Here is a 52,645-nt window from a genome sequence, read left to right as displayed (position 1 = left end):
TCTTTCTTAGAGAGATCCATTACAAAAATTGGCAAAAATAAGAAGAAATATAATAAAGAAATGATTACACCCTTTATCAAATTAAAAACCTCAATCTTGTCGAAATCTTGGAAAGATCTTCTCCTTCTCCTTCCTAGAAAAGTTTCTGGAACTCCTGAAATTGCTGTAGATTTATTGTTGTATTTTATGGAAATGGACATGCACCAAGGAGAAAAGAGAGAGATGAGAGTTGTGTCTCTTGAATGGGAATAAACCCCCTCTTTTATAGCCAAAGATCATGCCCAATTTAGAGGCTAGAAGGTGGGGTTAGTGGGTGCTATCTTTGGATTGTTTCCCAGACTGCCATGTCTAAACTTAGCCCTTGAAACGTGGCCAGCAGTTCCAAAAATAGAAAACGCATCGAAAATGCATTTTTAGGCTGTCTGTGACCAAGGTGCGTTCACACTATGCTCCTCAAGTTGTAGATCTTCTCACTAGCTTTCTGAAAAGTGGTCATATGCCCAAAACAGAGTTACAAGTCAAAATCTACGGCTATTTTAAGTTCAAACTCCAGTTCTGCGTTCTGCTACAGTGCGGCCATGCCACCCGCACTCGGCTGCTACAGTGTGTCCACACTGCGCTCGGACTTTTTCTGTGCGGCTGCATCGAAATCCGTGCATCCGCATAGATTTTGATGCATTATTATACCTTTTTAAAATTAGCGCACATCCAGAAATCCATCTAAGTACTTAGTGCGGGCGTATCGCAAACCATGCGTCCGTACTGGACATTTTTCTTTGTTTTTCTTTATTTCCTGCAAATTAAACCAAACAAACGCAGTAACTTGATTCTATGTGTATTCTATTTTTTTTATATTCAAAATACAAGATATTTGGTGTTATTTAGTGATAAAAATCAGATCGAATATGTATATAATTTAGGTCTATCAATGGTACTGCTTAGGCCTCTTTTATATATTTATATCTTGTCAGATGGTATTGTTTTATGTTACTGTTTAGATGGTATTCGATTTTATGTTTACGGTGCTAATTAGATGGTACTGTTTGGCATTTAGATTTACTGTTTATGTTACTCGGATATTTATGTTTGATGAGATGATATACTGTTTTTCGATTTTTATGTTTATATTTGTTTGTGTGCTTATGTTGTATGTTGAATATTGTATATCGATATTTATTTTTTGTTGTATGTTGTATGTTGGTACGTGTGGTATCAATTATTAAATAGTGCAAATGTAAATAATAAAAAAAATTCAAAAATCTAATAAATGGGTATCAGCGACCGAGATGGAGTTTCAGCGACCATCCATATTGGTCTTTGATAATTCGGGTATCAGCGATCGTTGTTTTTGGTCGCTGATAACTTTTCATGACGTCAGCAAAAAACAACAGCGACAAAAAAAATTGGTCGCAGAAAATTTATCAGCGACCGGTGACGTCATCAGAAGAATATATGCGACGATGCTTTCAGTGATTGGGGTATCAGCGACCGTATTTAACTTTCTGAGACCGAAATTACTTTCAGCGACCAGCGCAATTACTATCTGCGACCGGAAAAGTTCTGCTGTAGTGTAGCGAGTATAGTTTGCTCGAAGTGAGTTACCTATTAACTTGTGATCAGTAATCGTAATGACCTATTAGCAGTCTAGCACTTTTAATTTTAAGGTGTTGATCGAATTGTTGATATATGTCACAAAATTGTTGTTATGTAATAAAACTTATTTTCAAAAAGATTTGTTTGTTCAAAAAGCAGGTAAATAAATGCAGTCTAGCACTTTGAATTTTCGTAGTTTCTTGAGAGGTAAATATTATATTAATTTTGCACACAATTATTTTAATTTTGTTGGAGTAAGTTTCTAAGATTTTCTATATTATTTGTTGTCTAGCATAGACATATGTAATCAGTATTTAAATAGCAATCAGAACCAAATTAAAAATGAGAGTCGGGGTACGTATATGGAAAATAAAATGGATTAGATCAACCGAGTTCAAGTTGTAATGAGCGAGCAGAGTCCAACTTGAACTCAACTCGAGTTGTTAACGAGTTGAGTTCAAGCAACTTCCGAGTCACGAGTTTTTTGTACAGCCCTAGATATTTATAGTAAATCATCAATATTTTAAAGAGGTTGTCAATGTAGAGTTTGTGTAAAAAAGAGGTGACAACCTGCGTGATAGATAGCTAAGGGGGATGATGTTAACGTTTGGAAAATAACATATTAATTAATGTAATTAGCGGCCAGATTAGGGTTTATTTGTCTTGTTCAGTGATATATGAAGGTTTTGAAAGGACAGATGCTAGCTAGCGAAACAAGGCCAAAGGATGTATACTGTTATATGAAAGGAGCTTAATTAATTAAGAGATGCATCTCTTAATAACATGCCACGTGGCATTTTTTTTGTTTCAATATTAATACTACCGCAGGTTTTCAACCAATCAAATCAAATGATGACACATGTTACGTACGTATGTGAATGAGTATATAAAACACCATTCAAAAGAAAAAAGAAAGAAAAAAAGTGCAATCTAAAATAATGAACCAAGCCTTATCTCTTCACCATCCGACTTGTAGATAACGCATATATATGATATATCGTTGAATAATTCAATGTCTGGTGTAGAGTTGAGTGAAGATGATGATGTGAATTGGGATGCCTTAGCATAGGAATTTGATATTGTGTTTTATTTTAAGTTAGAATTTGTGCAGGTTTTGTGTTTCTATATATGTTTCTGTTATATTTAGGCTGCTTTTTTTTGTTATATGTCCTGAACAACTGTATGACTTGTATGTTTCTGTTTTTGGTATTTATTTTAGATACCGTGATAGAGGTATTTCTGGTTTTAATATGAAATCGGTGGGTATCCACTACTTTAAAAAAAAATTAAAATGAAATTGTTTAATCACAATGCCTTTTAAATAGAAACAATCAACCTAATACCAACTATATTATTAGCTAAAAATCAGGTAACCTTGATTGTCCCATTTTAGGAAATTTGAGCTTAATGAAAGATTCATTGTACTTATCTTGCATTTAAAAACTTTCGTATGAAGCATATATATTAAATGAGGAGGGTTCAAATGTCTCCATTTTTTGTGTCTCCATTATACCTTCATTTTTTAAAATTTTAATAACTCAAGATTTAAAACTTAAAAGTCAAAATAAAACCGTTAGATGTGATCTATGTTATTTTCTCTATGTGCTCATAAAAAATTATCACATTTCAATTTTGTTTTTATGTGAATCAATAAGTTCAAAAATCAACGTCTATAAATCATCCAAATTAGTGCATTTTTTACAAGCTCTTGATGACAATCAAAATAAAATTGAAATGTCATAATTTTTTACATGTGCATAGATAAAATGATGTAGATCATATCCAACGGTTTTATTTTGATTTTTAAGTTTTAAATTTTGAATTATTAAAGTTTTAAAAAATGGAGGCACAAAAAATGGAGGCATTTGAACCCTCCTCATATTAAATTTGCTATAAAATTTTGGAGAGAAATTAGCTAAGGTTTCATAGTCATAAGGTCTACGCATCCGGCCCTAAAATTAGGATGATTGAGTTAACTTTAAAATTTAAATCAACTGGCTATGAGTAAGGGTGCACAAAAATCTCGTAGCTCGTGATTCGATTGAGTTTGATTCGAAAAAAATTCAGTTTGAAACGAAGCAAACCAGTTCGGTTTTGAAACGAATCAAATTCAGTTCGGTTCGAAATTGGTTCGAATCAAACTCGAATTGAGACTAACTCAGTTCAAAACTCTTCTTTTTAGTTCTAAATCCTACTTCAATTTCAAACCAGTTCGATTCGAAACTGGTTCGAATCGCACCGAATCAAACTTGAACTCTTCTTTTCAGTTCAAAACCCTACTTCAATTTTAAACCAGTTCAGTTCGAAATTGATTCGAACTCAAACTCGAATTGAGTTAAATTTGATTTGGTTAGATTCGTTATAGCTATGAGTAGCGAAATCGAACCGTTAATCTTAATCTCTATTTCATGAATGATATTCTTAGTTTTCAAATTTAAAATATTTCAAGTTTGATTTGTATAATTAAGGTCAAGAGATCAAAATTGTTGAACAATAATTTAATCAAATGCACCAAAATAAACTTCGGAGCTTTAATTTTTCCACACAATTAATGTTTTAGATAGTTTTTGTATGCTATTTGCCTATTTCTAAAAATTGCACAAATATTACGGGCACAACAACTATAGTTGACCTTATTATTACTGATTATGCTACATACTTTATTTTCTCATTTTTGTTTATAATATCTAAGACTTGGTCCATATATTAAGAATTTTTTATTTGCAATCCAAAACGAAAAATAGGGATTCTTTTAATCAAAATGGGTAAGCAGAGGAAAATGTTAGTCTAAAAGTTTGGATCTAAGATGAAATTAACTTGTAAATTAAGATTATGGTCTTAATTAATTCTCTTAATTAATCTTGTAATTAAGTTGTGGTTTACTAGAGAGAAAATGAGCAAGTCCACCTGAAATTAATGACAGATGTCAGTTCACCCGACCAACAAGAAACCTTTCTTAATCAGCTCCTAATAGTTTGGGATTAATGGTCAAACTGTACTGTTAATTTATACTTAGCAAGTATAGCATGATATGCTTGTTTAATTGGTTGATAATATGATATAGGAGGAGGGGTTATATGACTGGAGATTAAAAGGGAATAGTTATTCTTGGGTGGCGCCGGCATGGTGTCATTTCAGTAATAAAAGAATTACAAGCGGTCGGGTCAAAACGGACGGCCCTGATTTGATGCAATGTAGCTGTATCAGTATGACTGTATCTTTCGTATTTAGGAAGCATTCCGACTTTTCTTTTTTTCTTTTTTTTTGGGGGGGTGGTCTAGAAAGTGCATATGAGACCAACACAAAAGACAAAATAAGGATGTCAAATTAGAAGTCAAATTTTATGTTGTGTAGTGCAAATTAATTAATCGATCTCTATCTACTGAAATATTAGCCCTCCATAGTCCATAGGCTATTTAGGCCTTGCGTCCTTAAAACACAAACTAGCGCAAGTAAACGCAATCAAGTAATTAATAGGAGTCCATTAATTTACATATATGTCCACTAAATGTTGCCTTCTTTTCACCTAAAAGAAAGAAAAATATTACAAGTCTGACAACCATGAAAAATTGGCGTATGTTTAGAAGAAGAAAAAATGAATAAACAGAGATCAATTCATGACATCATATCATATGATTTTTTGCAATTTAAATTATAATAAGTCTCAAAGTAATTAGTTAGTTTTAATTAGTAGCCATAATATGGTGAGGACTGAGGAATATGATAAGGAATTTGTGAGCCTTACTCTTCTTCATGATTAAAAAAAATTATATATATATGAAGAGGGATCCACTTACAATATTTTACAACAATTCGGTTTCGTAATTTTTAAAGTCGAAACAGTCTATCCAAATTGTTCAACACGATATCTATATTAAAATGTGTTTGGAGATCAAATTTTATATTTTCTGATTTTTTTTTTTACTATTTATTAAGTATTTTACAAAATTGTTGTTTTTAGACAATTCTGAACCACTTAAAAACAACAGTTTTGTAAAAGGCTTAATAAATAGTAAAAAAATATAAAAATATAAAATTTGTTCTCCAAGCACATTTTAATCTAGATATCATATTGAACGGTTTTGATCGACTGTTTGAACTTTAAAAATTATGAAACCGAATTATTGTAAAATGTTGTAACTTACAAATATAGAGAATTTCCTCCATTTTGTAGTTTCAAACTCGTGATCTCAGAGATGACAACTATGTGCCTTTGCTACTGGATCAAAGGGCAGGTTCTAAAAAAATATATATATTTGAATGGAGCGGTTGCTATTTCTTGAAAGTAGAGGTAGCTTGGTTGGTCCAATCCCATCTCATGGCATGTCAATAATTAGTTAATAATGTTGACGAATTAGTGTTAGGTGGATGCTCTCTTCATCTATTGAGTGTGTATAGTGTGAGCATGCGCTAACTAAGTTCTCCGATATAATTACTTAATTAGTTAGAGTCAAAATCAGACATACATTAATTGGAAATTGCCGATCGATTGTATGTTGATTGTCGTTTTCCTCAATTTGTAGTTTTAGCTAAGATCTTGGCTGGATTTTGTTCCTCATTCTATCCTACCTTCAATCTTGATAATTAATTGGCTTTATCTCTTCATTCTGCGCTACCTAGCTGCAACTTTTTGCTTTAGTTAACCAAATAATTAATTAATTAATGTCCAAACAATCAGATAGACACAATCCTTTGTATGACCCACGATATATATATATATATATATTATATAATAATTTTGCGGACATATATATATATATAAATTGAAGGCACTAGATTAAGGAGTCGCGCGTGCACAATTAATTACTATGATGTCTCACAATTTGCAGTAAATATAAATTATGAGGAATTATACACCTTGGAAATTAATATCCCTCTTTTGACCAAATATAATTAAAACCGCAAAATAACCATACTCTTAAAGAGGCTTCTTAAGAGTATTTGTAATTATTTCATTAGGGCTTTATTTATGGATAATGAAGCTGGTTATAATTTATATAATTAATCTTTATGGTTTTTAATGGTGATTTGTTGGTTGATTTGAATTACAAATAAAATTTAATGTTATATATTGCAGTAAAAGTCACTTAGCTTATCTCTCTATTCCACAATCTACATGTTAAACACTTCAAGTTTCTCAATTATGTAGACTTCATGTTCCATAATGAAAATAAAATTTAAAACATAAAAATATATAATATTAAATTTATAACAAATAATAATCTTTCTTGTAACATAAAAAATGAAATCTACATTTATTTTTTCATAATTCCAATTATTGATGACCACTTTCTTTACATGGAAAGAAAGGATGGGAATAAGTTTTAGAAAGAAGTTGTCACTCATGCTCTTACATTAAAAAGAAGAAATTAAACTGGATCTCCTGCTCACATGTGAGAAGGAAAATATAGCTAACATAGTTCATCCATCCATCCATTCATTCATAATATGAACGGTCATAGTTGAAGTATGAAAAATTATTAGATTTGAGAAGAGAACCATACTTTAATTATGACCATTCATGATTATCATGAATGGATGGACGGATGAACTATATTGAACACATGTGAGTAGGAAATTCAGTTCCAAATGAAATAAAAATTCGGTGATTTATTAATCTTTTCAAATAATTTAGACCATCAGATTTAAAAGAGAAGGAGATTCTTGTAATAATTTGCATTCAGAATTTTAGAGCCGGTTCGACGTGATACTATTCACGTGGGAAAAAAAAAAATTCAGACTGAATTTTTTTTTCCACGCAAACAGTATTTTTTCAGTTTAAAATTTTCAATTTCTATTCTTATTCCTATTCCCACTGGGAACGCTGAACACGCCCGAGGTCCGTGAGCGGTAAGCCTAATGGTCTCTTACATTCTTGGAAGTTTCTTGGGAAAATATTTTTATATATTGTTGAGGGGAGTGGTTGTTAAGGAAAGCTAAAGGTGCATAGGGATCATAATTAATAATGTATTTCATGTACTTCCATTTTACTCACTGCCACTGCCACCTAAAATTGTGGGTTCAATCACCTCTAAGGCTCTCCTTCTCCTAGCTAGCCCAACATTATTTATTTCATTTTGTTTGGCACCTTTGATTTAGTTTAGTCTCAGAAATTTTACACAATATAAACGGAAAACGTCAATCATATATAATATTAGCAGCCTTTGACTTATTTTTATTAAAATGATATGGATCTTGATAATCTGGTATAAAAATAATCAACACATGAAATGTATGTTGATTATTATTTTTTTTTTTTTATTATAACATAATAAGCTCAGATAGAAACTAACATATTTTTTTCTTTTTAAAAAAATAACGGTTCCATTATATTATTAAGCACGTTGGGTGTCCGATCCGCCAACGGCTACGATTGAAAGATGAAACTTCAGATTTAATCTCAGTCCTGCAATTACATAATTTGTCTTCTTTTGATTAAATGCATATGTTTTATGTATAGAGGTCTAAATTTAGTTAAAAACATACTCACCACATGTACTGCCACATGATACGTTACAATTAAAATTGAACAAAATCTGAAATTTAGCGATATATTTATTCATTTCCTTATTTCTTTGTTTCCATATTTCTCCTCTTCAATTGAGAAGGCTCCACCTTCCATCTTTCTTTTTTTTTTGTTTCCTTTCTATATGGATCACAATGGAAATCAATTTATTTTTAGTTGCTTATTTCTCTTTCTTTGTTTTTATACATATTGTTGTGGGCAATTTAAAATATATTTCCAATATATAATATATCAATGTGTGTGTGTATGTGTTCTAAATTGGAAACAAAGAAGAATAATAATAATAATATAAATTGGAATGTGTGTGAATATATATTTCTCTTATAATTAATATATGCGTGTATATATATATATCTTATACATACACATGATAACACTTTTTATTTATGTTTTTTGATATCATATTATATGTCAATATTGAATTGTTGTATGAATATTTGATATTAGATTCGAATCGAGCTATTATTTGATATCATTGGTACTTAAAAATAAAGAATCATCAAATCATCAAATTGTTATCAGAGATCACGATTAAAGTTAATTAAAGATACAGAATCATATAAATTTTCTATTAACATGTGTCTTAATTTTTGGATAATTATTATTTTCATTGATATTTTTTTTTCTTATAATATGTCCCCGTTGCAACGCACGGGTATGATACTAGTTTATATTTTAATCACTAGATCAAATACTGATGTTTAAAAATAAACTGAATTTTATATGTAATAGATAACTAAAATGTATGGTTTTGAGATTATATATTTGTGGAACTTAATTAAAGAAATATTCCCCTGAAATAATGGAAATCATGTAGGTTTCTTTAATGAAGTAATTGGTTAAATAGTTTATTGTAAATTATTTTATTTTTATACAAAGAACAACAGTGTGCGGGAGTAGTTGCGAAGCAAAGCAAAGTATGCATAGGGATCATAACACATTGAATTAAATAAAAATAATAATGAACCTAGTTCTGTTATTCTTTTTGGAATTCATTCGTTCATCCCTAAAATCATTCCTCCTCGCGGAAGAATAAGCAACGTTATAAGTGGGGTGGTGATTATATATATAATTCCCTTTTTTGTAATTTATTACTTAGGGATCGATGATATATATATATGCACATAACTGTGCGCGTGTGGGGGAATGTAATTAAGATGGTTGCTTAACGGTCTTTGCATATGTTTTGGGAAAAATTAAGAAACATTTTCCTAGAATCCTTTATTTATGTAAAATTTCTCTGGTTTTAAACTAAAATCAATTTCATCTAGTTATGAAAAATGAAGCCTTTATCAGCTCTTGGTCCCATTCAAAATTATTTAGTCGCCTATCAAAAACCATTAAATTTAAACTATTAAATATTTAAGAAGTTATTAATAGGCGCTGAAATAATTTTGAATTAAATTTGGTGCCAGCCGAATGACCTCGATCATCTGATGATAAGAAACATGTTTGGAATTAAAAAAATAATAATTTGAACAATATTTTTCTGATAGAAATATCAAATGTAGTGGTGTAAGTCTACATAATTTAACCCGACCTATCCGACAGATCTGACTCGAAAATTTGTGAATTTATAATTTAATTGATTAGGTATAGATTGAATTTTCAGTAAGTAATATCCAACAAATAAAATTTGGATATGAATTTGTAAGAAAAAAAAAAGAGTAAAACCTGACCCTGACTGTACTACAAGAATGAGACAGTATCAAAAGTGATTATTCACGAGAGTACACCAATATAAAAGTGTTTTTACTGAGTGTGTCGGTATTACCGACAGAAGTATCTGCAATGATACCCTTACGGATGCCGTTCTATTCTTGTATGTACTTGTATGTTATTTTCTCAAAATAGATGAAAATATTGGAGTAGCTACATTAATTTGGTGTCATTCAAGAAAAAAAAAATTAGTTCTATTCTTGTATGTACTTGTTTGTTATATTCTCAAAATAGATAAAAATATTGGAGTAGCTACGTACATTAATTTGGTGTCATTCAAGAAAAAAAAATTAGTTCTATTCTTGTATGTACTTGTATGTTATTTTCTCAAAATAGATAAAAATATTGGAGTAGCTATACATTAATCTGTTGTCATTCAAGAAAAAAAATTATATTTTGAACTTAAAATTTTTACCTACAGATATCTGTCATTAAATGGCACAAATTAAGACTAGAGGTTTTGTACCAGCAGAGATGCATGGGCCAGGAATCCAGGATATATAATGATGTTAATTTGACTAGTATGATGTTTTGCTACGTGCTTCTTGTTCCTTGTTTTGGGTAGTTGCATGTTTTGTTGTTATTAGATTAAGAATTTGGATAAAAACTAAATTCTGTTTTAGTTTCAATCAAATATGGTGGCTGGTCACCTTTCAAAAAATACAAATTCAAACTAGTTCTCTTTAATCTTTGTCGTCTTGACCTTTCATTCATCACTTTTTTTTTCTAGAGAAAAAATAAATTAAGGATTGCCTGAGAATAGTAGAGAACTCTTTATTCCGAAAAATGGAATTGACATGAACTGTTCTTCGAAATTTCAATTTTTGTAGATAACTCTTTATTCCGAATATTTATCTCATTCATGATCTTTCTTTTAGAGTGTTGTAATTTGTTACTAAATCAAATTTTTTTTTTTTCTTCTATTTTTTAAGGTTGACGGTGACTACAAAGTACAAACAAATATATTGATAAGACCGAAGACTGATATTGTACTAAAAAAGGGACTAGTTCCGTTCATATTTTTAAATCTATTATCTTTTTAGCTTAATTTGAAACACAAAATAAAAATTCTCCATATATATATGATCATATATGGTTTATTAACCTGATTTTATTTAATTTTGTGTATGTTTACACCTATATTTAAATTTATTAGATCAATTATATATCTATACATGGTACATCCTCTATAATTAAATTAGGATAATCAAGACAAGTATACAAGTAAAACTAAATTTTAATGAGTATAATTTCCTATATATATATATACTAGAAGTTATATTCTCTTGTAATATAATATGAAATATTTGCAATCCATTCAGCAATCAAACAAAACAGTTTGAAAAGTCAGTACACGGTCGTGTCTTACGTTGATAACATGCAACTTGTGCAAATTCATAACGATAGCTAGCGTACAAATATACGTGTCAGTATTGCATCCGTTCTCTTATCGGCCACATTAATTAATTAAGCTTATCTATATATCATGGGAAACCTTTCCAGCAAGCAAGTTAATTGTAGAGAGAGAGAGACACTTGACAGTTTCTGTCAAGCTTTCAAAAAAAAAAAATTGTAGAGAGAGAGAGAGGAATAGTAGAGGATGCATATATGGCCGCCTGTCCTTGCATACTGTGGGCATTCTAATTGCCTAAATTTTAAGCAAAGGCGAGCAAATTTGACCAAGCAAGAACCAAACCATTGCAACTGGTCAATTCAATTTCGGACAGGTGTGGACAGGTTAATTTTTGATCATTTTTATCATGAGAAAATTTGAAGTTTAATATTCAACCTTTTTTTTCTTTCATGGGAATTTCAAAGTTTCTGATTTGTCTAGAAAAAATTTCTCATGTGATTCAAACTTTTAATTGATTGATTAACAAAAATAGTTGTATTACTGCCATCTCCATTAAAGTATCATTACTAACTGTTTATTACATTTAATTTTCCACAAAATTGTCCGCGTTCATTGGTTGAACCAGTGTTGTAAAAAATATTCGTTTAGGTCAATTAATTGGCTGATTAGTAGTTAGCAGTAACCAAACTGTCACAAATTTTCTCGATTAATCGGTCAATTATTTTCAGTTATTTCCGATTAATTGCTTAGCGGTACTATGTATGTCTTATAACTGCATACAGTTAATTATATATTTACAACACTGGATCAAATTAAAAGAGCAAGAGTAAAATGTGTCTATCCATCCCTCCCTTGTTTTTCAATTTTTGCATCTATCCCTAAGCAGACTAAAAATTATATTCTCCATTAATGTTTCGCAAACAAAAATTATAATTGAAGGCATATTAATTTATATGGGATTTTGGGTCACTGCAGTGAAGTGCCAATTAATTCCTCATACCTTTTTTTTCCAAGCAATTGCTTTAAGAAATGGGAATACTTTTCAACAATGATATTATTCAACCTTCTCTACTCATTCACATGCTGACATGTTTGCAAATTAAGAACATGCTCTACAAATTAAGTCATGATCAGTACGTAGCCATCAATATATAGGTGTACTGTTTGACTATAAAGAATTAAAGATCCACACAACAAATTAAAGGAAAAGAAAATTAAAACTGATGAAATACTAACGACCAATTTAAAGCATTAGTCGCCCATAGTTTTATTTTAGACTCTATATATAACAGAGATAATCATGCATTATATAGGTTTTTTTTCTCGAAAAAATTAAACCTGAATTAAAAATGACACTTCACACTATCTCATTTATATATGGATTTAATTTATGGAACATGTTATGGACATGCTTATTCAGATTAAAAAAAATATTAAATATTTTGATAATATTTTGATAAAAAATATTAAAAAAAATGACATTTCACACTATCTCATTTATATATGGATTTAATTTATGGAACATGTTATGTTCACAACAAATTAATTAATTATGAATCATGGTAATCAATGAAATGCTTATTCAGATAAAAAAATTTATAAATTATAAATATATCTTATATGATTTAGCTAAATCAAGTACCAAAGTAAGGATGTTGTTTAATTAGTCATCTGCCAAGCGGTTTATCTCAACTACAAATAAACACATTTAAAATATCAATTTCTAATGAGGGCTCAAATGCCTCATTGTTTCATGCCCCAATCGTACCCAACGTCTTTATCTTCAATTTTAAAATCAAAACAAAATATATGAACCACTCAACATGATATCAACGTTAAAATATGATTGGATACCAAATTTTATACTATTTTTTAAGGTAAGTACAAAATTATTATTTTTAGATGGTCCACAATATCCTAAAAAACAATGATTTTGTGCCTATCTTAAAAAAAAAAAAAAAAAAAATTGATATCTAAGTACATTTTAACGTGGATATCATGTTGAACAGTTTAGATCTTTTGTTTGAACTTTGAAATTGAAAATAAAAACATTGGAGTATGATTAGAGCATTTGAGCCCTCCTCATTTTTAATATTTTATTAAATATTTTGATAATGAAATGAGGGCTAGAGTTCTCAACTCACCTTTAATGTATGTACTGAATTTTCTACATCCATATTATTTTTTATAGATCTTATTATTGATAAATAAGTTGTCTAAATTTATAATATTCTAATTAGTTTAATTTTTAATATAGAGGGGTGGAAGAACGATTTGAGTAAAATTAATTAAGAGAAAGAATGAATTAAGTGGCTCTTTGGTTTTGGGGATTTGGGAGCGAATGTTGCTTAACGGCGCCATTTGGCTTGTTGGTGCATTCAGCATTCCCATCATCTTTTCATGGTTGTGACTTGTGACTTGTATAATAATGTGTATATATAATATATATATATACCCTTGCATAGGCGATTGTGCATTTTTATATATATATATAATATATATAGCACATGATCCGGTGCTAGTTAAAGAGCCTTAAACGCCAAGCCAACATCCCCTAACATTCTGCAATTAATATTATTCTTATTAATATTGCCAGAGACATGCATGAATTATAATAATGATGCATTGCATGTTGTAAATTGTAATAGCCTCATGCATGGATAATTAATTATGACAGATACTGATCTGGAAATCCTCAAAAAGGAGGGCCCCATAATGTAAGCTAAAGAATGTTAAATTAAAGTATAAATAAATTAAGCCCAATTCCGGAATGCTATGAACTAGTTCTTTATATATATATATATATATATATATATATATATATATATATATATAGGAATATGCTAGCATGCTATGCATAGCATAGAACCCCTCCATGCAACGGCTCGGATTTCGAGTTTTCAAAATCCTAACGGTCGATCCGAACCGTTCATCTTGTTCTCCATATTAATATGTATTTGGGGACCAAATTTTACATTTTTTTGAATTTTTTTAATATTTCTTTAGATTTATTTAAAATCGCTGTTTTCAGCAAATCTGGACCATAAAAAAACAGCAATTTTCAATAAATCTAAAAAAATAGTAAAAAAATTCAAAAAAATGTAAAATTTGGTCTCCAAACACATATTAATATGGAGAACAAGATGAACGGTTCGGATCGACCGTTAGGATTTTGAAAACTCAAAATCCGAGCCATTGCATGGAGGGGTTCTATGCTATGCATAGCATGCTAGCATATTCCTATATATATATATATATATATATATATATATATATGCATGCGTTTACCATTGTTTCAAGACTTTAAAGTATGTTAATTAGGAATTATTTATTAAAATCTAAATCGCTAAGGTAAGGGGTAATTGATATATTTTGAATTTTTATTAAAAATATTTGTTTTTGGTGTGATTTGATCAATAGCCAATAATGAGAATTTTGATAGATCATAGCAATAGCACACAATCATGTTCAATTCTATCTATTTTAAAAGCTGTAAATATTAAACTTTCAGAGCGATATGGCCTTTAAAATCACTAAACAGACTAGAATTCCCTTTCAAAAAATATAAAAGCTTCGTTTCTAACATGCATAGCAATCGACTAGATTCTAGAATCGGCATTCGAATTCCAACAGGAAACACCAAACCCACCAATCATATCTTGGCAAGTCCCGTACCACACAGGACCACACAACCCAACCACAGAAAAATTGAATGGGCATCTATCTCTCCCGTTCTGAAAAAATTCTCTCTGTGCGAAATTGTGATCATGGCCCCATTTGGGCCTCGTTAAAAATTTACTCATTTTGGGCTTGATCTATGTGGGGTCCATATGTCCACGAATCAGTACATCAGCACTGAACCAGAGAGGGCGTTGTGCAAGTGGGCCCCACCATTCAATCGTTGGAGATGCGTCAGTCAGATATCCTGAGACTAATCAGATGTAATTGAAGTCGTACGATCGATTTTAAACGGTTCAGATGAAGGATAGGAGGGTGCTCCTTTTCTTAAAAAAAAGGAGCAGATTTGAATCCCCTGACATTAGAGGCGAGGCAATTTAGATTTTTAAATTATAAGAATCAAATATAAATATAATTAATTATATAAGAAATTTATATTGAGAATAAAGATCAATTTTACTGAATCCATAATATTTTACACTAAATTATATAGAAAATCATATATAAAAAAAAATAGAGATCATTGACCCTAATTAATTACGCATGTCTTCACTCCTGTCTAGTGTGATGTGACTCGCTATAACAAATACTTAGCTCACGTGGATCGTGCACGAATCACGATGCGCTGCTTAGATGGGTCCCGCTCAAAACCCTGCTGAAGAGAAGCTAAAAAAATGGGCCCCAAAAACAGGTAGTCTTCCCTACAACGGAATTTTGATGTTAAGGTGAAAATGTCTTTAGTTTATTGAAAGCAGGCCTTGATTATTTGGGCCGTAATATTAAAAATGTATTTTTAGGCCTGAAAGTTCGTAATTTTTGTATTCTCATTTAAAATCAATTTAAAATCATGCTATTAGCCTGCTCCGTTCACTAATTTTCTATTGAAATTTTAGTTTTGTCATCAAAAGCGTGGGTGGAGACTGGAGAAGCTTCAAAATAAAACAACATTATATTAATAGAAACTTAAAAATAAACCCTACATCTTGAATATATTAAAAAATGTACTGCATTGAAGGATAAATTGAAATTTATCTATTCTTTAAAGGTAGATTGTATTGCTCGTTAGCATGAATAAGACTAATTAATACATGTCATTCAATAAAATTACATCACTAGTTAACAAGTCTTTATAGTTGGAAAATGTATTATAGCAACTCAATAGTGTTAACAAGTCTTATCATAAAATAATGTTAACAAGTATTAAAGACAGAAAGAATTCAGTTAGACTTTAGCACTATTCTAGAATAGCTAGAATAACATTTGGTTGCAAAACAGGAATAGCTAGAATAACTATTTTACCGTCTGTCATATTAGAATAATTGAATCACACTTTTTTTGTAAGAATATAATATTTTAATAAGACAAACACATTGGATTCTCTATTTTAACAATTCAAACTCAACCAAACACGGGATAGGCTATTATGAATAGTCTAACTCCAAAAATAACATATTCTCAACTAAACCAAATAGACAAATGTGGGTTAGCAAATTTGCAAGCCAGTGGGATTTGTTATACTAATAAAAAAAATACATTGTACATTTTTTTTATTCATTCCTCTCAACTGCGATATTAGAGTTAGTTTAAATATTAAATTAGCATTAAATTAAATATTTAGTACTAAATAAAATATTACTTTAAATATTAAATGTAATATAATATATTTTTTGCATAACAAATGTAATATTGCAGTAGTTTATATATTAAATGTAATATAATATTAATTTAAATATTATATTAGTATTAAATAAAAATATTAGATTGTTAAATGTAATATAATATTAGTTTATATATTATATTATTATTAAATAATATATTAATTTATATATAATATAATATTAATTTAAATTATTACTTTATTTATTCTCTCCATCATTATTTTGAAATATACATTTCAAACAACATTTTTACTCACACAAATAATCATGAGTTAGTACTATTTTCAATCGCTAACTCAAAATCACTATTTTTGCATTAATTCTTACTAAATCCAAACTATATAATTAGAATAAAATAGTAAGTAATACGGACCTTGTTTAGTTCCTTCAACGATATAGAGGTTGTTTCGAAGGAAATAAATATGTTGTTATTTGGATTCTAACTGTTAATCTTTGTTGTGATTCGAGTATGAAAAATTTACTTCATTGAGATTCATGCATAGAAAAGTTTGAAACATATTCTTGTTATTCCCTGAGAATAAACAGCAGATTTTTTTTCCTGTTTCGAAAGAGAGAACAATTTGTAAATTAATTAAGGGCCTTTCTTAAATTTTCCAAATAAAGTCACCTGCAAATATGTTGAATTGGCCTTTTTTTTAATGGTACGAATTTCAAGGACGAGGCAGATTTATTTAGACCGTTTATTTTTGGTTGAAAGATTCAGATCAATTCTGGTCATACTCATAAAACTGCCTGACATTAAAATCAATCTAAATAATTAAGCTAAAATAAACAGCTCAGAGATAAAGGCCCCGATTTTTTTAAAAATACCCAAAATAATAAATATTTTATTTAAAATGACCAAGTTTTGAGGGAAATTTTAAAAATGCCCAGGATGCAGATTTTTTCTGCGCTCCGGAATTTTTATTCCGGAGCGCAGAAAATATTTGCGCCGCGAAAATTTTTTTTTTTTTTTTTTTTTTTAGAATTTTTTATCCCGAGCGCAGATTTTTTCTGCGGTCCGGATTTTTTTTTTTTTTTTTTTTTATTTTTTTTTTTAGAGTTTGGAGAAAAAAAATCCATGGTTTGGTATATGTATAATATGTATAATATATATATCTATAATATAATATATGTATATGTATATGTATAATATATGTAGAGTGTGGCTAATTTGCTAACGGAAGCACTTGGACCGAGGTGCTTCCGGGGCTATATTAGCATATGTGATGTTCAAACAACAAATCCAAACCGTTAGATATTTAATCTATATTAAAATCTACTTGGGGACTAAATTTTACATTTTTTGAAATTTGTTTACTATTTATTAAGATGGTTTGAAAATCGCTGTTTTTATTAAAATTCTGCACCATAAAAAACAGTGATTTTCAAAGCATTTTAATAAATAGTAAAAAAATTCCGAAAAATGTAAAATTTAGTCCCCAAGTAGATTTTAATATAGATTAAACATCTAACGGTTTGGATTTGTTGTTTGAACATCACATATGCTAATATAACCCCGGAAGCACCTCGGTCGAAGTGCTTCCGGTAGCAAATTAGTCACACTCAATATATGTATATGTATATATAATATAATATATGTATATATAATATATGTATAATATATATTACATATATTATATATACATATACATATAATGTATATATAATATATGTATAATATATATTACATATATGAGTACGGCTAACGCGCTTCCTCTAGCATATGGGCCGAAATGCTTCCGGTGGAAAGTTGAAATTTCAAAATCCAAAAAGTCGATCTGAACCGTTCATCTTCTTCTCCATATTAATATCTGCTTGGAGACCAAATTTTACATTTTTCTGAAATTTTTTACTATTTATTAAACCACTTTGAAAATTGCTGATCCAACGGTGGCTTACCAAACAGTAAAAATCAGAAGCTACCGTTGGATCAGCGATTTTCAAAATGGCTTAATAAATAGTAAAAAATTTCAGAAAAATGTAAAATTTGGTCTCCAAGCAGATATTAATATGGAGAATAAGATGAACGGTTCAGATCGACTTTTTGGATTTTGAAATTTCAACTTTTCACCGGAAGCATTTCGGCCCATATGCTAGAGGAAGCGCGTTAGCCGTACTCTTACATATATTATATATACATATACATATACATATACATATATTATATTATATTATATATAGATATACATATATTATATCATATATACATATACATATACATATATTATATTATAGATATATATATATTATACATATACATATACATATATTATATTATAGATATATATATTATACATATTATACATATACCAAACCATGGATTTTTTTCTCCAAACTCTAAAAAAAAAAAAAAAAAATTTCGGGGCGCAAATATTTTCTGCGCTCCGGAATAAAAATTCCGAAGCGCAGAAAAAATCTGCGGCCTGGGCATTTTTAAAATTTCCCTCAAAACTTGGTCATTTTAAATAAAATATTTATTATTTTGGGTATTTTTAAAAAAATCGGATAAAGGCCGAAGCTCGTCATGGTCCCGTGGCCCATGATTTTTTGGGATCTGAAATCACCGAATAGCATAATAATACTATAATAGCCACAAAATTTCTCAACATCCTAGTCAGCACTACAATTCTGAGGTAAAGGACAAAATAGATGGATTCTCTGTGCCACATGGCAGAAGATAAGTGACGCACATCATCTCTCTCCTATCTATCAGGGATAAACCCAATTCAAGATCTTGCATTAAACCACCGAGCCTTGCTACTCATTTCTATTATTTTCTCGCCACTCTAGTAGAGAAAAAAAAAAAATACGACCAGAGAGATGGCTTCTATCTCTGCTTCTTCTTCTGCTGTCACAACTCTAGCCCGGTTAGATTTTATAACTTTTTCTATTCATATAATATCCACAAAAATCATGATCATTTTAATGATTTAATGTACATCATGTCAATTTGTTAACTTCCTATTGCATTAAGTAGATATTCAGATCTTCTCATTAATTACAAGAATAGTGTAAATTTAAATCACTACAAAAAGCAGGAATGGGCTAACAAGGGGATCGTCCTTCCTCGGAGGAAGGGGCCTGAGACAAAGTGCGAAATTTGCTGCACCTGGTGCACGGCGATCCATCAAGGTATGCGCCGAGGCCTCAGAAAGGCCTCTCTGGTTCCCCGGCAGCACCCCTCCTCCGTGGCTTGATGGAAGGTTAATATTTTTTTTCACATTCTTTTCGTTTCATTTTTTACATTTGCATTTCACCTTTAAAAAAGTTTAACATTTCTGTGTTTTATTTCTAATTGCAGCCTTCCAGCAGACTTCGGATTTGATCCATTGGGCCTTGGTACGTCAAGGATGAACTTCCTAATTTTCAATATTAGTTTTTTTTTTTTTTCCTCTTGTTTCCCTTTTCTCAAAAATCACAAACAAGTTTGTCATATACAATTAATTTTCTATAATTAGAACCAGACACAGAAGACGGTGAAAGAAAAAGGGGTTGAAATAAGTCCATTAAGTGACATGATTAGCTCTTGAAATTGTTCAATTGAAATAACAGTATTTGAATAACAAAGGTGTACTTACCTGCAACCAAACTTACATGCAGGATCCGACCCAGAGAGCCTGCGGTGGAATGTACAGGCAGAGCTGGTTCACTGTAGGTGGGCCATGCTTGGTGCTGCCGGCATTTTCATTCCTGAATTTCTGACCAAGATAGGGATACTAAACACCCCTTCATGGTACACCGCTGGTGAACGCGAGTACTTCACCGACACCACAACTCTTTTCATAATCGAACTGATCCTCATTGGATGGGCTGAGGGGCGCCGCTGGGCTGACATCATCAAACCCGGTTCTGTCAACACCGACCCCATATTCCCCAACAACAAATTGACAGGTACAGATGTGGGTTACCCAGGTGGGTTGTGGTTCGACCCATTGGGTTGGGGCACTGGAGATCCCGAGAAGATCAAGGAGTTGAGAACCAAGGAGATAAAGAACGGGAGGTTGGCTATGTTAGCTGTTATGGGTGCATGGTTTCAGGCAAATTATACTGGTACCGGACCTATTGACAACCTTTTTGCACATCTTTCTGATCCCGGCCATGCAACCATCTTTGCTGTAAGTGCAGTTGCATTTGTTTTAGCTTTTTAGGTACTACTCTACTAGTTCTTATTTAATTCAATGTAGGATTCTAATTTTTTGAATTTCTCATATGCAGGCCTTCACCCCTAAATAAGCATTGCAACAACCAATTGCCTTGGCATCAATGAAGGGAAAGGGACGACATGCATGTGATTGTATTTTGCAGAATAGCAATAATTCAATCTTGTATTTTATGTAACGTGTAGCAAGTATCAGTGTACAAAAGCTTGACGATTATTTTAAGTACATTTTCTCTAAATTTGCAAAATTTTACTTTTATCTGATCTACCTCTCAGGTTCTCTGGCAGTCTGTAATTTGTAAACACTTTCTTATAAACTTTCCCCATAAATTCAACTATTGATATGAGTATCAGAAAGATAAATCAGAGCATTAGCAAGAATGCAAATTGTTTCTTCCTATTAAAACCAACAAATCAAGCACCATACAGTTAATTTTGCACAATCATAAAAAATATCATTAGATGTGAACAGAAATATGGAAATAGCTAATTATTCATTTTACCCAAAGAAGCAAATGAGGTACATTTATACGACTCGGACTCACAATTGAAATACCCCTCTAAACTACTCCTTCCACCTCTAGACATTTCATCAAACACCTTCCAGGCATTATGAAATTAGGAAACATAACATTACACAACACAGAAACTGAACAATGCCATTCACCACTTAATTATTTCCCAAGAATAAAAGGAAAAAAATCTCAGAAATCCTCATCAATCTTGAAAACATGGTTGCCCCCGTTCCCATTCAGGCTAGACATTACAGACGCCTTCTGGTACTCCCCGACTCTCTTCTCGAAAAAATTTGTCTTACCTTGCAACGAAATAAGCTCCATCCAATCAAATGGATTCCCAGCCCCATAAATCTTGTCACAACCCAATGCCATAACCAGTCGATCCGCCACAAATTCAATGTATTGGGTCATTAAATCGGCATTCATCCCCACCAGACCCACCGGCAAGGCATCACACACAAATTCCTTCTCAATTTCCACCGCATCCATCACTATACTCCTGACTCTCTCTTCACTCAACTTCCTGTTCAACAACCCATACAACAAACACGCAAAATCACAGTGTAATCCCTCATCCCGAGAAATGAGTTCATTGGAGAAGGTCAGGCCCGGCATCAGACCGCGTTTCTTGAGCCAGAAAATAGCACAGAACGAACCAGAGAAGAAGATACCCTCAACACACGCAAATGCCACCAGCCGGTCAGCAAAGGACTCTGATGAATCAATCCAGCGCAGGGCCCACTCCGCCTTGCGGGCCACACATGGCAGCGTCTCAATGGCAGAGAAAAGACGCGACTTTTCGACATCATCTTTGATGTAGGTCTCCAAAAGGAGAGAGTAGGTCTCAGAGTGGATATTTTCTATGGCAATCTGAAAACCATAGAAGGCGCGAGCCTCAGGGAGTTGCACGTCGGACATGAAGCGAGAGGCAAGGTTCTCCAGCACAATGCCATCAGAGGAGGCGAAAAAGGCAAGCACGTGGGAGATGAAGTGGCGTTCGTCTGGAGTTAGGGTTACATCCCAGTGGCGCAAATCTTGAGAGAGGTCAATCTCCTCAGCCGTCCAGAAAGAAGCCACCGCCTTCTTGTAAAATTCCCAAATGGAGGGGAATTTGACCGGAAACATGCAAAAGCGCTCTGGATTCGGCGCAAGGAGCGGTTCTTCGAGGTAAGAAGCTGGAATTGATGATGGTGCAGCCGGCATTTTCTTGATTTTCTTTTTTTTCTTGAAGATTGATGGGTTCTTATTCTTTTTATTTTTCTTGAAGATTGGTGGGTTCTTATTCTTTTGATGAAATTCTGAGAAGGGAACGGATTGATAGGTCAAAGGTTAATTAGAGAGATTGATTGATAAGATACGAGGAGAGGTACAGAGAAGGAAGTGATGGGTGGAGGCGAATTTATAGCGTTTTCAAAAGGGTTCGAAAATTTTGGGGGGAATTTCGAATGTGAAGCTTAGGCCGGAAGATGGAGGGAGAAAAGGATTGCAAATTTGGTGGGGGGGAACTAAAATTGTAAATTAAGAATGGAATGAAGTTTTGGCGCGGTTCTAGGGTTTTGGGAACGAAATGGTTTATGGGAGAAAGACGCATTAGCAGGCGCGTAAGTGGAATTTTTGGCTAGGGATAAGGTTACGGCTCTCCTTTGCACATTGTTATGTAGGCTAACGAGAAATCCTTAATTTACTCTTATGAATGACCCGCTACATCATATACTACTTGTCTTATAAACTACAAATAAAATGGGTTTGTGAAAGGTCTTGACGACATAACACCAAAAACCAGCATTTCCTTTTTCCATGGACCAGGGCGTTCGGCGAAGGTTACTTTGTCGGTATTCGTAAACCGAGTGCATGCAGATATTTCGGAAAATTTGCTGGCTTTCGAAAGTTGGTCGTGTGCGGTCCCGAGTGTGACACGAGGTGCCTTGTGGTGGACACGTATCCTCTGCATTAACGTACTGTTTGAGTTAATTTCTAAACCGTACGATCAGAATTCGGGCCAATCCGGCCCAAGCCTATAACGCACGGGGCACTTTAATATTAGTACATATCTCAATCGGATGGTCCAAATTTTAAATCAAAATTTCAGTTAATGCAGAAGATATGAATTCGCCTTGTGGTGTGGCCGCGCGGGATCCAAGGAAAAGATTCTGTTGACCACAAAATGGGCCCAAATTAGTGCCATTGGGCTGGCCCGGATTACAATATTGCTTTACTGGACACTGGATAAAGGTTGCTTAATTAGAGGCTTTTGCAATGCTAAAAAAATTAGGTAAATTTGCTCGAGCACAAATTCCTAGCTAACTTTTATGTGCCAATACATCATAATTCACAGAGTTATCACTGAACATTTGCTGATTTGTTGTTTTCGTTAAAAACATTGACAGTTTGAACAATATCAAAAAATCAATTAAAATTTTTGGAGTTCAATCTTAACGATAAGATTTATGTATTGCATAGTGCATCTATACAAAAATAATGAGGATTGATCCATACTTGATCATTCATCAAATGATGAAAGTTGTTATGATATGTACATAATAGTTTTAAATATATCTAACAATTTATTAAAGCCATTATGAAATTGTATGAAGATTATTAAGCCAAACTGGCTATATAATAGAGTCCGACTAATACGCTTATATAAAAACTTCACCACCAAGTTATATAAGTCAAATATCAATTTTCAAAATTCAAATAATCAATCTAAATAGTTCAATTTAATTTCCAAATTCATATGTGCTTGGAGATCAAATTTTACATTTTTTTTTTTGCTATTTCTTAGATAGATAGAAAATTACAATTTTCTATGATCCAAAATTTTCTACCTATCTAAACAAATAATATAAAAGTTTCAATAAAATGTAAAATTTAGTCTTCAGTCACATTTAATACGAAGATCATGTTGAACTGTCTAGATTAATTGTTTGAATTTTAATAATTGAAATTTGACTTATAAAAATTTTGTGGTGCAGCTTTAATATAAACGTATTAGCTGGTTTCTATATAATGACATGTCTATCAAACTATTGTCATTTTCGTAAATTATTTAACTCCAATTTAAAAATGTTGTAGACAGTGTAGAGTTAAGATATTTTTAAGAAGGGGAGTGCTAAAATGAGGGCAACATTTGACATTTTGAGGGCTGAGAGAAATATTTCTCTCTAAATTCCAATATTACCCTTTAACTTGTCTCTCTAACCTCAATTAATAAAACAAGTAAAAAAAGGAAAGGAAGTCAGAAAATTAGCCCACAGATCATTTCCTTCCGTGAGAAAAATCACACTCCAGAAAAACATTCTAATTCCCCAAGAATCTTCTTCGTGATTATCTTTCTTCTTCATTTTTTTCTTTAATTCGAAATTATTGTTCAGCGTGTACCCAAATTGGAAATGAATCACACAGTATCAATTGGAAAAGAACTTAGTAGGAAATTAAATTGCGTAATTCTCATATACGCTGAATTTCTCAACTCAAGCAAGCTTAAAGGCTTATACTTCAAGCGAGAGAAATTGATTAAAAACTCACCAAATCTCGAGCAGAAGGTTACAAGGTAAGCTATCTATGTATTTTTGAATTCAACATTTTTTTCTCTCTAAAAAACAGATTCAGTGCAACAAACTTGATAATTGCTTCTCATCATGTTGCCAGTTGAGGCAGCAAAATAACATCAATTAAGAAATAAAAAGAATCAATTTTGGGGGCATTTGAGATGGATTAGCATTTTATATTATAATTGGGGAGTGCTATACATTTGTACTACTAATAGTTATTATTATATTAAGTAACACAAGAGAAATTTACTCTCTCGGCAAGGCTATGGCCATTAGAAAAATTATTTTCAAATTATCATTATGACCATGCCCCCTTGAAGTAGTGGTAACATGTCAACCATTGATAATTTTAGAAAGTTCAGCACAAGACCTGACTGTTTCTAGTAAAAAGTCACATATGTTACTCAAGAAAATACTGATATGGTACAGCCCTGCACTGACTGGTACACCAACGAAATTGTGTTCGTATGAACCAGTGTTACACCGGTCAACATCTCATTGCAACAATGACTCAATTGTATCAGACATTCACAACATATAAACCAAAATTTGAAGAAGTTGGATATTTAGTTCTGGTGAAATATCACGGTTGCTCAGCAAAATGTTTTTATGACACCTTACATTTTTTTTCCTTCATTGGTACTTAAGAACCACAATTTATATATAATTCTAAAGAACTTCGTACTTTGTTGACAGATGAATCTTAATGAGCCGATCAGTGATGATGACATAGAGAATGAAAAGCTCGAGTTAATCATGTTAAGCTTCGAGACATCTGATGAGTTGATCAAGGGAACACGCGCTTTTTTCTTAGAAAGAGGTTATGGTTTATCAATTCGTAGCTCGAGAAAAGATAAGTATGTAGTTTTGGGATGTGACAGAGGTGGTTGCTATCGAGACCAGCGCAATGTTTCGATAGACCAAATAAAAAGAACAACAGCAAGCCGTTTAATAGATTGTCCATTTAAGATTAAGGGAAAACGACAAGATAATGGGTTATGGATGATTGAAATAAAGAACTACCTACACAACCATGAAGCTTCGGTTGATGTAACCGGGCATCCGATATGTCGTAGGCTATCACAAGAAGAAATAAGAAGTGTTGACCATATGAGCAAATCTGGAATACCACTAAGGCAGATCATTTCTTCTCTTCGGCAAAATAATCCCAAACTTTCTGCAATCTCAAAAACCATTTACAATGCAAAAAAAAAAATTCGCAAAGATAATCTTGCGGGTCGTTCAGTCATTCAAGCTCTATTGGAAGAGCTTGCCCAAGGCAGTTTCATGTACGACATTTTAAATGAAGGAGGCCATCTCACTCATCTCTTTTTTGCTCATCCGTTGTCGGTAAAGTTAACTCAAAACTTTCCTAATATCTTTATTATGGATTGTACCTACAAAACCAATAGATACAAAATGCCATTACTAGATATCATAGGAATTTCAAGTTCCAACACTTCCTTTTATTCGAGTTTTGCTTTTCTGAAAGGGGAGAGCGAGAAAGATTACATATGGGCATTAAAAATGTTTAGTAAAATTCTGGGTGAGAAGCAACCTTATGTTATAATAACTGATAGAGAGTTTGCATTAATAAATGCAATTAATATTGTTTTTCCAGAGTGCAAACATTTGCTGTGTGTGTGGCATATAGAGAAAAACATATTGACAAAGTGTAAAAAATATTTTGAAACTGAAGAGATTTGGGTAGGTTTTTTGAGTTCTTGGAAAAATGTAGTATATTCTTCAACTGAGCTTGAATACAAGGAACACTGGAAAGAATTTGAATCAAAGTACATGGAGAAAAAGAAAGCATTGGAGTATATTGAAAATGTGTGGCTACCATTGAAAGAGAAATTTGTCGGTGCATGGACCGATCAATACTTGCACTTCGGGAACCGTGCATCTTCACGAGCAGAATCAGCACATGCCAAACTTAAGAAGTATTTACAAGTTTCAACCGGCGATCTTTATGAAGTGCGTAGCAAAATGTGTCTTGCAATTGAAAATGAATTCAATGAAATTAAGGTACTCCTCAACACATACATTATGTTCTAATCTCAAATATTTATTTATTATGTAACTTTAGAATCACCTAATTTGTTGTTTCCTAAATTTTTTTATAGGCGCAACTTTCAAGAGAAAAGATGCTTCTTCTTCACTGTTGCAATATTTCATTTTTTTAAAATGTTGTTTACCATGTGTCTCATTATGCTCTAAAAGAGCTACACAACCAACACATGAAAGCAAAGTTGGGTACTATGAGTGTGGTTTGCAGTGGGAAATTTACAAAAACTATGGGTCTTCCATGTGCTCACAAAATGAGTAATTGGAGAAATGAGCCGCTAATTTTTGACTTGATACACTCACAGTGGCGGATTGATGGAAGGAGCTTGAGTGTTTATGCGGCTACACACAACGATGACCATGATGATGGCTTTGATGTCATACTCGAAGAACTTCGCACCAAGTATCAAGAATGGCCAGCTTCTACAAAAGATACCGCTCGTGAAAGAATAAAAGAACTCATAAATCAATTTGATGTCCCCTTCGAACCTATTACTCGACCTCCAAAAGGCCGTCCACCAAAGTCAAAAAATAAGAGAAAGGCGGTAAGTTCTACGCGACGGGATCCTTCTGGTTTTGAGTTTGTCAAAGCTTCTCGTCGGAGCGGCTTGGGTGAAGGACTTGATGATGGAAATGCAAGTTTGTTTGATTTAAATGTAAGTTCCTCTATGTGGGAATAAAACAAAGTGTGTAGGCATATAGTGTGAGGGACAAGGGGTATTTTGGGCTAAATAATTCCAGCTTATATTATGCATTTTTGAAATTATGCTTGTATGGATATTTTATGCTATCTAAGAAAACTCTTCAATTTTGCAAGAAATTGAAAAATTATTGAAATTCTGTTATTTATCTCCACATATGTACTCTATGCTTTTCTTTTTGATTCATACAGTAAATGATTGAAATTTTGTTATTTTTTATTACTGTTATTTTGTAAATCATACAGTAAATCTTCACATTGGTTACTGTCTAGGCTGTTTTTCTGTTTGAGATGATGTTTCTTTCGGGATTTTATGTCTTTTTAGAGTTTATACTGCTAGTTGCTGGTAGAAGTCAGTATCAGTTTCTGCTGGTAAGGTAACCTTGTCAATCTGTCATGGTACCAGTTCAATCTGTCATCGATCTCAGTTGCAGATTCAGCACCTTGCCAGTTGCAAGAAAATAATTGGAGAATATCAGGTTGGTATGGATGGTTTCATCCGGTGTAAGATCGATGTTGTGTTGCTTCTAAGATCCATTTCTGTAAATAGAAGCTGTGTTGTACTTATATTTTGTTGAATTTGTGATTTAGGAGATACAAAAGGTTTGATTCATGCCATTTTTTTAAGAGAGAGGCTCAGACCAGGTACCAGATGAGGGTAAATGCAATTTTATAATTAAGAGGGGCCTATGCGAAATAGAATCATTTTTTACTTGCTATTTGTTTTCTGATATGTCATAAAAGTCAAAACCAAATTGGGTATTCTTAGGTTGCTTGTGGAACTTACTCTGTATTTTGGCTCTATTTGTACGTACTGGTAAGATACCAGGAGGAAGTTATATAGTACGTGAGCAGTGGTGAAAAAACTATCTTTGATGGTTTGTATTTTGTATTTTAATTTTCATTATTTAATATAATTTTTTCAGTTTATATTTATTATCAGCTGCTACGAGAGAGAGATGCTTGTTACCAAAAAAAATATAATTTTTCCTTTTCTTTGGAATAATTTTTCTTAGTTATTTTTTTCCTTAATAGACTTATGTATTAATTATGACATATTAATTGTAAAGATATGAGAGAGAAAACAAAAGGACAATATTGGAATTTAGAGAAAAATATTTCTCTCAGCTCTCAAAATTTCAAATGTTGCCCTCATTTTAGCACTCCCCACCTTCACTTTTGCTTTACTGGTTACCAGACTACCAGTGGTTAGTGCACAAATCTTGTCCTCTAAAAGCTAGAAAGGCCAAAAAGACCAGCTTTATGCAACCGCACGAATAGCAGTGTAGACCAAGTATCTTACATTTTCTCGTCAATTATTAGCTTGTTTTCATATTTTACGAATTTCGAAAAATAAGATTCTAAACGATCTTTCAATGATGTAAGGTCCTACCTGGCCTTCGTGTATATAAGGACCGCATGTCCGTCTCAAAACTTATACTGTTTTGGTGACCCCTGGTTACATCTTGTATTTTTAAATTTTTTAAAGTTTAAATAATCGATTCAAATTGTTCAACATAATAGATGTATTAAAATGTATTTGCATATCAAATTTTACATTTTTTTTTAAAAAATTTAGTATTTATTAAGTATTTTACAAAATCGTTGCTTTCAAACCATTAGATTTTTGTACTCATCTTAATAATTAGTAACAAAATTCAAGAAAATGTAAAATTTGATCTGCAAGCACATTTTAATATATCAATCATATTGAACGGTTTGAATCGACTATTTGAATTTTGAAAATGGAGGGAATAATCCAGTGTCATCAAAAAATAGTGTAACTGGATCCCTCCTTATTTTAAATATAGAATTCAACATACACTAATATAATTATTTAGTATTTTGTTCTATTGCTTGTGATCAAATATCAAATATATCCTTATTTTAAGTAACCACACGGTGTTTAGATTAGAACCACAGACTTAGTATAATGGAATTAGTTTTCGTTTCTAAATAAAGAGATGCAAATTCAATTTTCGAAAGTAGTATTAAAAGATGCACGAATTTACCGGAGTCTTTTAGTTAAAAAAAATATATAGTGTTTATATTCAAATTAACTTACAAATCAGAATTATAAAAGAGAAAAAAAATTATTTAAAATTGTAAAGATAAATTGTCAACAACTTGAGCCATCATGAAAAAATATTTCGTGAATTTAAAACAATTTAAATGATCTTGGGCCGAATCAGCCCAGATTTATTCGGCAATGCCACAGAACGGGCTAGGCCCATCGTCATCTGACATAAACCCATTCCATTCAAAAATTGGAAATAAATCTGCTGTGATTCCAATGGAATAATAGGGTTCTGTTATTTCAATTTCAACCGTTTAAGATTTTTTCATATGCTAATCTCAATGAAGAAACCTTTTACACACGAATCTCAAAGAATTTGAATGGTTGGGATCGGAATAACAGGACCCTGTTATTCCATTAGAATCACAGCAGATTTATTTCCTCAAAAATTCGGGGGAAAAAAAAAAGCAAAGATAAAAAAGAAGTGGGTGCTATTTGCTAGGTGGGGAAGCGACCATCGCCGGAGAAGAGGAATATGTCATCGGAGAATGCCGGAAAAAGCGAAGAGATTCTGTCAAGGGAGCAGCTCCTCCACCACTTCTCCCGCTTCTCCTTCCTCGTCTCTCGGCCCGGTCTGTTTCTTCTCTTATCAAATCCCAGTCCACTATTTTTTCTTATTATGCGTTGGTTGTTATTGCTAACCAGAATTTAGCTTTGGTGTTAGATGTCAAGAAGCGCATTGTTGATGCTGTCAGAGATAATCAGGTTAATTTTCCCCATTCAATGTACCCTTTATGATTACTGCAATATTTTTTTTTCTCGTTATTCCTTTAAAAAAAAAAATGTTGATTCATCCTTTATTTGTGCACAGGAGGCCGTTGCTGTGACAACTGCCATTCAAGAGGAAATTCTTCTTGAGATGGGCATAGGTGCATTTTTCTTCGATTCAACTGATTTAAATTTTTTTAGTGTGAAGTTAAACAATATCAAATGTACACTATCTTGCTTCATTGGTTAAAATCTTCGACTTACAGTACCAGTTATGAATCATAAACCACTACGTAATACTGGGTTTCTGTCATAATGTACTATAATATCAACCAACAACTGGGTCAGATTTAGTTTTGCGTTATTGCTCCGACTTGATATACCTACAGTAAGTCCATTTCTTTATCATATCTAGCAAGTCTGCTGGCCCAGGAAAGCTATCTGAGACTCATTTTTATGATCTTTGCTAGTGATGATTTGGCCACCATTTCATCTACTACTTGTGTGCTTCTATGTTTATTTTGTTTTCTTTCCAGGTGGGCTTTATCTTCTTTCATAAACTCGTGATCTACTGATTTTCTTTTAACACATATCCTCAAATTTCAGATCCAGGGTTTGGGATCGGTTGCTTAGGAAAAGTGAACACAGTTTACGAGAATGACATGGAATTGATGATCAAATTTTATCAATTTGTTGCAAAGTAAGGCATTCTTAGCAGGCTTTAGTTTTTACTTAGCAATAGTGTTAGGTCTTAAGGCTTAAGCTCATCTCATGGAGGAGTGTACCATGAGATGAACTGTCTGATTTGGTATTAAATACAAAGATAACATATCCTTTAAGAAACGGAAATTAAACAAAAAAAGTTCTCTCTTCCATCCAAAACAATGTAATAAGATAAAAGGCAAATAAATGAACAATGCATATAATAAGCATTTTATATATTTTGTTTATAGCCAAAGCTATACCCAAAATCCCAAATGTTGCACAAGAGTTCAAGGAAAAATTCTTGGTGTGCTGGACCTGGTAATTTTATAATTTACATTAATTAATAGAGAGGAGATGGCAATAGATGAGGCAGAGCTGGAGCCAGATGAATTTGCACAAAAAATGAGTTCTCAACAAATCTTGCAAAATCAGGTAAAAAACATGCACAGTTCTGTTTTCCTAATTGAACCCTTGAAAGATATATTACGTTTCACAGTCATTCACATTGCAGCAACTTGAAATGTTAAAGCGTATAAGGAGCTACAGCTGCGAGGAGCAATCTGCTATTCTCGACTATGTATGCTCTCTCTCTCTCTCTCTCTCTCTCTCTCTCTCTCTCTCTCTCTCTCTCTCTCGTGAATATCAGCAGTAATGTGGAAGTTACTTGGAGAAATCTCATAGAAATGATAGTTAAGAAGTTGGAAGCCTCAATTGTACAAGTTTTATTGAAACCAAATAAAATTAAACCGGTGAAAAACAAAAGGCCTGGTATTGTAAAATACTGTTCTTTTCTAAAATACCAGGTCAGCCGCTGTTTTGTGCATTGGCCTCAAGATTTTTTTTCTTTGTAGTTTTAGGATATTGTTCATTTCTGATTTACAGCTTCGCAAAGAACTGGAAAGTGCAAATTTTGATGTAGATGCTAGTTCAATCTTAACACCACGCCAACTTCAGGAGATCCTCAGAAATTGCAACTAACTGCTTAGTTTTGCTATGACTGTATGTTGCAGGACTGGTAAAATATATTTATCAATTGCTACAGTTTTACTGGCTCTTGTACTTAATTCTATTTATGAATCTCAACTGGCTGCTTCTACTTCATTGATAAACTAATTCACCTTAATTAAGAAATATTGATGCTTAGCTGCATTAGGCTGCTTTTCAGAACTTAATATTAAGAGGCAATAAGCATGTGGAACATTTGTGCTGAGAGGTTGGTACCAGTGTACATTTGTATAGATTCAGGTGCATATATTACACTCATATCCATTCTCAGAATATCATTCGTGAGATGTTACGACGATATCACCCACAGCAATGTAGAATGTTACAAGTGGTAATTTATCGAGTTACACTGTAACACTCACCAAATCATAAGAACAACCAAAATAACTCTGTTCCAAGGAAATAGAAACTGAAAAACACCCTTAAGAGAAGGAAATAAAAGCATTTGTTGGCTACAAGTTTACATCAGTTTTCACAACAAGCCAGCAGATGATGTATCTTTAGCATCAACCTTTGGGTCTTTCAATAATTGCTCTTTGGATACATCCACAACAAAATGTCCATCTTAAAACCACACACAAAAAAAACCATTAAGTTCCCAAAACGCCCTTGTGAGAACAAAATAAATGCAATTGTTGCCTAAAAATTATACAACATTTTTCACAACAAACCAGCAGATGACATTTCTTTTGTATCATCCTTTGGCTCTTTGGATCTTTCTATAATTGCTCCTTGGACAAACAGATCCGAAATAAACTGTCTGACTTAAAACCGCAAAAATAAGCCCCTTTTTCACTCGAACAAGAAAAAAATAAAACACCTAGGTTACTTGCCTAATGTTAATATTTATCCTTGAATTTCTAATATAGTCTAAAATAAATTTGTCATCTTTGCTGGTAAATTGAGTTGCAAGTGAAGCTATCTCTGCATTTTCTTCATCAGTGAAAATCCGAGGCACGCCTGCAAAGAAAAAGAGTAACATTTGTTGAGCTTATTTGGCACATGTACATGCACGCGTGCGCGCGCGCACACACACACACACACATGCGCTGAATAGATGAATACCATGAAAACACTCTCTAGCTTCACCAGCCATGAGTACAATATCACCGCTCCGAACATACATAGCTATAGGATCATCATTTCTTGTTTTGCCTCCCAAAAGAAATACTGCTTTACAACCTAGGCTGTATCAGAGGGATTAACGCATTGAGTCAGAATTTGCGCATAATCTTTTAATAAAAGGATAATAAACAAAACACGCAAACAAATATGACCTGATGCTCACAATAGGCCTAGTCCAATCAGCTTCCATGTCATCAACATGGCCCCCTAGCATATCACCTGAAAGAATACCAAATCTTAAGCAATAGGAAAGTGGGATGTAATTGACATTAAAGTTATATTTAACGAGGTGCGGTAGGATTGGGATTCACATACCGGGTCCATAGTAGTTAACAATGGCAGCTTCGGGATGAAACTCCTCTCCCGATGACATGGCAGGAGAAGCCATTTTTTTAGTAAGTTCGCATAGCTGTTCTGGTATTTCGTTATGCAGCAATGATATATTGTAGTTGCGCTACACCCAAAAGAGGTAATTCAAGGATTATCAGTCGACCTAACCACATGCCAATGGTATAAAAGTTTTATGTTATATAATGGGGTTTACCATAGACCAATCAAATTGTAATCCCAGAGTGCTCCAACGTAACTTCCTAAGAAGTTTAGTTGCAGGAATTGGAGGATGTTTGCATGAATCCATTTCCTCTTTCTGTGTTTCTCCTTGGCAGTTGCCTAGGTTTTCTAGATTAGATAAAACCTTTTGGTTTTGTGCAGCATCAAACAAATCAAAAATGGGACCATAAAAGGCAGTGAGATTTGTTCTATTAGGAGGCTGCGGAAAGCTCTGCAAGCTTTCTCTAACCCAGTGGCATTGCTCTTCAATTGAGAGTGCACTTGGAATGAAATAAAAACCTACAAAAATTAAATAACTTGAGAAATAGATCACTAACTGTTAAATAATCTTATGTATTGATAGCTTTTTCAAGCAATAATGCCTACCAGGGTGATCAATCAATCCAAAAACAGGTTGATCAAAATCATGACAATCAACCCTGATAATTCCCATTCGGTGAGGCGGTGTCTCGTTAATTGCGGCTCTAAAATCAACTACTTTGGTTAGGTCTAAGGTTGGTTTTACTGCATTTGTTTTTCTCCTGTGAATGTAAAGAATTATGTATTAGCTCCAGATTATAATGCCACTATTCTGCAAATTATGTGAAGGAGAAACTGGAATGGTACTGGTACCGATAAATGGAACCCCTTATTAGAAGTTTAGAATTAATCCAATTTGGGGGCTTGATTTAACAACGATATTGGGTTTGCAGAGAGATGAAATGACGAGTTTGACCTGGATTTGGGGAGGAGAGACTTGTAGAGCTTGTATTTCTTCTCCGCTCGACGGAAAGATGTGCGCTCCGAATCTGCGGCGTCGACCGGAGTTTCGGCGCCGTACACCGAAGCCGCCATTTGTGATCGGTTTGGAAGTTAGAACTGCTATGCACCGGGGAGAATTGGGATTTGTTAAGAGACGTATACTGGTGTCTCCAGTTTTTTTTTCAATGGAGACCACCTGCAGCTGAGTAAAATCAGAATTTTCCTTTAGCTTAAAATTTTCATAAATTATTATGCGCTGTTATAAACTTTCTTTTATAAATAAGCTATCAGAAAAAAAAAACGTGGATAATCACGCTACGTTAATAGTTACGTCATGTTAATCAATGTAAGTTGAAAATAATTTATCAGACGGAAATGATATTGTCAACCGATTAATTAGAAATAATCGAGAATAATCGGTTATTATTGAAAATAACTGGTTAATTAATCGGAAAAACCTGTAACAGTTTGATAACTGCCAATGACTAATTGGTCAATTAATCAGTCAGAACGGACGTTTTTTAAAACACTGTATTACATATGCATAGATTTATCAATGGTAAATTAAACTGAAGATCAAATATTATGCATTAAGAATTTCTTAAATGCATTTTGATAACACGTTGTGAGTCTCTGGTCATATTTTTCAATTCATTTTATCATATTAGGGATGCTAAATAATTCTAGGTTATGTTCTTATATATTCAAATTATTCTTATAAACATTCTGTTGTCCTGGGTTTTTTGGAGGTCTGTTCAAGTTCTTAAATAAGCTTAATACATATGCGGATTCAAGTTAATTGAATTAGGTCAATTAACATCTATTTATTCCCAAAAAAATATTATAATTATACTTGATTTTTTATATTGTTTAGAGTAAAATGTTACGAAATTTATAAAATTAACTCCAATATGCGATATGCAAATTTGATATGATTAATCTCTATTTATGTTTGATTCCAATAACTTGAAAATCTCTTTATTTTGTAATCACCAAAGCTGACAGACAATATATATATGTTGTGTCATTGATGTGCACAAATTTATATATTGGTGCTATATGAAACATTGACATGAGCATATATTTATAAAATTATACAAAAAATGTTGCTATAATACAGTAACAATATATTTTGTGTGTCCGTTGAAGTTTTAAATAAATTTAAGCCGTAATTTTTATCCTAAAATTATCAAAAGTCAAAACTGAAAGATAGATCTAAGTTATATCCATTGTATGTAAATTAGTTTATATATACTAAATCATAAGAATGCATAAATTAAAACCTCTGTATGAATAAATTTGTTCTTGCTAATTCAAACATAAAAGTCAAATATTATTTGGGAAATTATGCCGGAATACATTTATAGTGTGTTTGTACAAGCGTTCATATATTTAATCAATTTTGATCACATTTATGATCCTAAAATCGAAAAAATCGATAGAAAATTTTCATTTTTTTTTTTTTTTAATGTGTAGAACTCTAGTCGTGATTAACAAAACAATTACATAAAAAATTACACAAGAAATTCCAATATAATGCATTTATAGTGCATTGTTCTTTTTATATTTTTTCGATAAACCTAGGTCATTTATATGCTCCTAAAATCAGTAAATTAACTAATAAATAATAATATTTAAGTTCTGTTCTTAGAATGTGCATAAATCTATTAAATCTTAATCAAACACTTAGATCAAATAATATGCATAAAATTATGTGAGAATGAACTTGTAGTGCATTGTGTATGTTTTTTTTTTCAGCTCTTATTTCGATCAATAATAAAATCCAATGTAACGAGGGTTTAAATGGCTCCCTATTTGGTCTCCATCACCTTCACTTTTTAATTTTCAAATAACAAAAAATTTTAAAACTTAAATGTTAAAATAAAACTATTAGATATTATCTATATTATTTTCTTCATACACATAAAAAAATTATCACTTTTGTATTTTGTTTTCATATGAATCAATAATTTGAAAAATTAAAGTTCAGAAATTATCTACATTGTTGTATTTTTACAAGTTCTTGATAATAATAAAAAAAAAGTTAAAATATCATAAAAATTTACATATATTTAGAGAAAATAATACATATCATATCTCATGAATTATTTTTATATTTAAATTTAATTTTATATAATTAAATTTTTAAAAACTGAGACTGATAGAGGCACAAAAATAAAGCCATTTAAGGGCGTGTTCGGATGTCAATTTCCTATGAAAATTTTAATGGGTTTGGGCCAGATTGGATCATAAACCCAGTTAGGTGTTCGACTGCCAATTTTTTTTCCAAAATATTTCCTGCGGTTGTACCAATTCATGTCATTTTCAATACAATTGAGTGGGAACAAAAAACGGACCTCAAACTTCATTTTTTTTCTACCCAATCTTCTTTCTCTTGCCGGGACCCACCCTCTCTCTTTTTATTTTTCTGCCTCCACCCCATGTGACTCTCTTTCACTTCTTTTAATTTTCTCAATCACACAGGCGCTAGCCTATATATATATAAAGAAAAACTCACCCATTTGATTTTGAATTGTGGGACTAATTCTATGTTCCAGTTCCAGATTCTTTTTTCTTTTGTAATTACATGTGTTTCAGAGCATAAAAATCATATATTTTAATGTCAACTATTTAATTACCAAGAAGCACAATATATATGCTCTGATACAATTTATTATGTCGAAACAATAAGATGCAAGAAATATACATGCGTAATTTTTATTCTTTGGTCTGGTGCTCTAATAATTTTTATGATATTAAAGCAAGAAATTGTATGCTATATATTAGATTAAATGTTTGTTTTTTGTAAATGTTTATGATATAGTTTTTTTTTTTGCAAATGTTTGTAAACTGTTTTTTATTTTATTTTTGTCATTAGATATTTTAAATGTTTATTTTTTAAAACGTTTTTAATTGTTTTTTCTTATTTTATTTGTACCATTTTAGTAATATTTTTTTATTAGAAACGGTTCATCTTTTTAATATTATTATTTAATCAATTTTATTTAATTTAATTGATATAATTTAAAAAAATATATGTTTATCAAATGTTACAATTTACAACCCATAAAATATTAAATTTACAATATATTATTGGTCTAAATAAATAGATGGTGGCATGACAGTTTTTTTCATTGTAATTTTATATTTAATTACTTTTTTATATTAAGCTAACTTTAATTTAATTGATTAAAATCAATACAAAACGCTATACTATTTAAAAACAATAATTAAATAAAAAAATTATTTATAACTAAACTAAACTAAAACAATTAAATAAATATACATATTGTAAAATAAATAAAGATTTCTCACAATTAATCCCATGATTCATACGAACACTCATTTTCTTATATTCCCATAATCAATCCCGTGCATTCCGTACCCGTGGGTTCTCACTTTTTCAAAAGTGAATTCCCATTTTCATTCCCATTCCCATTCCGTAATCCCGTGACATCCGAACACGCCCTAAGCCTTCCTCTAATTCATATGAATTTTATTATATTTTTTATATTTCGTCAGATATTATTTCGATCATAGAGGAAATTCCTTTCAACTGAATTTTTTTTTCCCACGGGAACAGTATTTTTCAGTTCAATTCCCGTGCCCGTGTCCATTCCCATTTGTCGGCCGAACAGGCCCTAAGCGTATACTTATATACTATAGAAACTTTCTATGTAATAGGCATCCCACAGGTTGGCACGTCGCAGGAGACGATAAAAGGACTGCTGTACAAATTTCCGTTAGGTCCTGTTTGTTTGTCATAAAATTACACCGGATGAGATTTAACGAGATGAGAAAATTCACTTTTAAAAAAGTGAGAATCCATGAGCACGGATATGCATAGAATTGATTATGAAATATATTAAAAGGAGTATTCAGTTGTATCGTGAGATTAGTTGTAGGAAATCTTGATTTATTTCAAATTATGTATTTTATTTAAATTTCTCACCTATTTAAAATAAGAAAATATATATATGGAATCCGAACTGAGATATCAAATTGAGTCTCGAAATAAAATGAAAAATGTGGGATCTCAAGTATTTAAATTTTTATGTAATTTATGTAATTTGTAAAAAGTAATATTTTAAAATAAGAAAAAAAATTAAAATGATAGTTATAATTTTGATGTACCAATAATATAAAATTACGCACTGTCCTTAAGAGGAACTAAAATTGATGTAATTTAAAATAAGAAAAAAATTAAACAATATTTATAAAATTGATGTAATGATAAAAAAAAACGTGCATTGACTTCACAACTAAAGTTAGTTAGTCAGTCCCAGTTTCAATAAAAGAAATTAATGTGTAAGTTTTTTAAATAAATTTGTAAAGTTGTAATTCCGGATCGGACTAAAAATGACTAGTCCCACAAAGGGTAAAAAGGAATCCGTATCCTCTCCGGTATTGCACTCACTTTATGGTTTGAGATTAAATCTCAACCAGTTTGAGATTCGGGTCGCAATAGGGGTAGTATTTTTTAGCTTTGAGATTTGTGCCAAGTTAAAAAGAACTAGTAATTGGAAAGGATTCCCTTATTAGGTATTGGAGAGGATGTGAATTCGGTAAAAAGAAGATGCTAGATACCTCTTTATATAGAGTATAGAGTAGAACTAGGGTGTTCTTAAGCTCACCAAAGTGTTTGGTGAGCTTGACTTCAAAATCCGTCGAATCGGTTTCAAATGACGAATCCAAACCGTTGGAACCCGTCTATTTTACGTGTGATGCGTCTACATGTGAAATTTTTTAACTTTCGAATTAGTTTAGTATAAAGTCAAGCGGTCAAAACATGTTCAAAAAATGAATGCACTAAAATTAATTTATTAACCTTCTAATTTTGACCAATTGACTTTATACTAAACTAATTCGAAAGTTAAAAAATTTCACATGTAGACGCATCACACGTAAAATAGACGGGTTCCAACGATTCGGATTCGTCATTTGAAACCGATTTGACGAGTTTTGGAGTCAAGCTCACCAAACACTTTGGTGAGCTTAAGAACACCCTAGCTGTACTCTAGAGTATAACTAATATAACATCAGTGTCTTTTCAGTCTATATAACACCAACTCCAAAAACTTATCAAATCGAGTTCAAATGGTGAATCCAAATATTTGACCGCTTGACTTGATATAAAATAAACTCAAAAACTTATAAATTTAACATGTAAACGCACAACTAATGAAGTAAATCGGTTTGAACGATTTAGATTCACCATTTGAATTCGATTTGATAGTTTTTGAAATTAGTGTTATATAAACTGAAATGACACTGATATTATATTAGTCATACTCCTTTATATATGATCTTGGTAGCCAGTTGCCGTTCAAGCATATTTGTTAGTATTATATGAAATAATAAACATGGCCCATTTCATGACCAATAGAGAGATGAGAGAGAGTAATCAGCCGAGGTGGGATATCAATAATGTACTTTGATGTCCTGCCGAATTACACTGTGATGGGAACAATTTTGGAGAAAATGATGGGAATGTATTGAGAACATTATGATCATCTGAACGGGTCTTAGTCTAAAAATCCCAATCAACTCAAAATTCCATCGATTCCTACTAAATATTTGCCATCCGAAAATAGCACCAGCGCCTAGATATTTCTGTTTCAAGTGGGCCCCGCATTTATGCGGGTCCGTAATAAAAATAGCTTTAAATAATCTAAAATGCACAAAAAGAGCCGACAACTCAAAACATCTCTTTATACTAACTTTTCTTATGCAAATGGCATATTTAATACCCTTGTGAAAAGCTAAATAAAAGGCTCTCCAAACTAGTTAAAAAGTATTTTACTCAAGAAAATAACTAATTTTTTATTTAAAATTTTCTTATATTTCTTTAATATAATGATAGGTATTATCAATATTGTTAACAAACTGATGAATTGAATTAAATTGTTGCACTATAACATACTTGAAATCCCAACAAATATATCATGGTACATCAGAGGAAAGCGAGGTGGCCACTTTAAATGAATAAAAATATTACAGATACGAAGGAATGAAAGACTGTTCCAATATCCAAATGCCCGTGTTTATAAACATTACCTCCGCTTCAAAGGAAAAGAAGGGAAAAAAAAAAAGTAACAATAAATATGTAGTCAAGAAATTAACTCAGCAAAATTTCTTGGAAGGGTCGCCGGTCTCGTTCCCTTGCCGGGAGACGGGTGGTACTCGATAATGCCACAACCTCCCGACAGCACCAACCCGATACTTGCTGCATAAGAACTCCTTAGCAAATGTCTTCTCCACCTTCCGATCGACATCATGCAAAAAAATGTCAGTGTCACCTTCGCCTTTTCTGGCTCTTGCCATAACCATCATTGAGTATATCGCGGCCATCCGTCCTGGTGCCGCTGCGTAGTATCTGCATGTAACGGCATAATCAGTTCAAACTTCAAACCGACTTTGAGAACTCAAGAAATACTAATAAACATTTTACATTTTTATAGTTCATGGTAATTGGAAAATCATATTTGTAATTTCTCAATCGGAATTTAATGATTCGGCATCAATACTATGAGCCCATTGGCAGGTTTTTACCACAGGATTAGGCTGTCAAAAATGCCTAAATTACATATCATAGAATAGTCCCACCAATAAAAAGAAAAAATCCAATATCTCGCCAGTAAAAATGTAAATTTATAACTTAACAGCATTTTAAACTTCTCAAGGTAATTAAATAGTTCATAAATCCAAAACCGGAGAATAAAATGCAGGGCTATTTTCTCTAATCTCTAGTAATAAGCCAACACAGGTCATGGCCCAAAATTGACACTCTTTATTTGTTTCTAATAAAATGATAAGTTGGTTTCAATATTTATGATGATGTATTAAATGCATATAAATGCAATGTTAATGTGAAGGATAATCTACAAAGATATTATGCACCAAATCTGCGTTCTGGTCCTACAGCCTTGAATCCCCCACAAAAAAAAAAAAAACTTTCTAAATGATGAATATCACTCTAAATTCTAAAACCTTATTTATACATTTCTCATCCCATAGAATCAAATCACACTCTATACAAATTTGGAGAAAAAATGTTCCTTTTGGGAAATGACCTGGTAGGTCAGAGATGAGATGAGGATTACTGTCTAGAAGACATGTTATATATTTATTTCACTCAAGATAGAGATTATTAATGTTAAATTAATACAAGTTCCAGAAAAGGAGCAAAGAACAATTAAATATTTTTTACTCTCCACAGGCCCACAGCTACCAAATGTATACAACAGCACAAGTACTATATAGTATATGCTATGCAACTCCATCCTGCACCAATAAACTTCCTTCCCAAATTGAATTCAAAATCAGAATTCAGAACACCAACTTTGGAACTGGGCATTTTGGTTCTTAGGTTTTGTACTAAGCATTTAAGCAATCAGAACATATCTGATCTGAAGGACTGTATTTCAACTACTAGAGTTGACTTCTGGTAAAAATTCATTGAAAAAGGCTGCCAAAGGGGTTTGAACCTTGAACCTTTTTTTTTTACTAAAAAAATATGAAGCGGTAAGAAAGATAAATTTAGACTGGCAAAAGAAAATAGATGAGTAATTTCAGGAGAAAAAGAAACAAAAAATAGAAAATACCCTTTAGGCGCGTCGATCATAATCACATCCCATTCCTTCTCATAAACCACATCGGGCAAATTATCCAGAGCCAATCTGCACCGTTGATTCCCCTTGAGATACGCATTCTCAGGCGCGCACATCTTCTCCTGCTTCCACCCCTTGAGCAGCTCATCGGCCTCCGACAGGTGGGTCCGGTAATCGACATGGTACGCCGTCAGAAATGGCGACCCCTTTAGCACAGTTTTGTACCAGCTTGGATCCTCCTCCAAGAAAACAGTCGTACCGCCAGCATTCAATGCGTACCACATGAGCGAATCGTGGCCAAGCCCGAAAATCAAGAAGTTGCAAGGGGCACGCTTGCGGAGTACGGCGAGGGATTCAGAGATCTCGGCAAGGGACTGTTGTGGGACCACCCTGGACGTGGCGTAGCGGACGGTGGCTGTCATGAGGTCGGGGTGGGACAAGGAGGTGCGGCTAGAGAAGCTGGGCCGTGAGCAGGAGATGCGGAAGAAGCTGGAGGTAAGAAGGATCGCTCCGGCGATGAGCGCCGCGGCAGCGACGACGGAGACGGCTGTGAATGGTCGGCTTTTCATTTGGGTGGATGAGATGGTGGTATTAATTTGTTTTGGAGTTATTTATGTGTTGGGGGTTTAAACTTTAAAGGTGGCCACTAGTATAGGGAAGACCGCGGTTAGTGAGAGAGAGCCTGAGCTGAGAGGAGGAGATATAAAGAAGTGTTTATCGGCTCATACGATCATATCCTCTCCGATCGTACGGATATCATAGGATTGTTCGGATTAGTTGTGATCGTATACAAGTTATTTACCTGTCTTCTGTGTGTAGGCCAGGTTGGTCAGAATTAATGTTATATCAAGCGGTATTTCAACTTAGTCGTTGTCTTAGTTACGTGAGATTTATATACTGCCTGAGATTCAAAATATCTCGACTTGTTTCGTCAGATTTGATTTTTCTTTTCTTTCAATTTACAAGAACACGAAAAACATTCAGATGAGCCCTCAAAATATAATTATATACAGAGAGAAAGAATGACTAAATTCAAAATGTTTTCAAATCATTGTAATAAATAATAAAAAAAATTCAAAAAATATAAAATTTGATCTTCAAGGTGAAAAACAGCAATTTTCAAGTCATCTTAATAAATAGTAAAAATTTCAAAAAAAATATAAAATTCAGTCTCCAAACACATTTTAATATATATTAAACATTTAACGGTTTGGATCGACTGTTTGAACTTTAAAAATTGAAAAACCAAGTTATTTGTTATGAAAATTAGAACAAAAAATCGTTTTCATTTTCTCTGTATATATATTGAAATCTTTTAAATACATTAGCTTAAAAACTTTACGAGGATCTAAATCCGTTATTTTTTCCTACCTATCTCCTTTTCTCTTTTTCTCTCTTCTTTTTATTTGTTTCTCCTTTTCTCTCTCTAAAGGAGTGTCTTGCTTTTCTTTTAGAAAAAAAGCAACGAATTGGGATCCACATATAAAATCTTAAACTTTTTATTTTGGAAAATTAAATCTTAAACTTGTTGGTTACATTTTTGTACTCCATTTTTATTTTTTCATGTAGTTATTTATGTTTCATTTTTTTAATATAGTGATGGCATGATAACAAACTTGGAACTAAAATGTATGATATAAAATGAACGGGAGTTAGAATACAGAAAAATTGAAATATGGTGTATTATAAGCACATAATGTATTAAAGTTTGTAGTAACAATTAATAATTGCCGAAATTTTTATTTATAGCATAAAAAAAAAAAACAAATCACTCTTGTTTTATGGAAATTCGAGAATTACCCAGGCCGCATAACCATTATGCGGTCTCAAATACTGGGGTCTGCACAGGTTTCTATAGCTTCAGACCGGAGTCCGCAGAACCATTCTGCGACCCCAACTTTTTTTTAAGAGAAAATTTATTATTGGTTTTTGTGCGGACCATTTCTCGAATGAAATATTCAGCCGCAGAACTATTTATCGAATGAAACATTTTTTTTTGTTTATTAGTTAATAAATTTTCTCTAAAAAAAAAGAAAAAAAAAAGAAAGAAAAGAAAAGTTGGGGCCATAGAAAGTCTATGCGGACCTTAATATTTGGAGCCGTAGAACACCCCTGCGGCCTGGATAATTCTCGAATTATAATCAAACAAGGCTGTTTTGATTTTTTTTTTTTATTATGCTATAAATACACATTTCGGCAATAATTGGGCCTTAAAAAAGATGATATGAAATTAAACTTGATCCATACCGCCCTTATTAATTATTATTATAAAATTAGATTGATATGTATTGGTCAGATAGATATATTATTAGTCAGTAGGAATTGACTATTTATTATCCAATAAATTCTCCAACGAGAATGGATAGAATTTGTGTTAAAAGCGTCTTGTATTCTGTGTCACATCAATTTCATATTTAATTTGTTGAGGTTGTTTTTTCCCTCCCTCGCAAAAAGAACAATAAAAAAACAACAAATACATCCTCAAAATATAATAAAGTTTCTGAATCTACCAAAATTTACATTTAATAGATGTTAACATTTTTAATGAAATTTGTTATTTAGGAAGACCGAAATAATTAGAAACCCGAGCCTTATTTCTTCTGCACCAACAAAAACTAAATTCACAAAAATCGTTCGTTGAATGTTCAGTTCTAAGAAAGGAATTTTCAAATCACAACATAAGCTCAGTTTTTATATTTTAGAAATAAAAAAGTGCGATATTTCAAGTTCATAATCATTCAACTTTCTAATATTGAAGAACCATATTATATATAGTTTCCACCCATAGATTAAATTTTTCTTAACGAAGGGGTTGGAGGTGAGTTGACCACCCATAGATTAAAAACTTGACCACAATATTTCAAAAACCTTGAAAAATAAGGATATTATTCATTTTTATAAATGCATATTTAATGTGAATCAGGTGATTTATTCAGGCCATATATCCATGTTAAAATTTTTGCAGGGATCTATCTATTGGATTGAATCAGGTGATTTATTTGAGAGAACAAAGATATTTTTGTCATTTCTCGTTATGCAAAACAGGGATTCACTTACAACATTTGAAAATTACAATATATTACAACAATTTGATTTTGAAATTTTTCAAGGTCCAAATAGTCGATTCAAACCAATCAATATGATATTTATATTGAAATGTGGTTGGAGATCAAATTTTACATTTTTTTTTAATTTTAACTATTTATTAAGTATTTTACAAAACTATTTTTTCAGTGGTCCAAACTTGTCTATTTATAAAGGCCATATATCCATGTTGAAAATTCTGCAGGGACCTATCTATTGGATTGAAAATTCTGCAGACATTTTTGTCATTTCTCGTTATGCAAAACAGGGGTTCTTTTCTAATATTTCATGAAAATCCTTATTAAATTCACAATATATACTTTTCTAATATTGTGGTCAAGTTTTTGAAATATGAGTTGGAGGTCAAGCCACTCAATACATTTCAAATCTCTATGTATTAATATAAATGATTTATTCACTCAGTGACAAAGACGCGTTCTTGAGTTGTGGTCAAGTTACTCAATATCCTTTTCAAATTCTCTGTAATTATAACAAATGATTTTCTTAACGAGTTTTGAACTCATGACTTTCCACATTCAAAGATATATAGAGGTTGGTCGTCACATGTGTTGGAATCAAGTTTTAATTGGGACTAAAATGTACTTGTTCGGTAAAGTCGGATTAAAAAAATGTGTTAAGAAACTTAATTCAATATAATCCGTGCCTTAATCCGCACAAAAAAGATTTTATCTGGCCAAAAGAAGCAAATTTTAATCCGAACTAAGGAGATGTTATCTGGTGGGATTAAGAAGCTAAGGAGTCTAAAGGACTTTTAAGGACTCTTAAGTGGAGGTTGCCGAACACCACCATATGCTTTTACAATTAGATTAAATACTGGTTCTTTCACGAGTGATGATGTTAGTAGGATCTTATATTTTTAGTCAATCCGATTTATTATATTTTGATCACAATATATTAAATATGTGTTTAACTAATCAAAATAAAAATCATTCAATTTGAGTTTTTGATTATGTTGTCGGGTTTAATGAGTTCGGCGAATTTTGTTTCATAGAACTAATTATGAAAAACACAAGTAACAATAAGTTACAAATAACATAACTAATAATAATATAGAGAAAGTTCTTCTCAAAAAAATTATAAATAGAGAAAATTTTAAATAAAAATTAACAAGATACCACATTATAGTTATACATAAATACATTTTCTTAAAATACATTATAGTTTAACATAAAACATCAATAACAAATTGTTTAATGTACTAAATTTTGTTACAAAGTCAGCTTATATCAATATCTAGATATATTTCACCAAAACTAATATCAATTGAAGCTCAAGTTGCTTTGTAATTTATTATTTTTAAAAATATACAAAATAAAATCAGCTTAAGCTTGTGTGGAGATCAAATATATCTTGAATTCGATTCCACTTGATTCAACTCAAATACATCAAATTAGAATTAGATTCCAGTATCCAACTAGCTCAAAAGTTGAATTCATGGAACATTTCAAAATGTTTAAATACCATCAAATTTTCATCTCCTCCTTGACAGGGAATGAAATCTGTTATTATTATTATTATTTTTGAAAAAGCAGGGTTCTGTTTTTCTTATCTAAACATTTTTTCCATTGAGATACGTACTTGAAAAAATTGAATAGTACAAAAAAAAAACAGCAGATTCAAACTCCTTTGACAGTCCAATTTAATCGCCTCAAAATAGCAATTAGTGTCATATTATGCTTCAAAAATGGTTTAATATTTATTTTTCTTCTTGCTAGATGGTAAAGAGTTAAGGAGAGAATTTTATATTTATAAAAAATATTATAAATAATAGAAGGAAAAAAATAATACTGTAAAATTTTGATTCATAGATGGATTAATTAGAGAAAATTTTTGAATTTAAACTTAGGACCGGAAATAAAGGCCACAAAGAGTTATTTTCCTGCTTGCTATATATGTTCACAAAATAAAGGCCACAAAGAATCTGTTTTCAATCCAACTAGTTATTAAATTGCATGAAAATTAGTCCCTAGATTACATGAAAATAGAATCTTAGGTGACTTTCGTCATGTGTATACGTGGCAACCGAAAAAAGGAAAAAATCTTTTGGATTGTAAGAAATATTTTTGGTCTAAAGTTTTAATTAGAAAAAATCTACAATGGAATATTATTTCGAATTCGTATCCTCTGAGATATCTCAAACTTTGCGTGACTTTATGGAAAATCCCAACCGTTTAACTACGTTCTGCACGAATCTCAAAGCACAGTCCGACATCACCACCCCACAAAAATTGAGATATCTCAGAGGAGGATACGCACTCCTCTATTTCTTTTTGTGATACATCTTAGTACTCTTCCTCTTTCTCTCTATTATTTTATAATGTTTTTTAAATAAAAAAATTCTGGAACAACGACACAAAGCCCTAAATCCGAGTAAATCCGAAGACTGTGAAAGTGTGAAGAGTCATTTGTAGAAAAAAAAAAAAAATGGCTGAAGAGGGGGCAGGTGGCTGGCCCTTATTGAGCAGCGCTTTATTGCTGCCAAGTGCCAAGAGATATTTTTATCTTAACGTAAAAGGAGGAAATAGTAAAGATCTGACTAGGGCTTGGGAATCCGTATCCTAGAGAGATGCTGTTCCGTAGAGTTACTAGATCTGAACCGTTTCTTTAAATTTGGCACGAATTTCAAAGTTCAAAAATACTGTTCCTTTTGCGATCCAAATTTCAAACCGTAAAATGAGGTGATCCTCCAGGGACGAGGCAAATACGAGATATGGATTAATGGATATGCATAATTTTTATATCTCTATTCTATTATTATATTATTAAGCACGTTGGGTGTCCAATCCGCCAACGACTATGATTGAAAGATGAAACTTCGAATTTGATCTCAATCCTCCAATTACATAATTTGTCTTCTTTTGATTAAAAGCATCTGTTTTATGTATATAACTATAAATTTAGTTAAAAATATACTCACTACATGTGCTGTCACACGATACGTTACAATTAAAATTTAACAGACTCTGAAATTTAGTGATATGTTTATCTGTTTCCATATTTCTCCTCTTCAATTGAGAAGACTCCACCTTTCATTTTCTTATTTCTTTGTTTTCTTACTTTTCCTTCGTTTCTATACGGATCACAATGGAAATCATTTTTTTTTTTTTTTTTTATTTCTCTTTCTTTATTTCTATACATATTGTTGTGGGCAATTTAGAATATATTTTCAGTATATAATATACAAATGTGTGTGTGTGTATTCTAAATTGGAAACAAAGAAGAAGAAGAATATAAATTGAAACGTGTGTGTGAATATATATTTCTCTTATGATATATGTGTGTGTGTGTGTGTGTATCCTATACATACACACGATAACACTTTTTATTTATGTTTTTTGATATCATATTATATGTCGATATTGAATTGTTGTATGATATTAGATTTGAATCGAGCTATTATTTGATATCATTGGTACTTAAAAAATAAATAATCATCACATCATCAAATTGTTATCAGAGAACACAATTAAAATTAATTAAAAATACATAATCACATATTCTATTAACATGTGTCTTAATTTTTGGATAATGATTATTTTCATTGATATATTTTATAATGTCCCCGTTGCAACGCACGAATATGATACTAGTATAATAATATTAATATAATGAGGAGTAAATGTCCCAGTTCTTCATCCTCATGTGTATTCCAATATTTTTTATCATTGATTTCAAAGTTTAAACAAAAGATATAAATTGCTCACATGGTATCCGCGTTAAAATATGCTTAGAGATCAAATTTTATATTTTTATTATTTTTTAAGACAAGTACAAAATCATTGTTTTTCAAAAAATTATGGACCATCTAAAACGGTAATTTTGTTCATATCTTATAAGAAATTTTCAAAAAGATATAAAATTTAAGCTATGTTGAACAATTTATTTCCTTTTTACGATTCTGCCTATGATATCTAATATCTGAATACGCATTCAAATATCTTATATTATTTTATATTAATTTTTATAAATAAAATATTACGTGGATATGCATATGAACAACACGGGGGGCTTAGAAAATGATCAAAAAGAACAAAAAGTATGCATATTTGAGAGTACAAGTATGTTAATTTTTAATATGAATGATCAGTTGAAAGGATGAACAAAATTTGAGAGTACAAAAGACTACAAAATTCATTGCAATAAAACTAAAAAAAACAAAGAATTGGGTTTACATTGGAAATAAATGCAAAATAGATAGAGGCCTTAAAACCGGGTCCCACATAAAATAAAGGAGAATTAATATTGCGCTTAGATTGAGATGAAAGATCTGACAATTTAATATCGGATGATGTCGTTTTCCTGTAATGATTTGATTTTGATTATATTAAATTCCGAAGAAAAGTTTGAAGCAATTTTAGAAATAAGGTAAGAAGGACACGTCGATAGGTGGTTCCATTTCATCTCTCTCCTCTCTCTTCTTTCTCTCTCTTAAAAAGAAGAGCGAGGAGAGAGATAGATAGAGAGAGGGGGATTTTTGGTTCCTAAAATTCAGTTAGGATTTCAGCGGATCTCAATTCGGATATGTGTGTTCGACTTAATTTTCGGAATTTGAGAAGAACACGGTTTGGAGAATTCATTATAAATTCTTCATTTTTATGGACATATATGTATATTGGTTTGGAGAATTCATTATAAATTCTTTATTTTATTCTTCATTTTATTAATACTATTTCAAAAAATAATAATAAAACACTTATAAAATTGGGAAATTTCAATAATACCAGAGTCGTCAATTCAATTTGCGGCTCCATTCTTAGACGGCCGCAGATTGAATTGGAAGCCTCCCAGAAATCTAAATATCAGTATATTACAACCTGGTGTTTTTGGAATTCCCCAAAAAAATAGTTTTTTTGGTTTATTTTTTTTTTAAATATGGTATAAATAAAAATTTCAGAAGTAGGGATGATGTAATTAATATATCCAAATCGCACATTAAAAGTTTCCTATAATATTTTGAATTTTAGTATACGCGTTTCGTAGAAAAATGTTTCAAAAATGTAGCAACAATGCATGCATGTCTTTTACATTGATGATTGTAGTTTTTATTTTGTTAGCATAATTTTTTCATAATGGATCCTGTTTTAATGCTAATGGGGATTGGTATATTGGCAAATATTTAAACATTAAGTGATGGTAAGCTTTAAATAACTATCAAAAGTAACACCAAAAAAATATATATTAAAATGACAACAAATATTATATTTGGAAACGTAAAACGGTAAATAGTTATCGAAATTACAAAATAAAATTATATGGCTCGGATAGATCGTTTATCGAAATTTACTACTATGATAGTTACCCGTGAGAGCGTGTGTCTTTTTCTAAGGTGTTTATAATAGCCACCAGACCTACTTTAAATTTGATGGATTTCATAACCGATCCACATTAAAATCTAAATGTTCTGCTTTAATCTTTATCATTTCAATTTCTCATCAAATCTATTTTGCTCTGGGTTTTTTAACTATGAAATTGTCCATCAATCACATGGCTTTAAAAAATAACAATTCAGTTCTATCTTACTTAGCGCCGAAATTTCTATTAATACTCAAAAATAATATGAAATTATCGAATCTATCCAATTTTTCAATGGAATTCGAAAATTTGCCACTTCTGGTGACTAAATAATCGGACTAAAACCAACTTTCTGGTGATTTAGTCACCGGATCCAAGAAACAATGTCCGGTTATTAAATAACCGGAAAGTGACATGTTTGTTTGGCTCTTTTTTTTTACAAATCAGAATTTTTTTATTTTTTTGTATTGAAATATTAGAAATGTTGAATATATTTCTTTGAAAATAGATGAAATGCAATATAATTTGATTTATTAGAAAGACTGCAACAAATAATCCGGATCAACTTTTTTCAGGTCGGATTTTTCACAGCTGTAAGAAAAATTAATATATTTCTTTATGTGTTATTGGAAAAAAAATATATTTTGAATGTAAGTTAATTATCGCGGTTCAAAAGTCACTTCTTTGTAATACAGAAAATATTGTAATCATTCTAGTACTTTTAATTTCTATAAAGTTGTATTGGAGTATCAATCATTAAATAATTTAAAGTTTTTTTTTTTTCAAAAATATATGCAACTTTTTAGAAATTAAATGTACTAAAAGATGACAATATTTTATGTATTTACCTAGAAGTGACTTTTGAATCGGGATCAATAACTCAGAATCTAAGCATTTTTATTTTTTTCCAATAACACATAAAGAAATATATTAATTTTTCTTACAACCGCGAAAAATCCGACCTGAAAAATGTTGATCTGAATAAATCAAATTAGATTGTATTCCATCTATTTTCAAAGAAATATATTCAACATTTTTAATATTTCAATACAAAAAATAAAAAATTTAAAAAATTTCTGTTTTGTAAAAAAAAAAAAAAGACCAAACAAACATGCTACTTTCCGGTTATTTGATAACCGGGCATTGTATCTTGAATCCAGTGACTAAATCACCGGAAAGTTGGTTTTAGTCCGGTCATTTAGTCACCGGAAGAGGCAATTTTCGAATTTCACCGAAAAAGTGGGTAGATTTAGTAATTTCATATTATTTTGGGTATTGATAAAAATTTCGGTACTTAGCGACCAGACTTTTATTTGTACAAGAAAATTAAAAAAATTATTTCTCTATTCCTCATTTTTAAACATTACGTTCAGTATTTGTGACTAGATAATTTGTTAATGCAAAAATGAATTCAACTTGAGCTGTAGAGCACATGTCTACAGAACTATATATTTAAAATTTTAAATGGATGTGTTGGAGATGAATAGTAAACGCATGATACTGCGTTCAGAAGTTCATATAATCATATTAATGTTAGTAATTTAAATTTTTTGGCAAACACAAATGTAAAATTTCATTGGTTGTGGTATCAATCTGATTCCGCAACGAGATCATGCAATTATGAAAATGAATTATGCACATAATAACTGTGCAGACCCCTTGAATTAATACGGATTCTATCACAGCTAGCGATTCAAATTCTATCATTTTGATTTTTCATGTTCCACATACTACTACAAATAAGGACTCTTTTAATGCCCTGATCTTCTAGGTACGTTTGGATGAGAGTTAGAATAACAAAATTTGAGAATAGTAAATAAGAATAGAGAAAAATTAGCGATTTTTAGGTTTGTGTGAAAATAGTGCTATTCGGAATAATAAAAATATTGTTTGGATTGTACATTTGGAATAGTGAATAGTTGTAATCGATAAATAATAGTGTGCTAATTAAGAGGAAATATAAGCAAGTAAGATCTTAAATGAATTATCACAACGTGGAGATAACATAAAGTGGTGTCAATTTTGTTGACACATCCAAACATACCCCTAGGTTTGAAACATTTTTTATTAAAAACTGAAAATACAGAGATGTTGTGATAAGTTGGTAATTAATTCAATCTTTATTCTACCGGTTCTATTAAAAAAACCCGCCAGAAAATATAGAGTTAATTGACTCTA

The 52,645-nt window shown here is 31.6% G+C and overlaps 6 protein-coding genes across 9 annotated transcripts; 3 read left to right on the top strand and 3 right to left on the bottom strand.

The window, feature by feature from the left end:
* Positions 1–19,120: 19,120 nt before the first annotated feature.
* LHCA2 (photosystem I light harvesting complex protein) lies at positions 19,121–20,938 on the top strand. Its single transcript, XM_078304780.1, has 5 exons — positions 19,121–19,398; positions 19,570–19,734; positions 19,833–19,870; positions 20,132–20,646; positions 20,747–20,938. Exons 1-5 carry the CDS (start codon positions 19,352–19,354, stop codon positions 20,762–20,764), a joined length of 783 nt encoding a protein of 260 aa, XP_078160906.1. The 5' UTR covers positions 19,121–19,351; the 3' UTR covers positions 20,765–20,938.
* A 183-nt stretch (positions 20,939–21,121) lies between these two features.
* Positions 21,122–22,788, bottom strand: TSO2 (Ferritin/ribonucleotide reductase-like family protein). The gene has a single exon (XM_078304758.1). The coding sequence runs from the start codon at positions 22,409–22,411 to the stop codon at positions 21,395–21,397; it is 1,017 nt and encodes a 338-aa protein (XP_078160884.1). The 5' UTR covers positions 22,412–22,788; the 3' UTR covers positions 21,122–21,394.
* Positions 22,789–25,458: 2,670 nt separating this feature from the next.
* Positions 25,459–27,572, top strand: LOC144554945 (protein FAR1-RELATED SEQUENCE 5-like). The gene is made up of 2 exons (XM_078303228.1): positions 25,459–26,790; positions 27,135–27,572. The coding sequence occupies exons 1-2, from the start codon at positions 25,459–25,461 to the stop codon at positions 27,507–27,509; spliced, it is 1,707 nt and encodes a 568-aa protein (XP_078159354.1). The 3' UTR covers positions 27,510–27,572.
* A 2,422-nt stretch (positions 27,573–29,994) lies between these two features.
* On the top strand, positions 29,995–32,168 carry LOC144556254 (plant/protein). 4 transcript variants are annotated; one of them, XM_078304712.1, is made up of 7 exons: positions 29,995–30,178; positions 30,271–30,311; positions 30,418–30,475; positions 30,921–31,014; positions 31,367–31,451; positions 31,531–31,596; positions 31,902–32,168. In XM_078304712.1, the coding sequence occupies exons 1-7, from the start codon at positions 30,082–30,084 to the stop codon at positions 31,995–31,997; spliced, it is 537 nt and encodes a 178-aa protein (XP_078160838.1). In that variant the 5' UTR covers positions 29,995–30,081; the 3' UTR covers positions 31,998–32,168. The 4 variants fall into 4 exon arrangements, with proteins under 4 accessions (XP_078160838.1, XP_078160836.1, XP_078160839.1 ...); XM_078304710.1 differs by having other exon boundaries at positions 30,259–30,311; XM_078304713.1 differs by having other exon boundaries at positions 30,259–30,311; positions 31,871–32,168.
* Positions 32,169–32,493: 325 nt separating this feature from the next.
* LOC144556237 (oxidoreductase, 2OG-Fe(II) oxygenase family protein) lies at positions 32,494–34,679 on the bottom strand. Its single transcript, XM_078304709.1, has 7 exons — positions 34,435–34,679; positions 34,086–34,240; positions 33,694–33,998; positions 33,465–33,603; positions 33,302–33,368; positions 33,090–33,211; positions 32,494–32,984 (listed from the first exon to the last, which is right to left on the bottom strand). Exons 1-7 carry the CDS (start codon positions 34,551–34,553, stop codon positions 32,845–32,847), a joined length of 1,047 nt encoding a protein of 348 aa, XP_078160835.1. The 5' UTR covers positions 34,554–34,679; the 3' UTR covers positions 32,494–32,844.
* A 5,737-nt stretch (positions 34,680–40,416) lies between these two features.
* Positions 40,417–42,745, bottom strand: LOC144556416 (arabinogalactan O-methyltransferase 2-like). Its single transcript, XM_078304769.1, has 2 exons — positions 42,065–42,745; positions 40,417–40,836 (listed from the first exon to the last, which is right to left on the bottom strand). The coding sequence occupies exons 1-2, from the start codon at positions 42,637–42,639 to the stop codon at positions 40,584–40,586; spliced, it is 828 nt and encodes a 275-aa protein (XP_078160895.1). The 5' UTR covers positions 42,640–42,745; the 3' UTR covers positions 40,417–40,583.
* Between the last annotated feature and the right edge of the window lie 9,900 nt (positions 42,746–52,645).

The sequence above is a fragment of the Carex rostrata genome, chromosome 1 (assembly GCF_964058835.1).
Source record: "Carex rostrata chromosome 1, lpCarRost1.2, whole genome shotgun sequence".
Classification (NCBI taxonomy): Eukaryota; Viridiplantae; Streptophyta; class Magnoliopsida; order Poales; family Cyperaceae; genus Carex; species Carex rostrata.
The sequence above is the reverse complement of the archived record's forward strand: the minus strand, read 5'-3'. Positions and strand labels throughout refer to the sequence as shown.

Bases quoted from the DNA above. Each gene is read 5' to 3' on its own strand.
- LHCA2 (XM_078304780.1), top strand. From the start codon at position 19,352: ATGGCTTCTATCTCTGCTTCTTCTTCTGCTGTCACAACTCTAGCCCG. The intron at 19,735-19,832 runs GTTAATATTTTT...TTCTAATTGCAG, and splicing joins CCTCCGTGGCTTGATGGAAG to CCTTCCAGCAGACTTCGGAT. The intron at 19,871-20,131 runs GTACGTCAAGGA...ACTTACATGCAG, and splicing joins ATTTGATCCATTGGGCCTTG to GATCCGACCCAGAGAGCCTG.
- TSO2 (XM_078304758.1), bottom strand. From the start codon at position 22,411: ATGCCGGCTGCACCATCATCAATTCCAGCTTCTTACCTCGAAGAACCG.
- LOC144554945 (XM_078303228.1), top strand. From the start codon at position 25,459: ATGAATCTTAATGAGCCGATCAGTGATGATGACATAGAGAATGAAAAG. The intron at 26,791-27,134 runs GTACTCCTCAAC...ATACACTCACAG, and splicing joins ATGAATTCAATGAAATTAAG to TGGCGGATTGATGGAAGGAG.
- LOC144556254 (XM_078304710.1), top strand. From the start codon at position 30,082: ATGTCATCGGAGAATGCCGGAAAAAGCGAAGAGATTCTGTCAAGGGAG. The intron at 31,015-31,366 runs GTAAGGCATTCT...ATTAATTAATAG, and splicing joins TTTTATCAATTTGTTGCAAA to AGAGGAGATGGCAATAGATG. The intron at 31,452-31,530 runs GTAAAAAACATG...TTCACATTGCAG, and splicing joins AACAAATCTTGCAAAATCAG to CAACTTGAAATGTTAAAGCG.
- LOC144556237 (XM_078304709.1), bottom strand. From the start codon at position 34,553: ATGGCGGCTTCGGTGTACGGCGCCGAAACTCCGGTCGACGCCGCAGAT. The intron at 34,241-34,434 runs GTCAAACTCGTC...TTACATTCACAG, and splicing joins TCTCTCCTCCCCAAATCCAG to GAGAAAAACAAATGCAGTAA. The intron at 33,369-33,464 runs GTATGTGAATCC...GTATTCTTTCAG, and splicing joins TGTTAACTACTATGGACCCG to GTGATATGCTAGGGGGCCAT.
- LOC144556416 (XM_078304769.1), bottom strand. From the start codon at position 42,639: ATGAAAAGCCGACCATTCACAGCCGTCTCCGTCGTCGCTGCCGCGGCG. The intron at 40,837-42,064 runs GTATTTTCTATT...CGTTACATGCAG, and splicing joins ATGATCGACGCGCCTAAAGG to ATACTACGCAGCGGCACCAG.